Here is a 72,089-nt window from a genome sequence, read left to right as displayed (position 1 = left end):
ACTTGTGTCATGACCATGTGACTAGACTATGTGACTAGACTCGAACAAAGACTAAGTTAAGACCTCACGTATATGCATATAACTGGATAGGCTGTGGTATTTTAGTCATAACTTTCGATCTGTAACTCTGATCGGGATGAAACCAATGCAAATTAAAGATAAACTCGGGGATACAGATCCATAGGTTGTACAAATCGTAGTTATTTCTAGAAATCTGGCTATGACCAAAACAAGTTGGCTTTTGTGCAGTATACGGAAATAAAAATACGAGTTGACTCAAAGGAACTATGACTCGATTTAAGGCATACTTATTAGCTCAAATTAATTAATTTATTAATTAAACAAAGTCCTTTAGTCATTAATTAGTTTATTAAGACTTATTTACAAACATAAGTCAAACTAAACGGTTAGTTTAATCACATAATAAGTATGCACAAGTAATAGATGCACAAGTAGTCAAGTAGTCACAACATGATGCAATGAGTTTGCAACCTAACCATGGGTTAGTCAAAGAGGGTCCATTGTTACTTTTCCGAATGGGTTAGTCAAAGAGGGTCCATTGTTACTTTTCCGAATGCACCGCGCGGAAGCCTTAGCTTTTGAAGGGTTGGCGCGAGTGGATGGGACACCGCGAGATAAAAAAATCACTTCCATGGTTTGGTGAATTCAACATTCTCGGATGTACCCTTTGTTGCTCAGAGCGTTCAATAAGGTAGATGGAGCATGAATTCCCAGAGGGTTATGTCCATATGTAGAACACATATGGGTTTCATAAAAGTGAGAAAAACTCATTCAAGAATTAGGATTGAGCAAATAGTGCTAAAAACTGGTCAAAATTAGAACGTGTATTCCTTGCTCGGTATTGGAAGAACTTGGCGCCAACAAACAGAAGTTGTCGCCGCAATATGGTTCTGTCGCCTGGCGACAGAGTCATATAGTTTGCGACATACTCTGTTATCTGACGCCAGTTCCTACATGCCTCAACAGCTTTCTATGCTTGATAAAATTTTCCAGTTTTGTGCAGCATTATTTCGATCCTAGTTGTGAAAGAGATTTCTCAAATTTCCTACGTGTAAAAATCCTATGTTTTTAACTCATTACGGATGGTCATTCCAATGAGATCTTTTTTATGCATATGACAATAATGTTAATCAAAATTACGCACATGAAATACTTAAAACTTTTCGAGTCTCATCCACTCATTCTAAATCATTGCCAAAATAAATTTTAGGAATTAAAATAGAAGTCCTCCCCTATGGAGTCGCCAAAAACTGTAGGGAATATTTCAAGCATTATCCCAAACTTGAACCCCACTGTGATCATAAACTTAAGCATGGCGGCGTCCAAAGGGAAGGAAGCTAGAACAAAAGAGTCGCCAACAAGTTTTAGGAACTTGTAAACCGTTCACAGGGTGAAGGTTACACCCTTTAACGATCCAGGAGATCCTTAACTCAAATAGGTCTTAAACCAAGACTGGTAGTTCAAGGATGAAGGTAAAAATCCAACCTAAAAGAGATTGAATCTGCCCTAATAATAGGCCTCTACTTGATTCTTCTCGTATTCATGTACAATTTCTGACTAACATGCAATCAATAGATTAACCCTAAACCTGTTTAATCTATGCTGGTTGAATACTAATGCACAAACAAATCTATTATTGGTGATCACTTGAATTATAATCAAAATATCCCTAAACAAGTTTATTAATTATCTTATTAAGCGTGATTACAAGTACAAATTCTCTTTAAGCATGCATAAAAGTGTGATCAAGCAATAAATAATAATAAACATCAAGCAACATGATATTAACAAATTATCATAATCACGTTAAAACATAATATTAATAGCAAGATCCTAGGCATGAAACTAACAAGATTAATAACAAACGCTAGCATGTCACTAATTATTAAAGATCAAAGCATTAGCTCTAACATGATACTAACATAAATATTAGGTAAGAAAATAGGAAGAATCGCAGGAATCATAATTAGCATATTTGATATTATACCTTTACCCTAAACATAATACTAGGAATCATTGTTGTCATTCAAAACATCAAACGTGATACTAGAATCAAAATAAAAATAAAGACATGATTTCTATATCATAATATCAATAAAACAATTAAAGTACTTACTTGGATGCCTCGTACCCTAAACATAATACACATATTAGTAATTTCAAGGAAAATAAAAACAAACAATTAAGTTAAAGAATTAAAATAAAGAATCTAAAGAAAGTTTAGACTAGATTTGGGACCAAACCCTCAGAAATATCGAACCTTTCACGTCTAGGGCGAAGACAACTTCGAACTATGCTAGGTGTGTCTAGATCTTGTGAATGCGGAATTTTGTTTGAGATAAGGCTAGTATGGAAAGAGAGAGAGAGAGTATCAAGAATTTCTTGATGAGAATTGGTGAGAAGAATTGATGAGAGTTAATTGAAAACGAAGGTTTAAGAGGCTATTTATAGAGAAAATCAGCCGGATATGATAAAAAACGAATTAGAGTTTCGAAAAGAATAAAACACGACCGCAGCGCCAAACACGCGCTTGTCTCCAAACGCTGGAGTGCAGTGCCAGTCGCTAAGTCTGGCGCCACTCGCCATGTCTGTCGCCAGACGCTGGAAATAAATTTTCACGCGTTTTCTTATTTTTGTTTTAAATTTAGCCATATGAGAGGGCAAAATCATATTTTCCTTAAAAACACTTGTTTTATTCTGATTAAAACTCTTAAAAAGTCAACTTAAGTCAATTTATCAATGCTAATTAAATTAGGATTCAAAATAACCTTCTAGAAAGATCTAGAAGTCTATAATCAATTCTAATCGCATTAGGAATGATAAATCAATATTAGGCCCTCCTGTAGATCATTGGGCCGCATATAAATATCAAACTGGGCCGAGTTTAGTAATTTGACCATAACTTCCTCATTATTCATCGGAATTGAGCTTAAAATATATCTTAGAAAGCTCTTTTCGAACCCGACCCAACTACACTATTATTGGACCCTTGCTATGGACCAAACCAAAATGGATTAGCTGTTTTCTTAAAATAGGTTTTCAAAAACAGAGAGAAAGAAAAGAAATAAAACTAACCGCAACACTAGACTTTCCACACTTTCACTCCATTCGATTATGATTTGACGTGAAAGGTACTCATCACTGGGTTTGGTTTTGGAGAGACACAAATGGGTGTCTACAGTAGGAATCCTAACCATTGAGGCTAGTCTTGCCAAGGCATCAACAAATTAATTTTCCTCTCTAGGTAGATATGTTTATTCTACCTTTTCCAGTTCGTTTGTAAGAGTTTCCAAGTAGGTTTGGTTAGGGACTAAGCTTTCACTTCTTACTTTCCATCTCTTGGAGATTTGATTGATAATCAGCAAAGAATCCCTGAAAAACCGAAGTTTCTTTACTCGCAATGCCAATGCTCTTTCGAGGCCTACCACACATGCTTAATATTCTGCAGTGTTATTGGGAAGGTCGAAATCTAGCTTTATGGAGATTGGAACATGTTCTTCTTTTGGTGATACCAATAGAAATCCTACACCACATCCCTTTTGGTCTGAGGCTTCGTCAAAGTAGAGAGTCCAAGTATCATCTTCTGTGACCATCATGTCTTCGTCTGGAAAATCGTTCTCATGTATGGGCATGGAATCTTCTATTGGAAAATCCGCTAAGAAATCGGAAACCACTGATCCTTTAATGGCCTTTTGAGGCATGAATCTTACATCGAATTGGGCTAGGTTAACTATCCATCTTGATATTCACCCATTTAATGTAGATTTCTTGAAAAGATACTTAAGTGGGTCCATTCAAGATATTACCAAGACTGTATGAACGAGTCTTTAATGTCTTAACTTGGTTGTGGCCCACACCAATGCGAGGCACAATTTTTCAAGTGGTGTATAGCGTATTTCATACTCGAGAATCTTCTTACTTAGGTAGTAGATGGAATTTTCTTTTCCTTCTACTTCTTGTGTGAGCATAGACCCCATTGTCTCCTAGGTAACTGTTAAGTATAACCTAAGAGGGATTCTTGGGAGTGCTGGTGCTAATACAGGAGGGTTAGCGAGATAGGCTTTGATCTTCTCAAAGGCTTTTGACACTCATCGTCCCATATTACCGATACATTATTTTTTAGTTTCTTGAATATTGGTTCACATATTGTTGTCAACTTTGATATAAGCCTACTTATGTATTGCAACCGGTCAATGAATCCTCGAATTTGCTTCTCGGTTTTGGGCGGTGGCATTGAAATGATTGCTTTAATCTTGGTTGGGTCTATCTCTAATCCTCTAGAGCTAATGACATATCCCAAGAGTTTTCATGAGGTAAAATCAATTAATCTTTTAAAGAATTTTCGTAGGGCTACCAAATGCCCTAGTCGATCCTTTTATTTCAAAATCATGTCATCTACATAGACTTCGAATTCCTTGTGCATCATATCATGAAGTAAAGCAGTTGCTGCTCGTTATTAAGTTAAACCCGCATTTTTCAATTCGAATGGCATTACTGTCTAGCAGTAAGTGCCCCAAGGTGTTATGAAAGTTGTCTTCTCCATGTCTTATCCTGCCATGAGGATCTGATTGTACCCTACGTTTCCATCCATGAATGACAGAAACGCGTGATTCGTTGTATTATCTACTAGAATATCGATGTGAGGTAAGGGGAAATTGTCCTTTGGACTTACCGTTTTAGATATTGATAGTCGACACACATTCGTACCCTTCCATCCTTCGTCGGATCTGGGACTACATTTGCAACCCATTAGGGGTATTTGATACCCATATAAAACATGTTGTTATTTGTTTTTGTACTTCTTCTTTTATCTTAAGAGCCACGTCGGTTTTCATTCGACGTAACTTTTGTTTTACAGGTTTCATTCCTGGAATTAGTGGAATTGTGTGTTGAGCTATTTCTCTATTAATGCCTAGCATATCTTTATATGACCAAGAGAATACATCGATAAATTCTTTTAATAGATTAATAAAATCGGCTCTTTCTTCTTTATTAAGTGTTAGTCCGATTTTAACTTCTCTTTTAATGGTTGGATCTTTTAAGATGTCAACCGTTTTAGTGTCCTCAATTATTGGTGTTTTATTTTCGAGTGTTTTGATTGCTTTAATTATTTCTTTGTCACTTTCATTGTTAGTTAAGCAATGCTCGTCATCTTGAGTTGAAGAATGACACGATAAGTAAGCAGAAGCGGACATATTGTTAAACTCTGAAACCATTACATCAAATAAAGAAATGTCCATTGAGACTTGATTATTAACTATCCTAGGGGAAGATACTAAGGAAGAAGAAGAAGGGTCTACAACTAAGGACCTGGAAAACTCGATAGGGGAAGACTCTAACTCAGACTCTGATTCATCAAACATTGGCCCTTGTCCGGTTGTTATAGAGATCTTTCTTCCGCTTGGGGTGGTCACTTTCACGGTCTTTCGCCACCCTTGAACTAGACCCTCTGCCGGAGTGATAAGTTTGGAGGGACCAAAGCTATCACTCTGTAGTACTGTTTGAATTAGATAGGAATTGTCTTCAATGCGCTTTTGCTCATTCTTTTCGTACCCAAAGAGAAGTCCAATTACATTAAAGTCAAAGCATGGAAGTGCCTTTTCTTTATGGATGGGAGTTGGGACATCGTCTATGAAATTGCAATCCAGAAATATTTCGAACCCAAGTTGTCTTATCCCATTCTTGACAAAGGGTTTGGGGAATTCGTAGCATGGATAATCCTCTCCCTCTTTTATAAATTGTCCATTTAGAGTAAGAGGGTAACGATCCATTGGGATTGCTTTCTTTTGGGTACGAGCGTTTCTATGTGCATTTGCCATTTCTCGGGCTCGCTTAATATTTTCCAGAGTCGGTTCAAAACCAAGTTCAAAGTATCCAATTTATAGAGGCCATGTAGTCCTATCTGTTTTGCTATTCCTTTCTTCTTTCAAAGGGTCATTCCCGGAAAGTTTCCTTGTTTTTAAGGATAGCATTCACTGACATATTGGAGTGGAGGTCGTAGTAAAGAGGGGTCCTTTCATCTTACTCGATTAAGGAGACCTCTTCGTTAAAGCCCCACAAGTCCTTATCATCTTCATCGTGCTCCACGTTTATTATGGGATTTTCAATAGCTTTGATCCTCATTAGCGAAACATCGATTTTGATAGGGATTCCTCCAACTATGACCTTCACTTGTTGATGAAGGGATGAAGGGACGACCTTTAGGTCATGAAGCCAAGGGCGTCCCTAAAATAGGTTGAAAGAGGCTTTAATGTGAACCACTTGAAACGTAGTGGCATGTTCTATGACTCCTGCCGTCACATTCATAATGATAGTACAAGAGCTTGGCGACGAGTGTTGTCATAGGCTCTTATTCCCTGTGTGACGGAGACAAATCTTCATTTTTTATCCCTAACATCCTAGACGTTCGGAGTGGACAGACGTTTATTGCCAATCTGTTATCTACAAGAGTCATTGGGACATTAAAGGTTATAGTTAGTGTTAGCAGCCTTTTGTTTTGCAAGGTCGTCTTCAATATTTATTCCAATGTCATAAACGACCTTAAAGGTATTCAAGTTGCTTTGGTACTTGAGATGCTTAGAGTATTTGTCCTTGAGATTTTTTATGAACATTCTCACAGAATCTTTTTCAGTAGGGACCTCAATCATCTTAGCAGAGGTTTCCCTCCACTTATTAAAGAAAGAAGTAAAACTTTCATTCTCTTTTTTTTATGTATTTCAAGTTCCCTATGATCAGTTTCAACTTGAATATTGCATTTATACCTATCAATAAAAGTATTCACAATGGCTTCCCAAGTAGAGATTTTCTCTTTCTCAAGGAAAAAGAACCATTGTAGGCAGATAGTTTCTAACAAAGAAGAAGAGGGTGCTACAACTAAGGACTTGGAAGATTAGATGGGGGAAGACTCTAACTCAGACTCTGACTCAGACAATTCATCAAACATTGGCCCTTGTCCGAAAATTGTAGGGAATATTTCAAGCCAGAAAATTAAAGTTCTATAGTATCTAAGGTTTGTCATTTGACTAACGAACGAGGAGTAAGTGTGGAAAGTCTAATGATAAGGATGTTTTTATTAAAATATTTTTCTTCCTATTTTCTAAAAATATTTCTTTGCTTACTCCTATTTATGAAAAATAGCCAGTCTAATTTGGTTTGGTCCATAATAAAGGTCCAATAATACTGTAGTTGGATTGGGCTCGAAAAGAGCTCTCCAATGATATATTATAGGTCCAATTTCGATGACTTATGAGGTAGTTATGGATTAAATTAGATTAGGCCCAATGATATTTAAAGGTGGCCCGATGATCTAGAAGAGGGCCTATTAATTATTATTTTAAAAAAGAATTTTTTATTTAGAATAAAAAATATTAAATCTGATTTCGAAAACTGCTCGGACACTCAATTATCTGCAATCGGTGTTAAAGGTAATTACGCGTGGAAAACCGCAATGATTTTTGGACCAGCGCGAGACAACAGAGTCTTCACCAAGCGTTGACCTTCGTCGCCTGGCGTTGGCGTCGTCACCTGGCGACGAGGTTCGTCGTCTGGCACTAGCTCCTGTCGTTTGCGACGGTAGAATTTTTATTTCGAATATGATTTTCTTTGATCCCGTGCTATTTTTATTATAAATAGGGGTTATAAATAGGGGTCATATCTCAATGTTTTCAAATCATCAACATCTACATCAACATCTACAATCATCTCTCTCTAAAAGTTAGAAGCCTTCTCTCTCTTTTCTTTTTCTAAAACTTCTCTCTCTCAAAATACCTCATACATTAGTTCTAGAAACACCTAGCCAAGTTCGAAGTTGCCTTCGCCATAGACGTGAAAGGTTTGATATTTCCGAGGGTTTGGTCCCAAATCCCTATTTTAATTATTTAATTTAATTGTTTGATTTATTGTTTTCCTTGAAGTTACTAACTGATGGGTGTCATAAATGGCACCCATTTGATGAGCATTTAGATTGATTTCATCCTCTTGTCTTCTATAGTTGTTTGTTGATTTGATGATGTTGCTAGAGTAGTTTGCTTTCTAGGGTGATGGTGAAGCTTATATGATGTGATGGATTGATGTAAATTGGGGGATAATTGATGGAGTTGATGATGTGATTAAATTGGTTGATTGATTATGTGCATGTTTGTGTTTAATTTAGGCTTGATCACCCTAGTTATTCACACTAGATTGCATTGTAGGTTCACATTGATACGGACCTTTGATTTGTGGCTTGCATTTAACGATTAAGGTGTCTTGTGACGTTCCTAGCTAGAGTTTATCGTAGTTGACACTAGTTAGACCTCTAGAAAAATAGCCTGATATGCTCTTTTGGTTTCATGATTGATTTTCCTTCGCATCACTCGACTTAGTCAACTTCCTATCCCAATTTTCTATGTTCATTGCTAATATTTAAGGATTCTAAACCCTAGTGTTTCATTATATTGATTCCTATTTATTTGTTTGGTTTCTTCGTTTAAGTAGTTGTTAGTGTCACCTTTTATCCTTATACTTCGACCTATCTTAGGCACATAATTGAAAGCACTTAGACATTACCGTTCCTTTGGGTTCGACCCTTGACTTACCTTTATACTTGTATTTAGGTGAGTTAAGTGTTTATAAATTTTGTTTGGCGTAGGGAGGATTAGTCCAACGACCTAGTCCGACCCTTGTCAAAATGGCGCCGTTGCCGGGGAACGGTGTCTATATTTGAGTGTTTTTGATTGCTTGAGTCTAGGTCTTTGTTTATAATTTTCTTTTATTTGTTTTTGTTTGCTTTGTAAAAATGGCATGTCTATCTTTTTCTCAGTATGATGATGAGCCTTTTTGTGAATATTTTAATAGACTTAAGGGATTTCTTGACTATAATCGTTGTAGTCTTTGGGAGGCTTGTGAGATTTGTTATTTTTGTTTGAATGAGAAAACTAGGGATATAATTGAAGGAAGGCATAATGGTAGATTTAGAGCATTTTCTATTGAAGATGCTTGGGAATTTTATGTTTGGTTTGCTTGGGAAGTCTATAATAAGGGTAATCGTGCTTCTATTTTTGATGTGCAATGTGTTAATTCTTCCAATGTTAGCATGATTTACCATGATGTGTCACATGATCCCAGAGTTGAAACTAGAACAATTGCTTCCAATTTTATTTCCTCTTTTGTTCATGATAATAAGTTGCATGTTCAAGCTAACAAATCTCATACATTTGAAAATGCTCTCAATCCCCTATTTAATGAAAATGCTCATGTTTGTAATGATGATGATCCTACCTTTGGTTGTACTTCTTCTTCTCTTGTTGAGCCTCAATCTCTTACACCTTTTGAATCTCTTATTGCTACTTTAAAAACTCAAATTAGGCATATTGAGCTTAGTGACTATCTTGGGCCTAAAAAGGAGTCGATTCTTAATTCTATGAAAAGTCAATTGGAGGTGATGAAAAAGAGTAAGGGTCGTCTTGAGGAGGGAAGAAAGAGAAATGAAGAGCTAGAAAGCCAATCGTCATCTTTGATGCTTGTGTGGGAAAATTTCAAATCCAATGTGTGTGTTGAGGGTGATGATGATAATTTCGAGCAACCAAGAGTGTGTGAGGATCCTATTGTTGAGCATAGGAGTGAAGGAAAGAGAGTCGAGAGTGATGATGATTTTGATGATATTTTAAGTCTAGACATCTCTTCCTTTGTTGATTGTGATGAGTCTCAAGTGTATGAATGTGACTCTTCTATCTATGAGTATTCGGACTCGTTTGAGGTTATGTCAAATGTGTTTATTGAGTGTATAAGGAATAGCCATAGCCTTTTAAGCAAGTCCATTGAGGATGCTTCATGGGAGAGAGATGATTTTGAGTTAAATTTGAATCCATTCATGCATGGAATTGAGACTTTGGGCTTTAAGGAAGTTGAGGGAGTAGTTGTTCATGAATGTAGTGGAGGAGATTTTGTTGTTCCTCTTGGGAGTAAGATGTTTGAGGGAGATGGTGATCATGAGTGTTCTTCTTTTGAGGATTCTATGATTGATTTCCATGCTCTTATAGGTGATTTGAGGCATGGTGGTGAGGAAGAGTCCATTAGAGAGACCATAGCCCCTACTTCCTCCTATAAGGCCCCTTTCTCAAGGAGTTTCTACCATATCTCCCACACTCCTTTATTCCTCCCTTCCTTTGTTAGTGAGCCTATTAGGGACCCCCTTGTCTATGATGATTTGTATGAGGCTCATTTGTCTCCAATTGGGGAAAAGGGTGATGTTGCCACCCAAAAATATATTGAGGAGAGTTTGCCTTCTTCTTCTTCTTCTTCTTCTTTTTCTTTTTCTTCTTATTTTGTTGAGTTTTCTTTTGATTCTTCTTCCTTCTCTTGGCATCTCTCTCCTCATAGGTGTGCACTATTCTTGTTGCAAGCCTTATTTTTGTGATTTGCATACTTGCTTTCATATGAAATGTGTAGTAGTGCATTTGACAAGCTCTTGCGTTCATTGCAATATTATTTACTAGAGAGATCAAGCTTGAACCTTAAGCAAGCCTTTTCTCGGGAAGTAACCCGTGTTTTAGATTAGATTTTCTTTTGTTTTTAGAATAGATTTTCTCTCATGGAAGTTTTTGTGTGCCTTTTTCTAGGTACATGACTTGATATACTTTGGTGCTTCGATTTGGATCAAGAATCAAGGAGGGTTGACTCCTATTTTTGCGAGCATATGGATACAAGGTTCAATTCTTGAGAAATTAGTTTTGAAAGGTTTAATTGGGTCATTTGCGGGTATTTACACCCACCTAATATCCGGTAATATCCTTCCTTGCTCTTTCTCTAGTGAATGATGACTTGTTGGACATATGTTGGTATATTGGATTGATCTCCTTGTTTCCCCCTCCCATGGATTATTTGATTTATGTTTGAGTGTATTGTCTCATTCAAGCTTGGGGGAGGGTATTCTATCATGTTTGGTGGGATGTTGATTCATATATGCTATGCACCTTTGTATATGCTTTTCCATTTTTCTTATATTTTAAAAAACTCCAAAAAGATTTTTGTTTCTATCAAGGCAAATTTGCAATGTGTTTTGTTTTGTTCTTGCTTTGGACATAATAACATTTGGACTTGAATAATTTAATGCTATTCTTCTTAAATGGTAACGGTGTGCACGGTTTGAGAGTATGCTAGGTTGATTCTAGGATAAAGCATGCTAAGATAGTTAGTTAGAACTAGTGGGATCATGAAACCGGATTCTACTTGTATGAGACATGTTAGGTAGTTGCTTCCTATAGTCGATTTGAAACCAATAGTGATTTTTTGCTACATCCATGTGAGGTTTATACTTTTTCAAGCCTTCAAGATTTATTTGCATGAGCGGCATGGATCCTTGACTATTGCAGACCTAATCTAGAATCTTGACTCATATTTCTTAAGACCGAGACCGAACCATTTAGGGAGGACAAAGGCATCGGGGACAAAGGCATCTTTTCGGGGTGGTAATTTTTCTTTTTCTAGGATAGTATTCATCATTTTTGTTATTTTTGGGTTTACATTTGCCTACTTGCTAACCATTTGAGCTTTTCCCCTTCTTTTCAAGCCACATATTTAGATTCTTGAGCCTTTGTTTCTTTTTGTTCCATTTTTGGTTTTTGTGAAGCAAATGGTCATCCTTTAGAGTTTGTGGTGTATTAGTATGGTTATTGGTTCAAATGAATGCAAGATTGTGTTTTGAATATTTTTGTGAATAATGGCAAGTGAATAAATTAAAAAGCCGTCCAAAGTTGAAAAAGGCAAGGACAAAGCAAGTGCAAAGTTTAAAAGTCGTCCAAAGTTAAAAGAGGCGAGGACAAAGCACTATTAAACAAAAAAAAAGTGAAAAATGAAAAATGCAAAAATATTTTGATGTGAGTATTCTTCCTTTTTTAGCATTGAGGACAATGCTCAATTTAAGCTTGGGGGGAAGCGTTCTCACGCTTTTTGTGTATATGTTTGTGATTTATAGCTTTGAATAAGCTTGGGGGTGTTGTTGTTTTTGTTTGGTGATTACTTGGTTATGGAGTATATGTTTGTGATTTATAGCTTTGAATAAGCTTGGGGGTGTTGTTGTTTTTGTTTGGTGATTACTTGGTTATGGTGTAAAGAAATGCGCAATCTTTGCTTCACAATTTAGGTTAACCACCAAATTTTAAATTTTAGCCTACCCTCATACTTTTGCCTTAACGTTACAACCTTGGGGAAAGACCTTTTGACCTAAGTGGTTGAGTCATTCATTGGTGGAGAGAAATGTGAGTTTTAGCCTAAGGAGAAGGGATGCATAGTCAAGAAATCGAGTAGCCTAAAAATTCTCTTTTTCCGGTTCCTTCGAGGAATCATTGGGATGCTCACTAGAGGTTGATATGAGACTAGTAGGAAGAACGTGGTAAGATCGTTTGGGGTGAAAGTGGATTGTGAAAGCTAGTTCCTATGCTTAGCATATTTATGTTTCAATCAACCTTGGGTATCTTGGAACGTGCACTCCCTTACTTGTTTAGAAAGATTTGCATTCATTTGCGCTTGTACATTTGGAAAAGTCCTTTCATGAACATTTGTTTGTTTTGCTTTCCTTTTGACTTGTTTTTCGTGCTTTGCCTTGTTTGTATTATTATGAGAGTTATGGGTTAAACTCTTAGGAAACCCTTACGAGAGCATCACTCGTCCTCTATGGCGATCTAGGGGTTTAAATGGCTTGTCTTTAGTTTCTAAAATTGACCATGATTCCTAGAAATTTAGTTAGTGTATATTCTTATCTCTTCTCTTCTTTAGCTTGTTTGAATAAGCTCGTCATTTTCACTCCCTTAGTTATGTTTTGCTCGAAGACGAGCAAAAGATAAGCTTGGGGGCATTTGATGGGTGTCATAAATGGCACCCATTTGATGAGAATTTAGGTTGATTTCATCCTCTTTTCATATCTTTCTTTCTCAATAAATGCTTAGTTTTATGCTTTGTTGCTTAGTTTTACCTTTCCTCTCTTATTTTGTAGTTTTTGTGTATTTCGTTGGTTTTCTAGCCTTTTCTCCTTTATTTGCTCTATTTCCGTGGTTGTAGGTATTGTACGAGGTTCAGGTCTTGATATTGGTGATCTACTAAGGAGGAGAAATCCTTTAGAGAAAGCTCACGGCATTTGAAAAGCTCAAGATGCAAGGAAGCTGAAATTCCAAGTCTTAGCTCTTGCGCTCTCATGTCGTGCTACCATTAAGAAATGGTGTACCCACTAATCAAGAGCATTATCTACTGCCACTCCTAGTGTTCATCATCATCATAGTCATGCGACCCTAGCGAACGCACGAAGCCACGAGAATTTCGAAGAAACCCAGAGAAGCGCGGGCGCGCAGAGCTCGGGTGCGGGCGCACCACAAGGTGGCATGGGTGCACCAGCCTTTGACGCGGGCGCACCTCCCCTGCTGTGCGGGCGCGCCGTCCTTGGGTATTTGTTGCTCGGTTTTTGGTGTTTTCACGCCTCTATAAATATCTTTGTGACCCGATTTTTGGGGCAAGTTGAGAATAAGTTTTCATATTAGATTTTGATCATATTCTTAGCTTAGTGGAGAGCTTCTCCCTCTAGTTTTAGGGTTAGTTTTAGGAGTAAATTTTAGAGAAAGAAAGTGAGGAATTTCAATGGTGATTGGGAGATTGAAGATTCAATAGTGACAATTATATTGGAGATCTTCTCTTTTATCAATGAGCATTTCTAAACTCTATCTCAATTATTGTTTTCAATTATTGTTTGATTTGTTTTTATTGGATTTTGGCACTAACGCGTGTATTTTGTTATTAGAAAGAGGTACGAGGTATCGAAGTAAGTACTTTAATTGTTTTATTGATCTTTTGATATAATTGTTTTATTGATCTTAGATATAGACAGCATGTTTAGATTATTTTATTGGTTCCTAGTATCATGTTAGGATGTTTTATTGATCTTTGATATAGACAGCATGTTTAGATTATTTTATTGATTCCTAGTATCATGTTAGGATGTTTTATTGCTTCCTAGTATCATGTTTTGGGTTAATTAATATTTCTTACAGCAAGAATGATTAAAAGAATGCTTACTATTTTTCTTTCCTAATATCATGTTAGTATCATGTTAGGGATAAATCTTTAATCTTTGATGTTTAGTGATATGCTAGGGTTTGTTATTATTATGCTTTAACATTATTATTTTAATTATGATTATAATGATTACGATTAATTATGATATTGCTTGATCACGCCTTTTATGCATGTTTAAAGGGAATTTGTACTTGTAATCACGCTTAATAAGATAATTAATAATCTTGTTTAGGTTAATGTGATTATAATTCAAGTGATCACCAATAATAGTCTTATTTGTGCATTAATATTCAACCAACATAAATAAACAGATTTAGGGTAAACCTATTGATTTTATGTTAGTCAGAAAGCGCACATGAATACGATCAGAATAAAGTAGAGGCCTATTATTAGGGCAGGTTCAATCCCCAAGCTTCAAGTTTTGGTTCCAGGCCTATTGGAGTTAACGATCTCCTGGATCGTTAAGGGGTGTAATTTTCACCCTGTGAACGGTTAACAAGTTTCTAAAACTTGTTGCCTACTCTTTTACTCTAGCTTCCTTCCCTTTGGACGCCACCATGCTTAAGTGTATGATCACAGTGGGGCTCAAGTGTGGGATGGCTTGAAATATTCCATACAGTTTTTTGGCGACTCCACTGGGGAGGATTTCTATTTTAATTTCTGAAATTTATTTTGGCAATGATTTAAAATGAGTGGATGCGACTCGAAAAGTTCTAAGTATTTCATGTGCGTAATTTTGATTGACATTATTGGTATAAGCATAAAAAAACGTTCTCATTGGAAAGACCATCTGTAATGATTCAAAAACATAGGATTTTTACACATAGGAATCTAGGGAAATGTCTTTCACAACTAGGATCGAAATAATGCTACGAAAAAACTGGAAAATTCAAGAACAGAAAGCTGCTGAGGCATGTAGGAATTAGCGCTGAGAAAACTGCGTCGGCGCCTAACGTTGGCATCGTCGCCAGGCGACAAGCTTGTCGTCTGGCGACGGGGCCAGCGTTTTGCGACGAAATTGTTTTCTCGCATCAAATTCTTCCGCTACCGAGCAAGAAATCTACCTTCTTGTTTCGACTAGTTTTCTAGTACTGTTTCCTCGGTTCTACTTCCTGATTGATTATTTCCTTATTTTTTGAAACCCATATTTGTTCTACATATGGACATAACTCTCTGGAAATTCATGCTTCATCTACCCAATCGAACGCTCCTGGCAACGAAGGGTCCATCCGAGAATGTTGAATTTACCAAATTATGGAAGCGAGTTTAACTCGCGGGGTCCTATCCACACGCGCCAACCTTTCCTAAGGTAAGGATTCTGCGCGGTGCATCCGGACTCATAACCATGGACCCTCTTTGACTAACCCATATCCCGAACTTTAGAGATGGTTAGGTTGCAAACTCATTGCATCATATCGTGACTATATGACTACTCGTGCATTATTTGTTGTGCATACTCTATGTGTTTTTCCTAACCGTTTGTTTGACTTGTGTATAAGTTAAATAAAAATAATAATGACTAAAAGGGCTTTGCTAATTTAATTAATTAATTAATTAATTAATTAATTATGATTAAAGTCTAATAAATTGATCAAACTGGACTTAGTACGACATTTAAGCAAATCCCTTTAGAGCAAAATATTGGAACCAGACCCAGATTGATGTTCTATAATGGCGCAAAGCTCTGGATTGTGGCGCCACACGCTAGTGTTCGGCGCCAGCCGACGATCCATTAATCTTGCTTGAGTCTTCACGATATGTTTGTCTAATTAATTTGCTAATACATTTTAGTCAATTTATTAATGGCAGTAATTATGTTAAGTCCTTAATTGAGTCTAGGCACATAGTCCCATAGTCTCACAAAGGAGTCAAAGTATGTCACTCACATTCACTAATAAAGCACACACATAACATGTCACATATTGACTATGTCTAGAGAGTCTTCTATGCGCGTCTTTTTGTCATTTTTTTAGGGTGGTAAGTCGAATATTAATCCTCCATTAATACCATATTTGTTAATTCCTTACTTGTTCTTAAAAAATACATCCTATTTTTGCTTTTTTGTTTTTAAAATCAATAAAGTCAAAGTCAAAGTCGAGTCAATTAATTAAAATAAATAAATGTTTAATTTACAGCGCTTGGTCAAGAAAAGAACGGCGGCTAATGAAAGACAACACTTTCGTTCAGATAATTCTTTTTGACAAACCCATTACTCAGAAAAGGAAAGCTAAGAAGATCATGGCCACTCAAGAAGAAGTCAATGAACTCAAGAAAGATGTAGCCAACGTCACTAACTTGATGAAGAACATAGCTCTTCAAGTTATTGATCCTGTAAGGCAACAACAAATGGATCTCATGCAAGAAAGTTTGAGCAAGATATCCAATGATTACAGGTTCCAAGGCATTAGCTCACAAGGGGTCTTGGTGGACAAAGAACTTCTTCCACAAAATATCAGTGCCACTGACATCCATAAATTTAAAGCAACAGACAATCCCTATTTTCATTTAAGAGCATTTGAAACAATAATGAATATTAAAGGGATAGATAAGAAAATTTTCCATACAATGTTTTCTTTATCATTAGAAACTGTCTGTCAACAATGGTTCTTTTCCCTTGACAAAGAGAAAACCTCTACTTGGGAAGCCATTTTGAATGCTTTTATTGATAGGTATAAATGCAATATTCAAGTTGAAATAGGGAACTTGAAAAACTCAAACAAAAAGAGAATGAAAGTTTTATTTCTTTCTTTAATAAGTGGAGGGAAACATCTGCTAAGATGATTCAGGTCCCTACCGAAAAAGAGTCTGTGAGAATGTTCATCAAAGATCTCCAGGAAAAATACTCTAAGCATCTCAATTACCAAAGCAACTTGAATACCTTTAAGGTCTTCTATGAAATTGGAATAAATATTGAAGACGACCTTGCAAAACAAAAAGTTGCTAACACTAACTCCAACAGTGGCTGGAAAGGAAAGAAGAACGATAATCCTTCTTTTTCCAAAACTACCCACTCAAATAATGTTACCACCTTTAATTTGAATGAAGTCCTTGTTATGAACAATCAGGGACAAAAGAAACCATTTAGGAGGAACTTTACTTCTATTGGTATGAGTTATGACACCGCATTTGACTGTCTCCATGCAAAAGGTCTTATAACTCCCATTGGACCTTTTGGGGATCCACCAGTTGAAAAGAGATCACCTAACTAGAACCCCAATGCACACTGCAAATACCATTAAGGTGGGGGCCATCTTAGTAAGAGTTGCTGAAAGCTAAAGGAAGCTATTCAAGACTTGATAGACAATTAAAAACTCCCAGTGCCTCTTGCAAGTAAGAATCCAAGCATCAACAATTCACCCCTTTTTTATTCCTTGGCTATCTCTGATGAGGAAAGTTCTGTTGACCCCTCATCCTTGATCAAACTAATTGAAGAAACTCATGCCCTTGAAGAAGAAGAAGAAGTATTCTTCGACGCCATAAGTGAACCATCCCCAACGCAATAACTGCCCACTAAAGAAGACATATTGCTCCTTGTATATTCAGTGGAAAAATTTGTAGGCGTGTGTAGAAAGATTCTTGAACACGATGAACAAGAACAAAAGAAACATGTCAACAAAGAGGTAGCACCAACTACTAAGAAGTCGTTCTCTCTTCAAGTAGTTGAAACACCTATAAGGAGATATAGGTCCGACACACTAATTGGGACCACCTATGCAAACATATTCAAAATGCTCTCTAAGAGTGGCAAAAGTAAACCTCTCGAACCGAGACCATTTGAATCGTTAAAGAGGACGGATAGGTTTTACTGTCCATATCACCAATCAGGGGGACATACAATAAAACACTTTTTTAAATTTAAAAATTTAATTTAGAAACTGATTGATGATAAAAAGATAGTCCAAATTCCACAAGAAAAAGCTGCTACCATTAATGGAGTTTGGGACAGCGATGATGAGGATGTCTACCTCAAAGATTTGTAAGAGACTCCACTCTCCATGTTTTATCTAGTAGACGCCATTTGGGATGAAGAGGATTCACCCACAGATGTCCTCAAAGGTCCGGGAGAATGCAACCTCCCATTACTGTGCAACAACCTATCCCTACAACTGAGCAAGTTCCCATACCTATCATAGAAGACAACAAAGTTGTCAAGCAACTAAAAAAGACCAAAGTCGATATAAATGTATGGAAACTCCTATCTACCTCCCATCAACATAGGTTGGCGGTAATGAATGCCTTGGACAAAATAGGAATAGATTCTAAAACCACTCATAAGGGGTTAGCTAACTTTCTCACGAGTGATCTTCCTAGTCCTATAAATCTAATCATCTTTTTCTGATAAGGACTTACCTCCAGAAGGTGATAAACACAAAAAGCATTAATTTCACGGTAGTCTGCAAGGGAATAAATGTCCCAATGACTCTTGTAGATAACGGATCGGCAATAAACGTCTGTCCACTCCGAACCGCTAGGATGTTAGGGATAAAAAATGAAGATTTGTCTCCGTCACATAGGGAATAAGAGCCTATGACAACACTCGTCGCCAAGCTCTTGTATTATCATTATGAATGTGACGGCAGGAGTCATAGAACATGCCACTACGTTTCAAGTGGTTCACATTATATCCTCTTTCAACCTATTGTAGGGACGCCCTTGGCTTCATGACCTAAAGGTCGTCCCTTCATTCCTTCATCAACAAGTGAAGTTCATTGTTGGAGGAATCCCTATCAAAATCGATGTTTCACTAATGAGGATCAAAGCTATTGAAAATCCCATAATAAACGTGGAGCACGATGAAGATGACGAGGACTTGTGGGGCTTTAACGAAGAGGTCTCCTTAATTGAGTAAGATGAAAAGACCCCTCTTTACTACGACCTCCACTCCAATATGACATTGAATGCTATCCTTAAAAACAAGAACACTTTCCGGGAATGACCCTTTGAAAGAAGAAAGGAATAGCAAAACAGATAGAACTACCTGGCCTCCCTAAATTGGATACTTTGAACTTGGTTTCGAACCAACTCTGGAAGATCTTAAGCGAGCCCGAGAAAAGGCAAATGCATGTAGAAATGCTCGTACCCAAAAGAAAGCAATCCCAATGGATCGTTACCCTCTTACTCTAAAGTGACAATTTATAAAAGAGGGAGAGGATTATCCATGCTATGAATTCCCCGAACCCTTTGTCAAGAATGGGATAAGACAACTTGGGTTCGAAATATTTCTGGATTGCAATTTCATAGACGATGTCCCAACTCCCATCCATAAAGAAAAGGCACCCCCATGCTTTGACTTTAATGTCATTGGACTTCTCTTTAGGTACGAAAAGAATGAGCCAAAGCGCATTGAAGGCAATTCCTCGCTCATTCAAACAGTACTGTAGAGTGATAGCTTTGATCCCTCCAAACTTATCATTCCGGCAGAGGTTCTAGCTCAAGGGTGGCAAAACACCGCCAAAGTGACCACCCCAAGCGGAAGAAAGATCTCTATAACAACCGGACAAGGGCCAATGTTCGATGAATTGTCTGAGTCAGAGTCTGAGTTAGAGTCTTCCCCTATCGAGTGTTCCAAGTCCTTAGTTGTAGCACCCTCTTCTTCTTCCTTAGTATCTTCCCCTAGGATAGTCAATAATCAAGTCTCAATGGACATTTCTTTATTTGATGTAATGATTTCAGAGTTTAATAATATGTCCTCTTTTGCTTACTTCTCGTGTAATTCTTCAACTCAAGATGATGAGCATTGCTTAACTAACAATGAAAGTTACAAAAAAATAATTAAAGCAATGAAAATACTCGAAAATAAAAATACCAATAATGGAGGAGACTGAAACGGTTGACATCTCAAAAGATACAACCTTTAAAAGAGAAGTTAAAATCGAACTAACACTTAATAAAGAAGAAAGAACCAATTTGATTAATCTATTAAAAGAATTTATCGATGTATTCGCTTGGTCATATAAAGATATGTCATGCATTAATAGATAAACTTGTAATACAAAAGTTACGTCGAACGAAACCCGACGTGGCTAGGATTGGAACCTGTAAAACAAAAGTTACGTCGAACGAAACCCGACGTGGCTCTTAAGATGAAAGAAGAAGTACAAAAACAAATAACAGCAGGCTTTATTAGGGTATCCAAATACCCCGAATGGGTTGCAAATGTAGTCCCAGTTCCGAAGAAGGATGGAAGGGTACGAATGTGTGTCGACTATTGAGATCTAAATAGGGCAAGTCTAAAGGACGACTTCCCCTTACCACACATCGATATTCAAGTAGATAATACAGCAAATCACGCGCTTCTCTCATTCATGGATGGATACGCAGGGTACAATCAGATCCTCATGGCAGAAGAAGACATGGAGAAGACAACTTTCATAACACCTTGGGACACTTACTGCTACACGGTAATGCCATTTGGGTTGAAAAACTCGAGTGCCACTTACCAACGAGCAGCGACTACTTTACTTCATGATATGATGCAGAAGGAAGTCAAAGTCTATGTAGATGACATGATTGTGAAATCAAAGGATCGACCAGGGAATTTGGTAGACCTACGAAAATTCTGTGAAAGATTAAAAAAATATATCATGATGTTAAACCCATCCAAATGTTCTTTTAGAGTTACCTAAGGAAAACTCTTGGGATATGTCATTAGCTCTAGGGGAATAGAGATAACCTAACCAAGATTAATAAAATCATGTCAATGCCACCGCCTAAAACCGAGAAGCGAATTCAAGGATTCATTGGCCGGTTGCAATACATAAGTAGGTTCATATCAAAGTTGACAACAATATGTGAACCAATATTCAATAAACTCAAAAAGAATGTACCGGTAATATGGGACGATGATTATCAAAAAGCCTTTGAGAAAAAAAAATCCTATCTAGCTAACCCTCCTATATTAGCACAAGCACTCCCAGGAATCCCTCTTAGGTTATACTTAACAGTCACCAAGGAGACAATGGGGGCTATGCTCGCACAAGAAGTAGAAGGAAAAGAAAATGTCATCTACTACCTAAGTAAGAAGATGCTCGAGTATGAAATACGCTATACACCACTTGTAAAATTGTGCCTCGCATTGGTGTGGGCCACAACCAAGTTAAGACATTACAGACTCGTTCATACAGTCTTTGTAATATCTTGAATGGACCCACTTAAGTATCTTTTCAAGAAATCTACATTAAATGGGAGAATATCAAGATGGATAGTTAACCTAGCCCAATTCGATGTAAGATTCATGCCTCAAAAGGCCATTAAAGGATCAGTGGTTTCCGATTTCTTAGCGGATTTTCCAATAGAAGATTCCATGCCCATACATGAGAACGATTTTCCAGACGAAGACATGATGGTCACAGAAGATGATACTTGGACTCTCTACTTTGATGGAGTATCAAACCAAAATGGATATGGTGTAGGAGTTCTATTGGTATCACCAAAAGAAGAACATGTTCCAATCTCCATAAAGCTAGATTTTGACGTTACCAATAACACTGCAGAATATGAAGCATGCGTGGTAAGCCTCGCAACAGCATTGACATTGGGAGTAAAGAAACTTCGGATTTTCGGGGATTCTTCGCTGATTATCAATCAAATCTCTAAGAGATGGAAAGTAAGGAGTGAAAGCTTAGCCCCTTACCAAACCTACTTGGAAACTCTTACAAACCAACTGGAAAAGGTAGAATACACATATCTATCTAGAGAGGAAAATCAATTTGCTGATGCCTTGGCAAGACCAGCCTCAATGGTTAGGATTCCTACGGAAATCGAGCAAATGCCTTTAACGATATAAAAGAGGCATAAACCAGCTTAAATCCAAGCAATAGAGGATGATGAAGTAACCCAAGAGGAATAAGAAGAACAGGAAGAACCCTGGTACACGGACATCCTCAACTATGTCACAAAGGGAGAATATCCACCCCATGCTGACAAAAGGGCGCAAAACGAGCCTTAAGACTTTTGGCTTCCTAATATGTGATCATTAACGAAGAGCTACACAAAAGGGTACCTAAAGGTCGAGCTCTTCCATGTGTAGGCAAAAAGGAAGCCCAAAGAGCTATGAGAATAGTCCACGAAGGGGTATGTGGAATACACGTAAACGACAAGATGCTAGTCCAAAAGATAATGTGCGAAGGGTATTATTGGACTACCATGATTACGGACTGTCGTCGTTATGTTAAAATATGCCCTAATTGCCAAATATATGCCAACTTACAACATGTTTCTCCATCGCTCCTCTACACCTATACATCATCATGGCCATTCTCAACATCGGGAATAGACATCATTGCAAAAATTACTCCTCCAGGAATACATATTAGAAGAAATTGACTACTTCACTAAATGGGTTGAAGCAAAATCATATGCTAAACTCACTGCAAAACATGTAGCACTCTTTATCGACAGAAACATCATTTGTCGATACGGAGTCCCACATGAAATGATAAATGACAATGGAACTCACTTTCAAGCAGAATGTGAAGAATTGTTACAAAAGTATGGCATTAAACACCATCATTCTTCTCCTTATAGACCTCACGCAAAGGTGCCATTGAAGAAGGCAATAAAAATTTAAATATAATCATCGAGAAGATGACAGAAAATTACAAAGATTGGCTCAATAAACTCCACTTTGCCCTGTGGGGTTATCGCACGTCAATTCGGTCGTCAACAGGAAATACGCCATTTACCTTAGTCTATGGAATGGATGACGTACAACCTGTAGAACTGGAAATACCTTTCCTACGCATCGCGCTAGAAAGTAAACTCGATGAGGTAGAATGGACTAGTGTGAGGTATGAAGAGCTATATCTACTTGATGAAAAGCGACTAGAGGCTCTACATCATACTCAGTGTTATCAAACCCGTATGGCTAGACACTTCAACAAGAAAGTCAAGACAAGAAATATAAAATTAGGAGACTTGGTCCTGAAAGCATTAATGAAAAATGTTTTAGATCCAAGAAGCAAGTTTAGACCCAATTAGTCTAGACCATACATTGTCAAAACCATCCTATCAGGAAGAGCTGCAAAACTTACTGATATGGATGGCAATGAGTTCTCAAACATGACAAATCTTGACCAACTTAAGAAGTACTACCCATAATTACTTGAGTAGGACACTCAAGAGAGCTACGTTTGGCCTGATTCCTTAGGAAAGGATACGTAGGAAACCCTTAAAGGGTGCGGCCACTTTAATTTTTATAAACCTCGCATTCCAGCAAGTCCGTTCGAAGATATTATCACAAATATGCACGAGTATTCCCAGTACAAATTGTCGCCTGGCGACGAAGCCAGCGCCCTGCGTCGAGCAGCAATGTCTGGCGACAAAGTCGGCGCCAGACGACGGAGACTAGAGTTTGGCAATGGGATCAAGGACGCCAATTTTTTCACATTAAACAGGGAAAATTCCGTTGTATTTTGAAAATTTTTTACTTCCGTACTCGAATATTTTCAGAAAAAATTAAGTGTTTTCATTGTTTTAATAAAACAAGTAATGTAAATGTTAATTTAATTTTAAAAAGCTGAAACTTGCATTAATAAAATAAATTAAAATTACATTATTGATGGAATTTAAATAAAAGCTTAATAAAATAAATTCACTAAAAAATTAAATTTGTCTAATAAATTGGAAGTTAAGCAATGCTTCAATCTTTCTTCTCTTTCTTTCCTCTCTTCCAATTCTTGTCAGCTTCTTCTTCATCGTCCATCACTTTAGCTAGTAGGCATCCTTTAGAGGATCTACATTCAATCTTGGAGTAAATAGTTTCTCCTTTAGCTAGGACGCCATGTTTCTTTTCCACCCAAACTTTCTTTTCTGAAGAGTTAGCTTTCTTTTCTCTTTGCCTTTAGTGTTCTTCTTCTTAAGAATCATAGGTGTTTTGAACCCAAATCTTTCACCTAAGCGTTCCTTAACAGAAGTTATTTTGTCACCTAGACGAGTCTTCACATTGGTTCTACTTTGATCTTTCTTCTTGTCCTTTTTAGGCTTATTAAGAAGCCAATTCTTCACATCCTTGGGCAAAGAAGGAGGAGTCTTTTACATAATCACTTCCCATAAAGGCCTAGCACTCTAATAAGTGTCAAATCTCTCTACTTCTTGAGAAACAGGGAATTCATAGGGATGATGAAGATCTCTGGAAGGAATTGTTTGAATAAGACCGTACTGTATTTTTACCCTGCAGGGATAATAAAAAGTCATCTTAGTTAAGCTTGGAAGACGGCAAAAGGGTTGCTTGTTGACACCAACCATCTTCTCAATTTTCCACCATGGGATGACCCAATTGATAGCAAAATCACGAGAGGTGAATATTTTGCTCCACTCACAACGACCCATCTTTATAGAGAAGCGCTTCTTTGGCCTCACAAAGCAGTTTGGAGTATATTTTTCAATATTGTCAGGAGGACTAATTCATTCTAGTCTCTCCATTAGCCACATCTGCAAAAATTCAATGCAAATAATTAGTATTACTATACAAAAATATATGTTTTTTATTTCAGTAATTAAAAATGTTGTTTTTCAACCTTTAATAAAATTTGAGAGCCTCGAAATGGTGCTTTTGGATTTTTCTTTAATTTATCCAAACTAAGCATTGTTTCTCCAACAATTAATGGCATTAGATTTTTCCCTGATTCAATTTGCTCCATCACAGACACTAATATTGCTTGCCCCTCACGATTATTACCACTAGTGAGGAGATATTGGCTTAGCATGCAAAAGAGAAAAGCCCTCATTCTATAAACATGAAAAGATTCAAAATACGGTCTATCAAAGTAGTGGCATGCAAATTCTTTTAGATTAACTACGCTACCATCTACAATATTTGTTATATCTTGGTCTTTCAGGTTAAAGAAGCGCTCAAAATCTTTAAAATAATACTCACTAATATAAGGAATTACCGCAAGATCCATGGAGGGAAAGCCAAGAATGGTATTAAATTCTTCCGGTAAAGGACTATTTTCATCATAGCCTAATCTAAAGCAATGTATGTTTGGATCCCAATATTCTAAGGCGGTATAAATAAAATATGTCTATATCTACCCCCTTAATACCATAGATACCTCCCATGTGAAAGAAATCAAGCTCTTTTCTCTCCTTAGCAATCAAAGAACGACACCACTCACCAAAATACTACGTAATCACCAAATTTACCCCCTCCTTTGAAGTCTGCCACACCCCGGACTCATCCATAAGCCCCATAATGGTATTCTTTTTCCGTCTCTAGCTTGCTTTATGATGGAAGTACTTCGTATTCTTGTCCCCATCTCGTAGTTCATTTGACCTAGCCCGGGAAAACCAATACGATTCCTCCATCCTACGAAGCTCATCAAGCTCGCTCGCTATCTCATTACACCTCTTTAACCGAACACCATCTAGACGCCCCCCCCTGAGCTTCTTTCAGCTTATTTTCAGCCTTTCTTATTTTCTTTTTCAGTGCACCAAAAGTTTTTTCAGCCCACGAAGACAAACTCTCTGCCACCCGAGCAATCTTAGTAGGAACCTGTTCATTAAGGCCGCTGGTCCACGCCTCAGACACCACCTTTCCACACTCATCTTTGGAGAGCCACAAAGCCTCAAACCGGAAGATTTTATCCTTCCTTTCCGTCACCTCCTTCTCACCGAATTTCAGTAGAATAGGTGCGTGGTCTGAATGACACAAGGAGAGATTAAGAACCTCCGATTGTGGGAACAAAGCACACCAAGCATTGCAAGCAATGTACCTATCAAGTCTTTCCCGTACAAGCGTGTCTATCGAAGCTCCTCTTTGCCAGGTATAGATGTTCCCTTTAAATCCCAGGTCCCTGCATTCACAGTCCTCCAATGCCCCTCGAAAAGCGTCCATTTGACATTCCCTTCTCACCACTCCCCCCTCCTTCTCATGCATTCCCAGAATCTCATTAAAATCTCCGAACATTAACATTGGAGTAGTCGACTCCGTTTTTAGTGTTCGCATCAAGTCCCATATGAGATGTTTATTCGAAGCTTCCGGCCATCCATAAATACCCGCGAACCTCCATATCAGAACATTCCCACCATCACACACATCTGCATAAATGTGATGAGCTGAAAACGATCGAATAAACACATTAATATCTTTCCACCACAGACCCAAACCTCCCGACCTTCCAGCGCTACTTAGACAGATACCATTCACAAAACCACAACGATTTCGAATCAGCCCCAAATGACCATCATCAATCTTAGTTTCTGTAACAAAAACTACACGGATTTGGGGGCTATTTATTGACGAAACTGATGCAGTTTCTTTCCCGAAAGGATTTAGAGAAAAAGAGTTCGTCGCCAAATGACAGGCACAGCGTCTGGTGACGAGGCTCGTTGCCTAGCAACGACACCAGCGTTGTGCGACAGAAAGTCTGTTTGACGATCAGATTATTTGCGCTATCCAACCATATGTTTTTTTCAATTACGTCTCAATTTTTGTGCATTGACTTTATGTTTTGCCTTCTTTCAAATGTATTTTTGATTAATTTAAGCTTAATTAATTTTAGGCTTATGTTAGTCAAAATTTTATTTTTTTTTCATTTTGGGGGAGAAAGTCGGATACCCTCCATTCATAATAAAAATGACGGAAATTTTTTGCGCAAAAATTAGTCACAATATTTTGCAGACTCACATGCACGTAAAATAAAAAATAAATTAAAAAGATAATATAAGAATAATAAAGTTGTATATACAATATGTCTAATAATACAATGAGTCTACATATAAATTAGCAAAGTCCTATCAGTTAAATAAAAAGCACAAGTACAGCTAAGCTTCCAGTGGACGCAAATGAGGAGACACTCCCAAAGCATCAAAGAACAAAGTGGATCGCAGAGTGTGCCCCTCACCAGTCCTAGGATCGCCACCAGTCGGAATCGACAGCCTAGGACCAGCCCATCCCGGCTCGCTATGATGCTCAATAGCCAATTTTGAGGGTGCGGCAGCTGCAATGACGAGCCAAAATCGTACATCCCACCACCCCCTAAATGAGCCGATGACGTGCCTCCCTGGCCAGCTGATTTATTCCGTGCACTCTCAGAGGAAAAGCTCAACCATTCGGTCTCTTAGAAGGAGCCGCCTCCAATCGGCCACCCTCACCCCTAAACGAGGTACGACGATGCCTCGAGCTGGACCTCTCTATCCTAGCCTCGGGTCTCGGCCAAGTATGAGGAAGAATAGGTTGTCCCTAAAAAAATAAGTCATGTTAGATGCAAAGTGAATAAATCAAAACATAAACTAAAAGTAAGAAAGATACCTCTGTAGTGTCATCACGACAACAAGAAGCTTGATCCCTCAATATCACCAGCTGGTGACGAAAGGCGTCCAAGCCTCTAGCCATCATCGTCACCACCTCGCGAGAGAACTGTCAAAAGACAAGTCAGAAGCGATCGACAATATAAATGTAGATAAAAAAAAGGCAAATAAATGACTTACCCAAGTCTGACGTTGTGGTATCGACTGCTTGATAAAGCGACTATCTGGAGGAGCTAGAGGAATCATCTCCTCAACAGGGCCATAAACCCCCTGATAGGTGATGGACACAGGTGGAGCGACAAACTCCGCGTGCGCATTCTATAAGATAAACTGAGTAGTTAACATCTACTTGGGGGCTATACAAAAGACAAATGTGCAAAATAAAGGATACCTCATCTCCTCCCTCTTGCAAAACAGGTGGTGGAGCCAAGAACGGTAGCAAAGCCTCCGTGTAACACAGCTCCCGACGAGCGTGCGTTTGCCAAGGCGTGCCCTCTAGCGTCCTACTCGCCAAAGTCCTCAACCTCGTCTTGTCATATGCCGAGGTGGGCGAGCTGGAACAAAAAAGGCCTCCGAGGAGTGCTGAATAGCCTCTCTCTCGCCAAGATACACCGCAGCCTCATACATCCCCTGAAAATAGCGACGTTAAGCATTGTATTGTGCAGCAAGCACAGGAATGTCAAAATCGGCCCACGGCCAAAACTTTATGGCCAACTCCTACAAAATGCACACTTATGAGACAAAATCCTAATAAAGGTATAAAAGAGAAAGCATATAAAAAAGGAAAACATATCGAGAGGATCAACTCTCGAATGCTCCTAGAAGTGAGCTCACACTATGACGACCTCCCTAACTAGTAGCAATAGGGAGCTCGCGAGGCGAGGGTCTCGCCGGCACAAGAGATAGAAAGTACTCGTAGATACAGATCTACGCAAGAAAAAAAATGCGTCAATAGATGCTAAAATAAGTCTAGAGCTAACTTTAAAAGGATTAAAGTGTACCTCTACGACTCTCCAAAAGCTGGAAAGTGCAATGTCTCCCTCGAAGGAGATATGAAGGCTAGAAAGCCGCAGTCCAACCAGGAAGTTAGCATAGGCCAAGCTGGCCCAATCATACGACCTGACTGAAGCAAGGTCGCGAACAGTAGGTAGGTAGTAGAGCAACACTCGACTACCTGTCAGGAGAAAAGGTCCCTGACAAAAGGATTAGAGAAAAAATGCGCACCCGCTGCTCTGGGGTGGTCACAGGATCCTGTAAAGCAATAGGGCTCAGGGGTGGTCACAGGATCCTGTAAAGCAATAGCAAGTGTACTCCGGCAAATGCATCTAGTGCTAAGCTGCATCGGGTAAGCCTCAGCACGAGCCCAAATAGTAATAGGGCCCAACAGCTCCAGCATCTCCGGAGAGAAGACGGTGATATTGCTATCAAAAGGGAGAGGGACAGAAGTGAACTCCAATCCCTTAATAAGACTGAAGTCGGTAGGAGTAACAGTCAGCTCACCCCAAGGAAAGTAAAAAGTGTTTGTGGTGTCCCAAAAGAACTCCAACAAAGCCCGGACTACAAGGTTTCTATGTCAAAAAGAGTACATAGCCCAGGTGGCTCACAGCAAAGGAGTCAGGCGACATGACTCCCACAAATTACGTAGACCGACGTCGTCTCGGTAATAGGTATTGTACAGAGAGCCGATGGTCATGTTGCCCAAACCATGGCTGCGGATCCTCCCGCTGACGATCCCTCGGCGAACACGCTCCGAGATATAGGACAACGGCACAAAATATAGAGTGTGCCCATCCCACTCTAGAAACTCCCCTAGAGAAGAGGAGGTGCCTACGGGGTTGTCCTCCCGACGAGTCTCCCTAGAACGAGAACAAGAACAAGAACTCCAAGCTCGTTGTCTAGCCATGCTATATTATGCAAAATACTAGAAAATTAAAAAAAAAATAGTATATAAGGTTCGCCTAGCCGCATGATACTATCTTCGCAAAAACAGAATACGTAGTACTAAAAAGAGCACAATTTCAAACCAAGCATAAATAGAAAAAATTCACCAATAAAACAATTTCTTGCAATATTATGATAAATATTGTGACAAATTTTGATAAAAATGGCAAACAAAAATACAAAGAACAGGTCACATTGCTCTCACGAACTTAAGAGGGTCAACAATGGAAAAATGCTCGTTCCTTCACCAAATTGAGTGAATCAAGTCTCAAAACACTCTAAACATGATATATGAACATAATACAACAATTTCAAGGCATAAAATTTGATAAATAAAGCAAATTAAGCAAAAATGGGTTCAAAATTTTCAATACCCGCTTAAGGAAAACATCCAAATTCAGCCAAAATTGGGTTAAGTTTGAGAAAAACTTACATGTATCCGGAAAATAGATGAAACAAGATTTGATTTGCAACAAGTTTGAGTGAATTTGGTGCACAAACAAGCCAGAACAAGCGTTTTGAACTTCCGAGTGAAAATGAGCAAGTAGCAGCAGCATTCACGACAAATGGGTAAGAAAGGGGTTTTATTTTAAAAACCTGAATCCTTCGCCAGACGACAATTTCATTGCCAGACGCAGGCCTTCGTTGCCAGGCGACGGAGCGAAAATGCGGTGACGATGCTTTCCAGCGTGCGCTGGTGTGGCGACAGAACAGGTGGACCTTATGTGGAAATTTCGAGTCCCTTAGTACGCCAGTTATCCCTTATAAGCAATTTGACATGATTAAGTAATTGGCTCGATTATAATGACATCAAGTGATGACCTGATGAAAGATCGTTTCACTTAGCTTAAAGTGCCTAAACATTGGCTCATCATAAAAGAATCGACATAATGGTTCACAAGCAGCAAAAAGCGCCGACATATTGACACTGTGGAAAATTCAGCAAATATCACTGCAGCAAAGTTCAAGCGAGCTTTATGGATCGACGGGCGTTGATCTTCAATAATTTTCTTTGGAATATTATCGCAACAATTGAGGATGACTTCGGGCGAAGCAATCTCCAATCATGTTCCCTGGCTTGTGGAAGATGGTCACAAGGCGGTAGAAGATCGTTTTAGGCGAAACAATCTTTGATAGTTTTCTCTGGCTTGCAGAAGGCTATCACAACGGAAATTAGAGGCAGTTACGGGCGTAGCAGTCTTAAGGTGGTACCCCTAGCTTGAGGGAGATCGTCAAACAAAAGATGCTCTTTTGCTCAGAGACGCGTGAGCATATCACCAACAAAGCAGCAAGATGGAGTTCCCTAGCTTGTGGAAAGTTGTCACAACAACAAAAACAGCAACAAATTGGTTACCCACAGAGACATATGCTCGACGGGGAAAGATGCACAATTCTTAACTCTCTTATCAATTTTAACTGACGCTAGTTTGCAAATTTTGGCGTTATAAGAATGATTTGGGATTGCAGAACGTTCTGAGTCATTTTCCGTCCCTATCATTACTTTAACTTTTGTTTTTGAAGCATAAGTTTCTCCAAACTCAGTCAAAGTGGGGGCTTCTGTAGACACCCAAATGTGTCTCCCCAAAATCAAACCTAGTGATGAATACCTTTCGCGTCATTTGATTATCGAACGAAGAGAAAGTGTCCAAAGTGTAATTATGAGGATGTTTTATTAAAATATTTCTCTTTCTGTTTTCTAAAAATATTTCTTTGCTTACTCATATATATGAAAAATAGTCAGTCCAATTTGGTTTGGTCCATAATAAAGGTCCAATAATAGTGTAGTTGGATCGGGCTAGAAAAGAGCTCTCCAATGATATATTATAGGCCCAATTCCGATGACTTATGAGGAAGTTATGGATTTAAACTAGATTAGGCCCAATGATTTTTAAAGGTGGCCCGATGATCTAGGAGGGACTATTAATTATTATTTTAAAAAACAAATGTTTTATTCAGAATAAAAAAAAATTAAATCTGATTTCGAAAACTGCTCGGACGCTTAATTACCTGCAACCGGTGTAAAAGGTAACTACGCGTGGAAAAGCGCGTTGATTTTTGGACCAGCACGAGACGACGAAGTCGTCGCCTGGCGTTGACCTTCGTCGCCTAGCGCTCTAAATGACGAGACGCGCAAATAATAATAAATCGCCAATATTTCCTAAAATACCCCTAGCATTGGAGTGCCCCGAGCATCCGAGTGTTAGGGGAAAAAATGTCATAGCATAGGTTGTTAGCAAGCGCACCAAGCCGAGCCATGCAAGGCCGGCTGGGGTATGCTAGCGCACCACATATAGCAACGTGCTAGCAGCAGCTAGCTGCCGCAAGCCGTGCGTGCTAGTAGCGTACGCACGGGCTAGGCACTAGGCGGGCTGTGGCTGGGCCATAGGGCCGTGTACTAGGGGAGCAAGTGGGATTATATGGAAAGCAAGTGGGGTGAGGGACATATGGCACAAGGAGAGCATTGAGTGGGGAGCAAGTATGGTCCCCTACTCTCCATGTGGCCCTCACCACCCTTTACATATGATAGTGCCACTTGTAAATTTATTATTAGTTTGCTTATTTATATTAATTTAGCTTTAAAATAAATTGTGGAATATCATGACTCCCACATTAATGAAATTCTCACTCTCCCTCTTGCTTGTAAATAACCATCTTTGGTTTTTGGGAAGAGTGCTTGAGTAGGAGTTCAATAGAGCATTGCATTAGCAAAAACTCTTAAACTCACATAATACTCGGGTTTTGGTCGGACCTCGCTAACCTCGAGGTAACGGACCTTAATGTCGCTAGTAGTTTTTGCGGGTGGACTATCGTTGGAGGCTCTCGTGTGAGCGGGGCTAAAGCTTTAAAGTCGCTAGTAGTTTTGGCGGGTGGACTTTTGGTCGGACCTTGCTAACTCCAAGGTAACGGACTTAAAAAGTCGGTGTTCGTCCTTTGTGGTTGGATACCGTTGGAGGCTCGGTATTTTCGGAGCTAAAGCTTTCAAGTAAGAGCCCATTAGGTCGGGCGAAGCACACGTCTAAGGTAAATTCCGATTTTATCCTTTTATGTTTATTTGTTATGCTTTATGGTTTTATTATGTTCTTTGGGTCGGGGTTGTTACCGCGGTAAGTTGGAATTACCAAATCCCAACAGCGGTATCGGAGCCATGCTCGTTTATTTTTAAAATCATAATATTTTTCAAGGTGATTTTTATGGCTTAATTTTCTTGTCTTGAAGTGCTAATTAGATTAATAACTCTATTCATTTATTTTAACCTCGTATTTAAGCTACCTTCAGCCCCGAACCCAGATTTTGACCAAAAAATAGTGAATTTTGGGTGGAAAATGTGTTCTGAAAATGGTTTTAATCTTCCAGGGGATGGCTTTTAGCCAAAAAACGACCAAAAATGCAATTTTCGAGGGTTTTTTTCGTTTTTACGATAAATTTTAAGTCTTTCTAACCTTAAAAATTAATTGCATATTTATGGTGGTTATGTAATTGGTTCAATACATATTTTATATGCAATTTTAAACCTCTTTAGGCATAATTTCTTGGTAGTAATTTGTGCTTGAAAGCTTGGTTTTATTTTTCACATAATTGCAAACTAATTGCATTAAGTGTGAAATTGTTGTTCTTTGAGGCTTCCAAGTATTTAAGATTCAATCTTTAATTATGGTTAAGTGATTGAAACTTTATATTACTAAATTCCATGAATTTTTGTTAAACTTTGTTGATTTAATCATTTTTAGTTGATTGGAATCATAAAGTTTGAATCTTTGTGATAGAAAATTGTTTATCTTCACATTGGAAGATATAATTTTTCAAGGATTCACAAGTATTAATGTTGGAATCTTTATTGAACTTATGCTCATTTTTCCAACTCCCTCTTATTTTGTCAAAAACTCAAGATTAATTTAAATTAATTAAATTAATAATGAGTAATTTCCCTCTTATTTTTGTTGCACCAAGTTAAACCAATTTAATTAAAGAATGGTTCTTGGGAATTATTTTGGTTATATGCAGTTTGAAAATTTTATTCAAGTTAGACTTGTTTAAATTTTTTATTTTTGCTCAAATGAATTAGTTCTAAAATTGATTTAGAATTAATAGTTATGTCACCCAAAATTGGGATCAAATCCCGAGGCTATGGCATGTAAAATGAGGCAAGAGCATCACTTGGCTAGCCAAGCCGCATAGCAGCCCGCATGTGGTTGCCAAGGGTGGTGCCCTGTGCTTGCGCGCAAGCCCATGCGTGGCTGCTGCTTGGTGCCAGCATCATGGCGCGCCAGCAAACACCAAGCAACAGCACGGCGCAACAGCAGCATGGTGCTATGCGGGCTGTGCGTCCTGGCTTGCTTGGCTGGCCGCGGCTGGTGCAAGCACGAGCACATGGTGCATCGCTTGGGACTTGGTGCATGCGTCGTGTAACTAGGGGTATGCTTAGACGTTTCTTGCGAAGCAATTTAGTGCAATGAATTCGTTCAACATGGCCATCAAGGGCCACGTTATTGATGTGTGAAAGTTCGCTGATGTGGGTGGTGTAACGCTTAGCGACATCGGGCCCACTCCCACGTTCATTGAGCTTCAAACGGTTGTGCAAAATGTGAGCACTCCATGTCTTAAAATTGTCGTTTTAATTATTTTATTAATCTAATTTGTTTTTAATTATTTTAATAAATTTTAGAGGATAGGCCTCGGTTTTGAGCGGCATTGACAAAATTTTTTTTGACAAATTTTTTGATTTACCGGCTTAATTAATTGGATTAATTAAGCTGGATGCGGAATTTAGTGGGAGCTTCAAATGTTAATTGCTCTTATTTACATAACCGGTTAAAACAACTTTGACTAGTTTTAATTAGGCGGGTTAATTGGATTAACCACCTAGATTAGTTACTAGTTCACGCGTGTGTATGCATTGTTACTTGTTTATCGTTGTAAAATGCATGGGTCATTCACAAATAGTGAATAGATGAATGGAATGTATATTCTCTCACAGGTTTATGAAATGGCAACTAGTGGGGCTCAATTAGGATAAAAAATACGGGTTGCGATCTGTGATGTATTTTTGTAAATCTAAATACGCGCGGTTTGCGTACCGTTGAGTATTTTTGTACCTTAATATTTAGATTAGTCCTAATCGTAGATACTAGTAGTTGCATTTAATCATGGTCAAGTCTTGAAGATGGAGGTTCTTGGAAGACGTAGCCATGAAGTTGCAAATGAAGACCTTTTGAAGATTTGAAGATCTCAATGGGTCATGCTAGTTACCAAATGCATCTATATTAATTTTTTTCGATATATATATATAAGTTTATGTATATGAATTATATGTTAGATGCATGTTTAGGATTTCGAATGTTGTGATGATTAATTAAGTTCACTTAAATCAACCAACATAGAAACCCTAGGTCCCTAAATATTGAGTAAAACTTGTCATTCCAAAACAACACTTACCAACCGAACGAGGGTAATGGTGGGCTACGCCAAAGCGAGGCATCACTACCTCTCCTAGGAGCGTAAGGCATACCGGGTATGCAAGTTGGTTTTGGTTGTACTCTATGATATAAGTGATGGAGTCCTAACATGTCGTGGCAAAGTGAATAAATTGTTGAGAGAGCATTAGATGCGACGATTTATTCAGCCAAGAGTGGCTTGGAGCCATTAGCAAAGCGTTGCTTACCTTAGGAGATTGAGTGTTAAGACAAGCCAAAGCATGCTTAACCACTCTTTGTTTCTTCGGATCTTGGAATCGACTTATTCTCACCAAATTGGGGACAACTTTAAATGTGTGAATAAGACGTTTTTAAATAAGTTTGATTAAAAATTCATGAATTCAATCTTATTTAAATATCATGAATGGTTTTTCATTTCAAATTCTTTCAAATGTAGAATCATGTCTTCAACTATCAACAACAATCTTATGTTCCCAGAACTTCCTGAGAAGTTATCATTTAGCTTGAATTTGGTAAACTTCAAGGAATGGGAAGAGGAACTCCGTTTGACCCTCCGCAATTGCTACCTAGAGCATATCTTGGATACGCCCATCCCGAGTTTCTAATCAAAAGGGACTATGAGCGATATGGCTCATGAGGAGTGGAGTTATGATTGCAAGAGAGTCTCTCGACTCATGGAAAACTCCATTCTGGAACTGTGGAAGAAGAAATTCTCCAACTACCTTCCAGATGTACTTCTCAAGTCTCTAGAAGATGTGGTCAATTTGAGGGTAACAAAGAGCGATAAGGGAAACTATGATGGACTCGTGGAAGAAGTGACTAGGTCATTGTCTAACATGAGGATCAAGCCACCGCAAGATAGATGTCTTTGCAAAGAAAGGCAAGAAGTATGGGCTAGGGTCTATAGTGCAAGACTTACCCCCGGGATGCCACTTCAAGCCCATGTGCAAAAGACGACAAGATTATTTAACCATCTGGAACCGATTGGTAAACCGGTGGAGGATGAGCAAGCGGCTCATATGCTTTTAAGCTCACTCCACTTGGGATTCGTTGCAATTAAGATGCGACTTACCAACAATCGGAACAAACTGTCCTACAAGGAAGTTGTCCAAGAGCTCCAGAAAACCTATTCTTGCAAGGCGGCTACGTTTGCTCTAAGGCTCAAGAAAAAGGAGTTCAAAAACAAGGCAAAGATGCGTTGCTTCTATTGTAGTAAGAAAGGCCACTACAAAAGAGAATGTAGCGAGTATCTAGAAGATGAGGCAAGAGGAAAGATATCCTCAATCTCAGGTATCATCTACACACTTGAAAATAAGAAATTTATAAGGTATTAGATACCGGAAAATTGACTCATTTTATGCTCTTATTTTAGGAACGAAATGAGCGTTGTTTTTTCAAGTGGTCATGAGTACACAAGTGGAAGATGAAGAAAATCTATCCAAAGAAAGCTTGTAAACTCATGTATTTTGTCTAAATTCTAAAACTTGCTAAGTTTTATCTACCATACTTTGATCTTGCGACGTTGGACGTCATTTTAACTTGATCACAAGACCTTTTGTTTAAATGTCTTGTTTATATTTATGGAAATTACACCTTTTGTGTGTTTAGACAAAATTGTTTATGATAAAAGAACTAAGACCATAGAGTGAAACTAAACTTACTTGTGGCATTGTCGTCTTGGCCACATTAACATCAAATGCATCAAGAGACTTCTACAGGAAGGTGTTCTTGACTCTTTCGATTTAGAATCGTTTGAGAATTACGAGGGATGTTTATTATGCAAGATGATTAAGCCTCCATTCTCCAAGCTAGGAGAAAGGGTAGGAGACTTATTAGGTCTAATACACACTGATGTATGAGGACCAATGAGCTCAACCACAAGAAATGGACACCGATATTTTATCACCTTCACAGATGACTATAGTAGATATGGTTATGTCTACCTAATGTCGCATAAATCTAAATCGTTTGAAAAGTTCAAAGAATTTCAGAGTGAAGTTGAAATCAGCTTGGGAAGAAAATCAAAGCCCTTCGATCGGATCGAGGTGGTGAATACTTGAGCCAAGAATTCGATGAACATCTGAAAGAAAAGGGTATACTTTAAGAATTGACACCTCCAGAAACTCCACAATGGAACGGAGTATCCGAAAGGAGAAATCGGACCTTGTTGACATGGTACGATCAACAATGGGTCTTAGTGATCATCCTATCTCTTTCTGGGGACACGCACTTCTAACTGCGGCACTAACACTGAACCGTGCACCATCAAAAGTTGTAGAAAAGACTCCATATGAATTATGGACAAATAAACCTCCTAGGTTGTCTTTTCTAAATATATGGGGATGCGAAGCATATGTCAAGAAATTGATGTCTGACAAACTTCATCCCAAATCTAACAAGGTTTACTTTGTGGGCTACCCAAAAGAAACCAAAGGGTATTACTTCTACAACAAATCGGAGAACAAAGTGTTTGTTGCTCGCGATGGTGTCTTTTTAGAGAAGGAACATCTTTCCAAAATGACAAGTGGGAGGAAAATCGAACTCGACAAAGTTTGTGAGGATGAGCAACAAAATCAGAATGACAGTCAAAGTCCTTATATAACATCTGTTAACGTAGGTCAAAATTATTAAAATGTGCAAAGTCAAACTGACAATGCAAATGCTCAATCCATTACCCTACGTAGGTCTTAGAGGTCGATATCTCAACCTGATAGATATCTTGGTTTAGTATTAACCGAGATCTCAGAGGACATCCTGTTTATGGATGGAGATGAACCGGCAACCTACAAGTAAGCGATGGCAAGCACCGACTCTGCTAAATAGCATAAGGCCATGAGATCTGAAAATGGATTCCATGTTTGAAAATCAAGTCTGGGACTTGGTTGAATTACCCTAAGGATATACACCTATCGGATGTAAGTGGATTTTCAAGATGAAAACCAACAAAGATGGAAATGTATTCATTTACAAAGCTAGATTGGTGACAAAAGGTTACAGACAAGTTCATAATATTGATTACGATGAAACCTTTTCACCAGTCGTAATGCTTAAATCCGTTCGGATCCTCCTAGCGATTGCTGCATATTATAACTATGAAATATGGCAGATGGACGTCAAAACCGCCTTCTTAAATGGTATCTTGGAAGAAATTATGTACATGACACAGCCTGAAGGTTTTGTCGACCAAAACAATGCTGGGAAGGTTTGTAAGCTTAAGAAGTCCATTTATGGACTAAAGCAAGCTAGGAGAAGTTGGAATCTGCGATTCGATGAAGCCATCGGTAAGTTTGGTTTTATCAAGAATCCTGATGAATCTTGTGTTTACAAGAAGGTCAGTGGGAGTGACATCGCCTTCTTAGTCTTATATGTCGATGGCATATTGCTCATTGGAAACAGCATTTCGTTGCTAGAGTCTGTAAAGGCCTGGCTTGGAAAATGTTTCTTAATGAAAGACTTAGGAGAGGCTCAGTACATACTAGGCATCAAGATCTATAGGGATAGATCAAAAAGGATGATTGGATTGAGTCAAAGTAATTATAATGATAAGGTACTTGCTCAATTTGGCATGGAGGAGGCCAAGAGAGGTCACTTGTCAATGTCACATGGCATAACCCTGAGTAAGAAGCAGTGTCCACAGACACCTGATGAGCGAGAAAGAATGAATCTGATTCCATATGCTTCGCTTATTGGATCGATCAAGTATTCCATGATATGTACTATGCCAGATGTATCGTATGCCTTGAGTGCTACGAGTCGTTACCAATCAGATCTAAGAGAGGCCCATTGGGCTGCGGCCAAGAACATCCTAAAGTTCCTGAAATGGAACAAGGATAAATTCCTGGTATATGGTGGTTCATAGGAATTAGTTGTTGAAGGTTATACCGACGCGAGCTTCCAGACAGACAGAGACTATTTCAAATCGCAATCTGGATATGTGTTCTGTCTAAATGGAGGAGCGTTCAGTTGGAAGAGTGCCAAGCAGAGTACAATTGCAGAATCTACAACTGAAGTCGTGTACTTAGTAGCTGCTGAAGCAGCTAAGGAGGCTGTTTGGATTCGTAAGTTCATTGGTGAACTTGATGTTGTACCCTACATAAAGGGTCCAATAGCCCTCTATTGTGACAACAATGGAGCTATTGCTCAGGCCAGAGAGCCAAGGGAACATCAGGAAGTCAAACATGTCAAACAACGGTTTCACATGATTTGAGAATGGAAATCAGAAGGTGAAATCAGAATTTGCAAAGTTGGAACGGATGACAATGTAGCCGATCCACTTACTAAACCTTTGCCTCAAGTGAAGCACAACAAGCACGTTGAGGCAATGGGAATCGGACATGTAGGAGACTGGATTTGATTTCCTTGTTTAGTGTTTTAGTTAAATTTTGAACATTTAATGTAAGACACTAAGAAAAATCATTCAATTTTTGGAGTAATATAAATTTCATGCAATATTTTATCACTTCGTTTGCTATTTAATTATGATTTAGGATTAAATAATGAGTCCATCTGATTCTTGGAATATTCAAAATAGGGTATCAAGACCAGTCTTGGTAAGGAAACACCTATTAAGTGAACATTGAATATTATAATCGAAAATTATTCCTAATCGAGGTCATTTAAACGATGGATAATTAATGACCAATTGAGATTAGTGTGTAGTCTGATTTATAGCACTGTTTCTTCTGCTACGAGGACATGATTGTCATAAATCATTTGCACATGTATTGGCTTAGAACCATACTGGATCGACCTATGAGAATACTTTAAGAGATTAAAAATCGTCATAAGTATACTTCTCATTATGGCTATCAAAACCTATTTCCTCGACCATGAGTATTGTGAGTTCTCTTGTTTGAGTACTAGTCCGCTTTGATGTTGTCAAAAGTCTGCCGTAATAGGGGATTATAACGGCAACACTCGGGCGGCTAGGTCCTCTCAGTAAGAGGAGCTACATTACAAGACTGGGAATGTCCCCCTACTAAAATAGGGAAGATGTCTTTGTTATATACAAGGCCTCTATAGAGCGAGACTGTAAAAATGCATGGTCGTGCTCGGATGGATTTTAGAAATCATCTATTTATTGACAGTCGGACTCCGAATCAAGAAACACTTCTGGATGTAATAAGGATGACGAAATAATCTTACCTTATAGTTCATGAAGAGACATTAAGTGACATAGAAAAAAGTATGTACACTAAATGCGCACTTGTCCGGAAGGACAAGTGGGAGATTGAAAGGAATGGTGTCCTTCGAACAACTGTACTATTCCGTTAGTGGGTTCAGAATTATTAGAAAGCTAATATATTTAGTAAGGTCAAGTGATCGGAATGTCTAGGTGGAGGCCGCTTCCGATCAGTAATATTAATGCATAATTAATATTACAGCTTAATCTTGACTAAACCCTTCTGGTCACACCTTTTGCAGTAAATGAACCGACTCGACGAATTAATTCGGAAGAAATTAATTTGTCGCCCGAGTATTAAATATTTAGACTTCGGAAATTCGAGCTTAGTGCGTCGAAACCGAGCGTCGGAAGTCGAGTCAGAAATAATAAATGACGAGACGCGCAAATAATAATAAATCACCAATATTTCCCAAAATACCCCTAGCATCAGAGTGCCCCGAGCATCCGAGTGCTAGGGGCAAAAATGTCCTAGCATAGGTGGCTAGCAAGCGCACCAAGACAAGCCATGCACGGCCGGCTGGTGCGTGCTAGCACACCACAGCTAGCAGCGTGCTAGCAGCCGCAAGCATCGCATGCTAGCAGCAACTAGCAGCCACAAGCATGCGTGCTAGCAGCAGCTAGCTGCCGCAAGCCGTGCGTGCTAGCAGTGCACGCACAGGCCCGTGTACTAGGGGAGCAAGTGGGAGTATATGGAAAGTAAGTGGGGTGAAGGACATGTGGCACAAGGAGAGCATTGAGTGGGGAGCAAGTATGGTCCCCTACCCTCCATGTGGTCCTCACCACCCTTTACATATGATAGTGCCACTTGTAGATTTATTATTAGTTTGCTTATTTATTTTAATTTAGCTTTAAAATAAATTGTGGAATTTCATGACTCCCACATTGATGGGATAGAAATTCCCACTCTCCCTCTTGCCTATAAGTACCCATCTTGGGTTTTTGGGAAGAGTGCTTGAGTAGGAGTTCAATAGAGCATTGCATTAGCGAAAACTCTTAATAAACTCACATAATACTCGGGTTTTGGTCGGACCTCGCTAACCTTGAGGTAACGGACCTTAATGTCGATAGTAGTTTTTGCGGGTGGACTTTCGTTAGAGGCTCTCGTGTGAGCGGGGCTAAAGCTTTCAAGTAAGAGCCCGACTTTGAGGGCGAAGCACGCGTCAAAGGTAAATTCCGATTTTATCCTTTTATGTTTATTTGTTATGCTTTATGGTTTTATTAATTGTGAGTGGTTCTTTGGGTCGGGGTTGTTTCCGCAGTAAGTTGGACTTACCAAACCCAACACTTTAATTGTTTTATTGATCTTTGATATAGAAATCATGTTTAGATTATTATATTGATTCCTAGTATCATGTTAGGATGTTTTATTGCTTCCTAGTATCATGTTTAGGGTTAATTAATATTTCTAATATCAAGTATGATTAAAAGAATGCTTCCTATTTTTCTTTCCTAATATCATGTTAGTATCTTGTTAGGGATAAAGCTTTAATCTTTGATGTTTAGTGACATGCTAGGGTTTGTTATTAATCTTGTTAGTATCATGCCTAGGATCTTGCTATTATTATTATGCTTTAACATGATTATATTAATTATGATTTTAATGATTATGATTTATTATGATATTGTTTGATCACGCCTTTTATGCATGTTTAAAGGGGATTTGTACTTGTAATCATGCTTAATAAGATAATTAATAATTTTGTTTAGGTTAATTTGATTATATAATTCAAGTGATCACCAATAATAGTCTTATTTGTGCATTAATATTCAACCAAGATAGATAAATAGGTTTAGGGTAAACCTATTGATTGTACGTTAGTCAGAAAACGTACATGAATACGAGAATAATAAAGTAGAGGCCTATTATTAGGGCAGGTTCAATCTCTTTTAGGTTGGATTTGTACCTTCATCCCCGAACTTCCAGTTTTGCTTCCAGACTTATTGGAGTTAACGATATCGTGGATCGTTAAGGGGTGTAACCTTCACCATGTGAACGGTTTATAAGTTCCTAAAACTTGTTGACGACTCTTTTACTCTAGCTTCCTTTCCTTTGGACACTATCATGCTTAAGTGCATGATCACAATGAGACTCAAGTGTAGGATAACTTGAAATATTCCCTACAGGTGGCCTACTCCAAACGTATTTGGAAAAAGGAAAAACAAAAATAATTTATTTTTTTAGTGGTTTTGGGAGGGATTAAAATTTACAGAATATTCATCAGTACTATCCTCTACGCTGTTGTAATGACCACACATTCCCAAGGTTCTCTTTCTTTCCTACCTGAATCAAACACAACCTTCATCAAAATAAGTAACTGAAAAACATGGGAACAATAAGCCTTTGCATGCTCACTCCATCGCAAACCAACATTTCAAAGTTCATTTCCAATGATTATCACCTCACAATGCTTGAAAATCAATGCAACGCAATGCATGACCTTAAGAAAATCCATGCCCACCTCGTAAAAACCGGCTTATCTAAGCATCCAATAGCCATTAGTCGTGTATTAGCTTTTACTGCTACATCCCCTGCAGCTGACATTAACTATGCTTATTCGATATTCTCCCGTATCCATAATCCAAACCTCTTTATGTGGAATGCCATTATTCGGGGTTTCTCCCAAAGCTCAGTACCTCAAAATGCAATTTTACTCTTCATGGACATGTTAAACAGCTCAACAATTGAACTTCAAAGGCTCACCTACCCTTCTCTCTTTAAAGCATATGCTCAACTAGGACTTCCTGACTATGGAGCTCAGCTTCATGGAAGAATAATAAAACTAGGCCTTGAGTTTGATCCGTTCGTGAGGAATACTATCATTCATATGTATGCAAACTCCGGAAGTTTGAGTGAAGCCTATAAGCTCTTTGACAGGGAGGAGGATTTCGATGTGGTGGCTTGGAACTCACTGATCATGGGCCTAGCAAAGAAGAGGGAGATTGATGAAGCAAGGAGATTATTTAACAAGATGGGGTTGAAGAGAAATGCCATCTCGTGGAATATTATGATAAGTGGGTATGTAAGGAATGATAAATTTACGAAAGCTATGGAGCTTTTCGAGAGGATGCAAGACGAGGGGATCAAGGCATATAAATTCACAATGGTTAGCTTATTAAACGCTTGTGCAAATTTGGGATCCCTTGGACAAGGAGATTGGATATACCATTATACAAGTAAGAACAGATTTGAGTTTAATGTCCTTATGACTACTGCAATTGTGGACATGTATTGCAAGTGTGGTGCCATCAACAAGGCACGTCGATTCTTTGAGAAGGCTACTATCAAAGGATTATCAAGTTGGAATTCTATGATTTTTGGCTTAGCCAATAATGGGTGTGAAGAGGAAGCGTTCCAGTTATTCTCACAGCTTATCTCCTCGTCTGAGCCTAACGATGTCACTTTCCTTGGAGTTTTGACAGCTTGTATAAACAAGGGTGATGTCAAACAAGCCAGAGAACTTTTCTTGTTAATGTCTGAAAGATACAAACTTAAGCCATCAATTAAGCATTACAACTGCATGGTTGAAGTGTTAGGTCAAGAAGGCTTTCTAAATGAAGCAGAGCAGCTAATAAGAGAGATGTCAATAGAAGCAGATGCTATCATATGGGGATCGTTGCTCTCTTCTTGTAGGAAGCATGGAAATATTGAGATGGCAGAACGGGCAGGAAATTATATCCGTGAGATTGACCCTAATGATAGTTCTGCATATATACTTGTGTCTAATGTCTATGCAGCCTCAGGTCAGTTTAAACAAGCCATCAAACAGCGAATTGAGATGAAAGAGAAGCAAGTTCTAAAAGAAAAGGGATGTAGTTCCATTGAAATCAATGGAGAAGTTCAAGAGTTCACTTCTGGTAGAATGTCAAACCCTGAAGTTCAAGATCTAATGAACCTTCTATATACTCCCCATGATGATGAAAAATTGACTGAAGAAGTGAATTTATAAAATTTGAATCAACGTACTCTTTATTACAAGCAAAAAATATATATATATGAAAGTTACATTTGTACATGAATGTGGAAGAAGAATAAACTTTTAACTCATTGGTTTTAGCAGTCACTTTTCCTACTTTTCTCACATTGATTGGGATGCCTGCTTACTTGGTTTCTGAAAGTATCACTTTCTGTCAGCCACAACCAATGCCTTTTCTGGCTCCTTTTCTTCTTCATCTATTACAGCTCGTTTTTCTGGCTCCACTTCCTGTTCTGTTGGTGAAAGTTCTTCAAATTTGGTTTCTGAGAGTTGCCTATAGTATCGCAGTATCACTAAGGCAATGAAAGCTGCAAACAAAAGACAAAAAAAAAAGATGAAGTTCAATAGATGCCCTAGCAGCTGAACAATGTAACAATAATTATCAACACATGTTGATGAGGTAGATAACAAACAGCAGAGCATATGCTACACTATACAATCAAGTTTAAGAAATCAAATCTTGAAATTTACACTATGCGTTTATTTCAAAGAGTTGCTTATAAAGTTTTGGGAATTGATTTGTTCTAATGTTCACAAGCATAATTTGACACCACCACCCAACTGAATGCTGATTGTATTTGAAAAGCAATCTCTTAAACTGTTAGGCAGCCCAAAATGTGGTTGCCAGATACCAAAATAGGGACAAGTGCATTAGAATTAGGTCACCCAGCCATGGAAAAATCTGAGGAACCTGCTGCTACTCAATCATCCTCATATTTCGCATATTTTTTTCTTTCTCTTATCTAAATACAGATTATTTTGTTATAAGTGGCAACAGTAGCAGAACAGAAACTTATCAGATAGAATACTCCTTGACTGAACTACTAATCTATATCACAGAGTACTTCCAAAAACCCAAGCCTGAGTAAAAACTGGCAATTTTAAATTTTTTGCATTAATCATGCTTCCATTAGCTACTTGGTTTTATGACTTATCTCACACTTGACAGCTTTTGAATTCAGTGTTTTTCCCTGTTTCAAAAGCTTTTTTCCAGATAAAATCTCGAAGTTCAAATATGTAGTCAATGCCACAAAGCTTAGTAGCCTCTCAGCTTGTTATCGAAACCTGACAGGACCTCAACAGGAATATCAGCTCAGTTAAACATTATGCCGGGTAAAGCAATGAAACGAAAAATGGCTCTACTCCTAATTTAGGTGGTTTATATAATGTGAAACCAACAAGTGACCAATTTGAACAAAATAGTTTTTACATCAAGCAGGTCATTTACAGGGAACAAACTCAAATGATTACTCAACATAGCACATGTGACTTTATATTCTTGCTACGAATGTTGTGCCTAATACAAGATAAGAGGCATCACCTGCAATGATTCGGGTTTTGACACTTGACAGACTCCAGAAGGCTGTAACTGCTGATGCAGCTACAATCTTCTTGTGGTTACACGCTCGCCATGCTTCAAGTACCCTTGACTTGCATTGCTCAGCTAGTGAATAAAAAAAAAAATTCTGTCAATGCCTAAATAACAACAATTCTCTTGTTAATTAAAGGGCAATCTTTTCTTTTTCTTTTTTCCTTTTTTTTATTAGTACCTTTTCTATCTATCTGAGCAGCATATGAGAAATATAGCTTCGGGGCCGTAAAGCTAGTTAAAAATCCTGCAATTTAGGATAAAAACTCAACTAAGGTATCTAATATAATTGCAATTCAAGGAAAACTATACGGCGTTAAATGCTTGTACCAAGTGCACAAAGTCTCCAAAGTGTTAAAAGGTGACCATAAGCCGAGCCAACCAAGAGTAACAAAGCTACCTGTATCATCATAGCAAATGTGAATGCCTAAAGAAACATCTGAAAACAATGAAAATTTCCAAATAATTTGGGTAGTTGAGTAAAAACTAGAAAGTATTTGTAATTATAATTTACTTTAAGGGTCATTGATGGCTCTCCAGAGAAAAGCTCTCTTGTTTTCGAAATAACAAGGTTAAGAGCTGGCAGCAGCACTCTAATTACTCTCAATATGTCATCCTCTTTCAAGCTTACTTCCACATTTCTTGGCGTGCTTTCCCTACATAAATGACAACATTTTAGATAAGTAAACGTAGTACTAGTAATTTTTTGTGTAATTTTCTAAATTAAATTGCATTATTTACGGTTTTACCTTTGATGCAAAGAATTTGTTGTGAATGATGCTGCCAAAAGTAGAAGACCAAGTTGGGAGATCACTGAGAAAAGGCTATAAAAAACACAATTATAATGTGTTAGTTTGCTGAATGATATTCTAAACCCGTAAATTACACTTCAAATTGCGAAGCAAATGATGACATATAGTTTATACCCAATTAACAATAAAATTATAAACCATTTTGAAACATAACTAATTAACTATAATCAATTAAAAATATTAAAAAATTTGTTACCTAATGTTTAGTCCCTTAGTAAAGGAAGAAGATAAGATACAAAGACACCCAAAACCAAACCAAAGGGTTGATTTAGCAACATCTCTCCACACAATCAATTCCCATATTATCTGTCCAAGATGATCCAATGCACATTCTTCTCCAACATTGCCTTCTAATTCACAAAACCCAATTGATAAATTTAATAATTATACAAATTACAAAAGAGAAATAAAAAAGATAAAGAAAAGGGGAAGTTAATTACTTGAAGGAGTAAGAGAAGGAAGTGAAGCGATCTTCTCTTTCTTAGACTTTCCACTAATTCTTCTTCTTCTGGGTTTCACAACTTCATCAACACCAACAATTTCTCTTTCCTCAGTATCAATCATCTTTCTCCTTGATCTCCTAAGATTACGAGGCGAATAACAAGCAGGTAACCCATTAGAGCTAGTCCTTGTCTTACACCGCCTCCTATGTTCAGTAGAATCATCCGCTGTTTCGAGACGGTCTGAAAGCCGGGTTCGGGACTTCCGCACAGGGGAAGGAGAAAGAAGCAGGTGTTCATGAAGAGGGAGGAAGTTTTTCGGCTTATTAATTGATGGTTTTGAAGGTGTAGATGATGGCGTCTTTTGACGCTTCGGCGATGACGGAGAAGGAGCATATTCTACTGAAAAATGGGGAATTTGATTATCTGTATCACTCCCATAATCTGGGTTATTAGCCATTAAAGCTAATCTTGAAGCTGATTTAATTTTGTGGGTTGGCTCTGATTTGTGATATTCAGGAGGTGTAACTGATTCCATTGATGTTGAGAGGTTTGAATGTTTGATTGTTTGTAAAATTGGAAAATTTTTGATGAGATTTTATTTTGTTGGAGTTAAAGATTGAAGTATTTTTGGGGTTTAAGAACGTCAATTGGAGTAGCCGTTGGGGAGACTGGAGACATGGACGAATGTCTCCTTTTCTTTTTTTCTTTTTTTTTTTTTTTGAAATACCTTTTCTTTTTTTCTTTATTGCTTTTTAGAATTATTTATTTATTTTTCTTTCAAAAAAAAAAAGAATTATTTATTTATTTATTTGAATAGTTTGACGGCGGGATGGGAGAATTAGATCAAATGTGATGTGAAGCTCACGTGATTAACGGTCAGAAATTGGATGGCTTTGGACTCTTATAAATTTATCATTTTTGCATACCATTGTAGACACCTATTTGTGACTCCCCAAAACCAAATCAAATGATAAGTATCTTCCACGTCGAATCATAATTGAATGAAGTGAAAGTGTGGAAAGTCTAGAGTTGCGGTTAGTTTTTAATTCTTTTCTTTCTCTTTATTTTTGAAAACCTATTTTGAGAAAACAGTCAATCTAGTTTGGTTTGGTCCATGTCAAGGGTCCAATAATAGTGTAGTTGGGTCGGGTACAAAAAGAATTTTCCAACAATATATTATAAACCCAATTCCGATGAATAATGAGGAAGTTATGGCCAAATTACTTAACTGGGTCCGGTTTGATCTTTATATGCGGCCCAATGATCTAGAGAAGGGCCTATTATTGATTTATCATTCCTAATGCGATTAGGATTGATTATAGTCTTCTAGAATCTTCTAGAAAGTTCTTTTGAATCCTAATTTGATTAGCATTGATAAATTGACTTTTAAGAGTTTTATTTAGAATAAAAGAAGTGTTTTTAAGGAAAATATGATTCTACCCTCTTGTACGCATAAATTTTATCAAAATAAGAAAACGCGTGGAAAACTGATTGCAGCGCCATACGACACGTCTGTCGCCTGGCGACACGCGCGGCGTCTGGCGACAGGCGCGTGTTTGGCGACAACGTCGTGTTTTATTGTTTTCGAAACTCTGATTCGTTTTTTATCTAATCTGGCTTATTTTCTCTATAAATAGCCTCCTAAAACCTCCGTTTCCAATCATCAATTCTCAATTCTTCTCATCTAATTCTTATTACCAACTCTCATCAAGAAACTCTTGATATATTCTCTCTCTCTCTCTCTCTCTTTTCTAAACTAGCTTTTCTCAAACAAAATTCCGCATTCACAAGATCTAGCACACCTAGCCAAGTTCGAAGTTACCTTCGACCTATACGTGAAAGGTTTAATTTCTGAGGGTTTGGTCTCAAATCTCTCTTTCAATTATTTAATTTAATTGTTTTAATTTTATATTTTCCTAGAAGTTACTAACGTGTGTATTTTGTTATTAGAAAGAGATACAAAGCATCCAAGTAAGTGTTTTAATTGTTTGCATTGATATTATGATATAGAAAACATGTCTAGGTTCCTATTTTGATTCCTAGTATCATGTTAGGATGTTTTCCTTAATTTGATGTTTTGAATGACAACAATGATTCCTAGTATCATGTTTAGGGAAAAGGATATAATATCAAATATGCTTATTATGATTCCTACAATGTTTCCTATTTTCTTTCTTAATAGCATGTTAGTATCATGTTAGAGCTAAATATTTGATCTTTGATGTTTAGTGACACGCTAGGGTTTGTTATTAATCTTGTTAGTATCATGCCTAGGATCTTGCTATTGTTATGCTTTAACATTGTTATAATTATTATTATGATATTTATTTTTATTATTATATTGCTTGATTTTTATTGTTATTGCTTGATCACACCTTTTATGCATGTTTAAAGGGAATTGGTACTTGTAATCACGCTGAATAAGATAATTAATAATCTTGTTTAGGGTTAATTTGATTATAATTCCAGTGATCGCCAATAATATTATGTTTGTGCATTAATATTCAACCAACATAGATTAAAAAGGTTTAGGGTTAACCTATTGTTTCCATGTTAGTCAGAAAGCACACATGAATACGATCAGAATAAAGTAGAGGCCTATTATTAGGGCAGGTTCAATCTCTTTTAGGTTGGATTTGTACCTTCATCCCCGTACTTCCAGTCATGGTTCCAGACCTATTGGAGTTAACGATCTCCTAGATTGTTAAGGGCTGTAACCTTCACCCCGTGGACGGTTTACAAGTTCTTAAAACTAGTTGGCGACTCCTTTGATCTAGCTTCCTTCCCTTTGGACGCCACCATGCTTAAGTGTATGAACACAGTGGGGTTCAAGATTGGGGTAATGCTTGAAATATTCCCTGCAGTTTTTGGCGACTTCACTGGGGAGGATTTCTATTTTAATTCCTGAAATTTATTTCGGCAATGATTTAGAATGAGTGGATGAGACTCGAAAAGTTCTAAGTATTTCATGTGCGTATTTTTATTAACATTATTGTCATATGCATAAAAAAGATCTCATTTGAAACACCATTAGTAATGAGTTAAAACATAGGATTTTTACACGTAGGAAATTTGAGAAATATCTTTCACAACTAGGATCGAAATAATGCTGCGAAAAACTGGAAAATTTTATCGAACACAGAAAGCTACTGAGGTGTAGACATCTACTTTTGGCCTCCTGTCCCGACAGGAATTGCAATGACGATAAATAAAGCCATCTTCGTGTTGGATCAAAGTGAAGAATACTTATGGATAACTGGTTAAGCCCCAAAACACAAAAGACTAGCCCAAATTAAAGAAAAGCCAAAACAAAGGTCCAATTAACTAAACCCGATCATAATTAGGCTTAAGCCCGTGCTTAAACCCTAACAACGACGGATTTAGGAGCGCCTAGTTTAAAACATAGTGCTGCCGCAGAAAAAAGCCGCGCGCATCTCACAAAGTCGCGTTGGGCTGCCGCGCGCAACTAATTCAGTTACGCGAGACACCCAGCGCAACTTTCAGAGTTGCGTTATGGAATATTTGTAATTATTCAGAAATTAAACGGAAAATATAAAATCGAATCTTACCATAAAGCCGCGCGCAAAACCAATAGTTGCGCTGCACAACTTTATAACTTGCGTTGGGATGCCGCGCGCAACTTCATCTATTGCGCGCGACACTTACTGCGGCAGAAAGCTCGAAACCCTAAACCTAATCCTTCTCTATAAATACGAGCTTAAATTGAGGCTTCAACAGACAGAAATTAACCTAAAACTCTGGCGAAATAACTTGTGAACTTGTGCAACCTAGCCCTCTTGTCTCAAACACTCACCCTTTCGATACTTTGTTACTACGGTGGAGGTTCCCCAACAAGAAGGTGTCCATAGGTGTTCTAAACAGAGATTTAGCAAAGAGAAGTGGTAAATTCCCGAGCACTTAGTTAAATCACCTTTTTTTCTTGTTTAAAAGGACTTTAATTAATTAATTAGTGTTGTTTGATCACTTTTAAAATAATTAATTAATCAATTCCACATAGTATCTTGCGTTAAATAAAGACTAGAATTGAATCAAATAATTGTTGGTTGATTACCTAAGCCAAGGCGAATCTTGTTTACTATTGTTCCACGAATTTTATTAAATAAGAATAACGACTTTGCAATGTAATTCTTACGTGAATTAATGCTTGTAAATAAAATCAACTAACATAGTTTTAGGTATCGCGTTGCATATATTGTTTGGTGACGAAATTTTCAAAAAGGAAGAGCTACTAGAGGTCGTACTAGGGCTAGGATGACGATTCCCCTCTAAAAGGAACGTTATCTTAGTACCCTCGCTCCCGAACTCATTTCTGGTTTATAGACCAATTTGGGCATGGGTAAACTTATGATTTGTGCTAATTATTCCATGAACTCTACATGGAAGAAAGGCATGAACGAGGTTTATGAGTTTTTCCTAAAACTCATTGGCGACTCTTACTTGTTTCTTATAGAAAAGCGTGATGATAGAATTAATTCTAATTGAAGGTCCCCCAAACAGTCAGGAATTAAAATCCTACTACACCTTAACAAGTGTAAAGTCCTAGGCTTTTAAGTGGCCAAGGGCATTTAAGGAGAGTACCTCTTGCGATAGGATCACCCTCCTTACAGTGGCGACTCCGCTGGGGACTTAGAGGTTACATGATTAATTCGTAGTATGGTCCAAGGTATCCAACACTAGGTTGCCTATGGGTTGTAACAAGAATTAACTTGGATAATCTCTAGTTAGAGAGCGAGACTTGAACGCATAATATCTTCCTTTTGCACAAAAGTAAAAACCAAACAAGCAACATTGCATCATGTATAAGCATAGCACACTTAAACCATTGGGGATTGGCTCATTGACTAGGGGTCGCCAACACTAGGCGTCTATCCCAAAATCAATAACAATCATCCCACCCATATCACCAACAAAATGTTGGGAGGGCGATGTCATGGGTCAACACGTTGAGTGATTGATTTATGCATCGTTTCTTTAGGTGTGGTACCTTTGGACACCTAAGAGTTTTTTTACCTTAGAATGGCATTGCGTGAATCTTGACTTATAACATGCTTATGTGATTATGTGACTATGTGCAACGTGTTAGGATAATCTTCTTTTTTTTTTTAGTTTGGTCTAGGTTCCCAATTACAAAGTTGTCTCTTTGTGATTTAGCGTCACAATTAAAGGATAACATAAAAAAAAGGGTCAAATAAAAAAAAATCGAATTAAAAAAAATACTACGAGCAGGTGGCGCGCACAACTCAAGAAGTTGCGCGACCCCTCCCAGCGCAAGTTATTTTGCTGCGCGCGACAGTCGCGCGCAACTTAGTAACTTGCGCGCGCCCACTGGACGAGTCAGTTTTGATTTCTCAAAAAAGAAATTGACTCGTCCGAATAATATCTTCATTGAAGAATTGTTAAGGGCGATGTTATCCGTTAGAGTATATTTTGCGTCTTTTTTCTTTTTTTTTTTTCTTCAAAAGCAAGCGTATCGATTTACTTAACCTTTCATAGTCCTTTAGGGCCGGTTTTCATGCTTGGGAAATAGGACCCCCGGCCACTCGCATTCTACGTTTATCATCCAAAGATCAACCCCTTTCAAACCACTTTCATTCGACAACTAATCCTAGTCCACAACAATGACAACTATCGAAGAACTTCAACAAGTGATTCTTCGTATGAGAGAGGAAAAGGCTCAAGAGGCCGAGGAGAGGAGAATTAAGAAGATGGAAAATGCTGAAAAGAAAAAAGTTGAAGCATTAGAATTACAAGAAAAGATGGAGCAATTATCCATCAAAGAAAAGTCGTTAGAGAAGCTAGTTCTTCGTTCTACAATGGGGAACAAGTACTTTGACGCAAAAAAGTTTGCTCCTCCCCCAGGACTTACTTTACCAGAAAAGTTCGTAGCTACGAACTTGCCAATATTTAAGGTGACCAATAATCCACAAAATCATTTAATGTGTTTTACTGGCACTATGACACTAAAGGGAGTTGATCTTAAGCTTTATGCTTTGACTTTCCCTTTATCACTAGACCCAACCGCGAGAGAGTGGTATTATAGGCTAGATCCAAATTTCAAAGCAACATGGGAAGATGTAGTTCGGCTTTCATCACCTAATACGAGATTAACGTAGAGTTCAAGTCAACTTTACGTGACTTCGAGATCACTACAAGAATCAGGTGGAATTCCGACGGAACAGTTTCGACGAACATGAAATTTCGTCATAAATACCAATATTTCCGACGGAATTATATTCCGTCGTATATTTCCGACGAAATAAACAATTATGTCGGAAATCCGTCAAAAATTTCCAACGGAAAATTATTCCGTCGGAAAATATGTACTTTCCGACGGATTATTTCGTCGGAAATTTAATTTTCCGATGGAATTTGTACCCATCGGAGATTTACGACGGAATTTCCGTCGGTTAATTTGTTTTTTTAAATCACTTGTTTTAAAAAAAAAAACCCTAAATATCTAACTCATCTCCTCTCCTCTCCTCTCCGCCTCTTTTCACTTTCCCCTTTTGATTCTCATTTCCTTTCTCTCTCCTCTCCTCTTCTCTTTCCTCTTTTCCCTCTGCCCCTCCTCTCCTTCTCTTCTCCTTTCCTCCCTTTAGTTTTCTCCATCTTCTCCTCTTCCCTTTCCTCTCATCTTTACCTTGCCTCTCTCCATCATCCTCTTCTTTCTCCGTCCACCACCGTCGACCGCAACAACGACGCAACAACGCAACAGCAACAACGACGCAACAATGCAACAACAACCACGCAACATCAACAACAACCACGCAACAGCAACAACAACGACGCAACAATAATTGTAATTGTAGATCCAGTTAATTTTTTTGTAATTGTTATGTTAATTTTTGAATTTTATTGGATAATTGTATATTTATATATTTCATGTAATAAAATTATCTTTTTTTAAAATGAAAATCTGTTTAAATTTGTAGATCTACAGGTTTTGATTTTATTTTGTATGGATTTTTTCGATTTCGTTGTCGATTTTAAGATGCCTGGGCTAATTTTCGTTTTTTGGTGTTAATTTTCGATTTTTTTTGTGGGATTTCGTTTCATTGGGGTTTATTTTCGTGTTTTGGTGTTTAATTTTCGTTTTTTTTTGGTGTTTTCGGGATTGATTTTCGTTTTTTGGGGTTCATTTTTGGTGTGGTAGTGTCGGTTGTGGTTGGGGTAGGGGCTGGTGGTTCTGTGGTTGGGGTAGGGGCTGGTGGTTCTACGGTGGGGGCTGGTGGTTCTAGGTGCGGCTGGTGGTTATAAGGTGGGGCCTGGTGGTTCTAGGTGGGGGCTGGTGGTTATAAGGTGTGGGCTGGTGGTTGAAGGGTTGGGTGCATTTTTTTTTAATTGAATTTTTCGACGGATTTTCCGGCGGCACTTTCTGTCGGAATTTTCCGACGGACTTTCCTGGGCCAGAATTTGTCATCCGACAGAAAAATCCCATCGGAAATTCCGTCGGAAAACTAGTTCCGACGGAATTTCCGTTGGAAAACATCAATTTTCCTACAACACCTATTCCGACAACCTATTCCGACAAAAATGGGTTTTCTGACGGAAACGAGGTGTTTCCGATGGATTTTTTCCGTTGAAATTTAGCTGTTTTCTAGTAGTGGATGCTTAAACAAGGCGACGTTGAAGGTTCCTTAGATTTCTATGGTAGATGGAAAGAAAAGGCGGCCCACCTTGCCCTAAGGCCTCCTGAACTCAAGTTAGTACAAAAGTTCATTGACAATTGTCATGAAAAGTACAACAAACATCTACGTTACCTTGGTCTAGACACTTTTCAAAAGGTCTATTATGTGGTTACTAGTATTGAAGATGATCTTGCTAAGGAAAAAGCAAACAAACCTCATTATCATCATCATCCTAAGAATAACTACAAGAAGGGGAATAATAATGCATCATCCTTTATTGACGTATTTGCGACTTCCACGCAATAGAATAACACGAATCGATATGATGATCCTAGGAAAAGATGGACAAAAGAGAAAAAATTTACTCCTTTTCCTGTAAGCTATAAAGAATTGCTAAAAAAACTAAATGAAAAAGGCTTGCTTGCCCCAACAGGGCCAACACCACCCACTCCACCAGAAAAGAGGTTTCCTCAATGGAATGGTAATGCTTATTGTGCTTATTGATAGGCTTATCGCGTACCTAACAAAAATAACCTAACTATTCCTTCTAACTGTGTAGTAGGGCAAGTAAGGATCGAATCCCAAGAGACTATGGTTCATTCAATTAATCAGACTCAATTAATCACTAAGCACGTGACCAATCAATAATGGATGATAATAATCAACTAATTTATTAAATAACACAATTAACTAGAGGAAATATTAATCAATAAACTAAAGCATCCAAGATCAAGCATCACCACGATTATGATTGATAAACTAATAAATCTACCCCCAATATATAAATCAATTGACAAGAAGAAAAGCAATCCCTAATAATAATACCAAAGGTCTCTTCCGAGTTATCAATGGCTTCCCAAATTAACTATCAAGCCTACTTCCGTGGAATCAAGCGAATAAGGGACATTAAACACCATGCCTAGATTCCTAATTATTCAATCATCTACTTCCGTGATGATCTTCAAACCCTTAATTGAAATAACCTAATCCCGTTAATACCCAACTTCCGTTGCAATAAGAACAAAGGGATGATAACAATACTAATTATCCCTAATCTAGTATTGGCATAAACACAATCAATTAAGCATGTCAATTGGGATTATTATTGGGGAATTTAAAGATCTACTTTATACATCAATCATAATCGGGCTTAGCAAGATCCCGGATTAAGGAAACTACTCACAAATCATAATTAAATCAAAAACAAGATCTAATAGAGAACACATAATTAAAGAACTATAAAATAAATAAAAGAGATGGAAAGTAAGAAATACCAAATACTTCAATTGATGATCTTGAATTCTTGAGGAACAATTAATAAAACTAGGATTAAAGATTGAAATTGCTTAAGAAAATAAAACTAGGGTTCTTGAGAGTTTTCTAGGGCTTAAGGAGAAAACTAATGAAAAACTAACTGTCTAAAAGTTAATTACAAAAGGGTATTTATACCCCCAAAAGATAATATTTCGGAAAAATAAGAAAATACGCGTTCTTGAGCTTTGCCCGGTCTGACCGGGCGGACCTCGCCCGATCGGGCGGAGGAAGGCTGCGTAAAATACGACAGTTTTCCTTCTTTGCCCGGTCTGACCGGGCGAACCTCGCCCGGTCGGGCGCGCGTAACACGTTTCCAAAATTGCATCTCATAACTTGATTTCTTCATCGCCCGGTCTGACCGGGCGAAGCCTGCCCGATCGGGCGCGCGTTGCACCGTTCAGAATTGGGCTTCTTCCTGTGAACTCCTCATTGCCCGGTCTGCCCGGGCAAGCCATGCCCGGTCGGGCATTCCACATAAATTGCAGTTCTTGGCTATCAACTCTTCCGAATCTACTAAAAACACGTCCAATTGCCTAGAAACGCTTCATATTCCTGAAAAGCTTACTAAAACAATCGAATACACTAAAGAAGAGATTGTTAGCAAGAAATAGCTCCGTAGAGCTCAAAACCATGTAAAATCATGCAATCAAACCGGGGAAAACCATTGTATAAAACACGTATATCAAATTCCCCCAAGCTAAACCTTTGCTTGTCCCTAAGCAAAGCAATGAATAAATAAATCAATACTTCACCCCAAAAGCAATTCAAATCAATAAATACGATTAAAGGTAAACTCGACAGTTATGCATCAAAGTCAACCAATCAAATCCATCTGACTACTCATCCTGTCTGACAATAGTCACATAGAGCAAACCACAAGAGCATATAGAATTCAAGACTAGTGTTCACACACTCAACTCTCATTTATGTGGCGAGTAAAAGATATACTCGATCGCTCTCCATCCAACTCCTTTAAATGTGAACAATGCCCTCCCAAACTCACGCACTCGTGTGTTTTAAGAAAACAAGCACTCAACCTAGCAGTCGACTCGAAATATATCAAATCATTCTTTGCATTGGAAAACAACTAATTTCACATTCACACAACTCTATGCACAAAGGTCAGAAGGTCTTCAAAGCTTGTAATGTAAGGCTAGGGTAAAAGGTGGGAAATATTTGGGAAAATGTAAGAGTAAAGCTATGCTTAAGGGAGCCAAAATCCTAATAAATAAAACCAAGGTCAAAACAAATTAATGACCAAATCATCTCCAACACAACTCAGCTCTACCAAAAATTCACCAAACATCCCAATTATATTAAAAATTTCCAACACTTAAAATTTCACTCATATATACAAAATATAAAATTATAGAACTTGAGTAAACAAACAAACTTTGAACTCTCTTTTTTTTTCTTGAGCAGCCTTCAATTAGAACACTTGAACATTGAAACAATTTTTTTTTCCTTTGCTCTTTCTTTTTCTTTTCTCTCACATTGGAATTTTTTTTTTTTTTTTTCTTTGCACAATAAATTTTCAATTTTTTTTTTCTTTTTTTTTTCAATCCACAACAATAAGAACAAATAAGAAACTTCTCAAATCCACCCAAAATTGTGCAAATTACATGCACACTACAACTCCCTCGCCTCACTCACTATTAGCTCCCCCAAGCTAAGCTTGGGACTAGTAACCAATGGGGCTTAAATAGGCTTGTAATGTGGCAAAATAAACAATAAAAGGGCACAAGCAACAACATGGGTAGCAAGAAGGGAACAAATGTATCTAATATCGTCTGAAGGCCACCTAGAGGAACAAATGCCTTCGTCCTCCTCAATGTGCATATTAATGAGTCATGCAAACATTACTCAAAGTTATAAACCAATACTCAACTTCATTGACATACCAGGAACTAACACACATTCCTAACCAAATCAACTAGTCAAGCACTATATTCACAAGTAGTTGGGCAAAATTGACTCATGGTAAGACATCCAAGCAATCAAACATCAAATCATGGCTAACCTATCCACAATACTCGTCATCATATACCAAGAATTAAAACAATTTTCATGAATGGGGCACAGGGAAGCATGATTTATTATTCATTGGATCGTATTTTTGTATTTTTTTTTTCTTTTTCAAAGCAATAAAATCTAACCTAGAAAGCAATAAAATCTAGACTATGAAAGAAATAAAACTAAACTGAATACGTCAAAAAACAAAAAGAGAGAGAAAAGAAAGATACCTTAATCCAAAAATCTCCCCCAAGCCAAAATCAGACAATGTCCTCATTGTCTTAAAGGGAAGCTAGTAGTCAAGGCGACTACTACTTATCATCATCACCACAACAATGTCACCAAAGCCTCGAGGATTTCAATGCATCTCTTTGGAACAAATTTGGGCAAGAATGAAACAAAGTGTTAGTGGGAAAAATATAAAAATTGAGTTATGCGTACTATTCTGATCATAACTTTTTTTGTATAAATTATAATGCAGTGATTCTAATTGTGTTGGAAAGTAGACTTGAAGAGCTTTCCAACGATAGGTCACACGCAAAAATCCGATAAGAAACGTAAAAGTTACGGCCTGTTGAACTTGAGCAGTTTTGCTGATCCGTACGCGCGCCCGATCGGGCGAGCTCTGCCCGAGCGAACCCGAGTACAATCCAGCTTTCTTCTCCTTTAAAATCGAAACCTTTCTAGATCAAAACCTACACATATAGAAACTCCCACAAGAATAAAATATCCTCTCCTTACCTCTCTAAAATAAAACAAACGAAAACACAAAAATTAGAAAAGACTAAAATAAAAATAATGAAATACGGGTTGCCTCCCGTAAAGCGCTAGTTTATCAAGGTCTTAAGCTTGACCATTCTCCTTCCATCAGAAGAACTTAACGCCTTGAGTAACTTATCATACGCTCCTGCAAACATTTCATTAAGCACTATATAGGGCTCAATTGCAAGCACAGTAATCCTTACATAGAAAAGATTAGGAGCACACAAAGAAAACTCAAGGTAAAAAGAAAAATCAAAAGAAAAAGATGAAGATACACCACAACCTTCTGCTTCCTCCGCTAAAAATTTAGAATTAATAGAACGAACATGGAGGTAGTCTTGTTCTGTATCATCACCCAATAACGACTCTATTATTTTACGCTCACGAATAAGTTCATTACCAAAGGAAAAAGAATTTTCAACCATTGGTTCTACAACCAATGACTTTTCAACCAATGGTTCTACAACTAATGATTCTTCTTCTATTGGAACCAATGATACCTCAACCACTGATTCTATAACCAATGACTCTTTAACCATCGGTTTTTCAACAAATGATTCTTCCTCCGACGTATTATACAAATTATGATAATATTCATCATGAATCCTCCAATAAATTTCATTTAGAACAAACTGTTTTTCAGAATAATCATATACGAATGGAAAGATTCTAAAATCATCCGGAGCTCGAACAAAATACTCACTATAAGGGCAATCAGGGTTTTCATGATAAAGATAATAACAAGAACAATGGCCAGATGCAAGACGTGACAATAAATCATCCATCTCCAAGGCATGTATATCATCAACTCATAAGATAAAAAGAAGTTAATAATAGCCAAAGCAACAAACCAAAAGCTTAGCAAAAAAAACGAATCACAAATAATTAGATGAAAACCGTTAGTCCCCGGCAACGGCGCCAAAATTTGATAGGCTTATCGCGTACCTAACAAAAATAACCTAACTATTCCTTCTAACTGTGTAGTAGGGCAAGTAAGGATCGAATCCCAAGAGACTATGGTTCATTCAATTAATCAGACTCAATTAATCACTAAGCACGTGACCAATCAATAATGGATGATAATAATCAACTAATTTATTAAATAACACAATTAACTAGAGGAAATATTAATCAATAAACTAAAGCATCCAAGATCAAGCATCACCACGATTATGATTGATAAACTAATAAATCTACCCCCAATATATAAATCAATTGACAAGAAGAAAAGCAATCCCTAATAATAATACCAAAGGTCTCTTCCGAGTTATCAATGGCTTCCCAAATTAACTATCAAGCCTACTTCCGTGGAATCAAGCGAATAAGGGACATTAAACACCATGCCTAGATTCCTAATTATTCAATCATCTACTTCCGTGATGATCTTCAAACCCTTAATTGAAATAACCTAATCCCGTTAATACCCAACTTCCGTTGCAATAAGAACAAAGGGATGATAACAATACTAATTATCCCTAATCTAGTATTGGCATAAACACAATCAATTAAGCATGTCAATTGGGATTATTATTGGGGAATTTAAAGATCTACTTTATACATCAATCATAATCGGGCTTAGCAAGATCCCGGATTAAGGAAACTACTCACAAATCATAATTAAATCAAAAACAAGATCTAATAGAGAACACATAATTAAAGAACTATAAAATAAATAAAAGAGATGGAAAGTAAGAAATACCAAATACTTCAATTGATGATCTTGAATTCTTGAGGAACAATTAATAAAACTAGGATTAAAGATTGAAATTGCTTAAGAAAATAAAACTAGGGTTCTTGAGAGTTTTCTAGGGCTTAAGGAGAAAACTAATGAAAAACTAACTGTCTAAAAGTTAATTACAAAAGGGTATTTATACCCCCAAAAGATAATATTTCGGAAAAATAAGAAAATACGCGTTCTTGAGCTTTGCCCGGTCTGACCGGGCGGACCTCGCCCGATCGGGCGGAGGAAGGCTGCGTAAAATACGACAGTTTTCCTTCTTTGCCCGGTCTGACCGGGCGAACCTCGCCCGGTCGGGCGCGCGTAACACGTTTCCAAAATTGCATCTCATAACTTGATTTCTTCATCGCCCGGTCTGACCGGGCGAAGCCTGCCCGATCGGGCGCGCGTTGCACCGTTCAGAATTGGGCTTCTTCCTGTGAACTCCTCATTGCCCGGTCTGCCCGGGCAAGCCATGCCCGGTCGGGCATTCCACATAAATTGCAGTTCTTGGCTATCAACTCTTCCGAATCTACTAAAAACACGTCCAATTGCCTAGAAACGCTTCATATTCCTGAAAAGCTTACTAAAACAATCGAATACACTAAAGAAGAGATTGTTAGCAAGAAATAGCTCCGTAGAGCTCAAAACCATGTAAAATCATGCAATCAAACCGGGGAAAACCATTGTATAAAACACGTATATCACTTATCATAGAAGCGTTGGACACGATACTGAACGTTGCTATGTTTTAAAGCACAAAATACAAGATTTAATAGACAATGGGAGAATTACCACGCCTAAACCTAACAATAATGCATCCCCCTTAAGGGTGTTTCACATCGAGGAACACATATGGGAAGTGACACGTTCAATCCTTTGGACTTTATCACGCCCATAGGAGAACCTCTATCCACAATACTCATAAGGGCAACTAATGAAGTATGTGGACTATGGGACGACGACTTTCAAGACTTATATGTCTCTAAGTATGCCGCCTTCCCACCTCCATCTTGTTTGAGAAATGAAACAAATGGAACGCTTGATTGGGATCATTTCTTGGGGAAATCACAAGACTGATCGAATCTCTCCTTGGATGAACAATGGCATCAAGCACAACTCATGGAGCATCTTGAAATGGAGGCACATCCAAAGCCTCTAGAAGAAAGTTGGTTTATGAGTCCTATGACTAACCCAAATGAGATAGATCATTTAACTCGTACTGGGCGAGTCTACCAAGCACCACCACCAAATGGATCTTCGACCACACAAAATTAAACTCAAGGTCAAACACAAAATACAATACCACCTCCACTTGAGGTGGTAGATCCATTGGTCAATCAACTTCGCCAATCCAAGGCGAATGTTAGCATTTGGGAACTCCTAAGTACCTCTAAAGAACATAGGAATTCTCTCATGAACGCTCTAACGGCTTTGTCTGTAAGTACATACACAACCCCTCAAGATCTCGTTAGCTTGCTTACTGGCGAGAAATCCGACAAGTCAATCATTTTCACTAATGATGATTTGCCTTTAAAGGTCATTACCCACAACAATGCGTTATACTTAAATGTGGGATGCAAGGGATACAACATCCCTCTAACTTTGGTAGACAATGGGTCGGCTGTAAACGTATGCCCATTACGAACGACAAAATACTTAGGCCTTAATCTAGAAAAAGATTTCCAATCAAAAAAACAAAGCATAAGGGCCTATGACAATTCGAGAAGATCGGTGCATGGAACTGTTAAGCTACCAATTACCACAGGACCAATTCAAAAGATGGTTGAATTATATGTTATGGACATAAAACCTACATTCAACCTTTTACTTGGACATCCTTGGATACACGAGCTTGGTGCAATACCATCCTCACTTCATCAAATGAGTAGGATGAACTATCAAGGGCTTCCTATGACTATACATGCTTCTCCACTCAAGATAGCAATAAATGATCAATCACTCTTAGAAATCAACTATGATAATGATGAAGTGGACATGTGGGGATTTTCCGTGGAGCCAATCTTCACAATTAAAATGGAAGAAGACTTGGAAGAACCATTCAAGCTTGATCCATATTCCACTCGGATAGTAAACAACATCTTGCTCAAGAGTAGTTACTTTCCTAGGATGCCTTTGGGAATAGGAATGAAGAAATCTCTCTTATTTCCTACCCCAAAGAAAATCTTCTCCTTTGGATTAGGATATAAACCAACAAAAGAAGAATTAGTCTCATGATGCCAAAAACAAAGCACGTAGAGACAATAATAAGAAAGGTATAATCACTTTACTCCCATACTATCAACAAACCCTTAATGGACAATTCATTAGGGAGGGAGAACATTACCCACTATGACTTTCCGGGACCCTTAGTTTTGGAAGGAATCAAGAAGCCTGGATGTGAGATATTTCATGATTTCTACTTCTTGGCTGAAGATCTTAGTATCGTTAAATTAAAACACCCAACTCTAGGGTGCTATGATCGCAAGCATTTAACTTGCTATTTGGACTAGAGCAAAATAATGTTGCAATAGTGACCAATCAAAACGCCATTCAAGATGAAGCCTTTGACCCAACCTCGTTGATCACCCCTTCAAACGAAACTTTTGAGCATGGATGGAGGAAACCTTTAAAATGGATCAATCACAAAGGCGATAAACTGGAGATCGTCACAGGCGAAGGGAAGATGTTTGAAGAATCGGACGATGAATCTATTGTAAATTCTAGGAAAGCTGAAATTCCAGGCCTTGTGGCCATTACTGAGTCTTTATTTTCTAGTTCTAAGGACGAAGATCCCAAAAAGGGTTCTTCTCTTGATGTACTCTCTTTTGATTTTAATAATATGAGCTCTATTTCCGAGTATACGCCTTCTCTTGAATCTTTCGAATGCTCTAACAATCAATCTAATGAAGATGATAACATTAATAAATTGGTCAAATTAATGAATGAACGAGAACAAAAGAACCCTATTGTTGAAGAAACTGAAATAGTTAATATAGGAACTAACGAAAATAAGAGAGAAGTTAAATTTGGCTTAACTTTAAATCCGGAAGAGCGATCGACCCTCATATCGACGCTCAAAGAATTCAAAGGCGTGTTCGCTTGGTCATACAAGGACATGCCTGGAATAAATAGGGAAATCGCGGAACATACCATTCCCTTGAACCCTAATTCTAAACCAGTAAAACAAAAACTTCGACGAATGAAACCTGATGTCACATTAAAAATAAAAGAAGAAGTACAAAAACAGTTGGACGCCGGTTTTATTCGCGTATGTAATCACCCAGAATGGGTAGCGAACATCGTTCTAGTCCCTTTAAAGGATGTACAAGTTTGTATGTGTGTCGACTTTAGGGATCTTAATAAAGCTAGCCCTAAAGACGATTTTCCTCTACCACATATTGATATATTGGTAGATAACACGACTGAACATGAGATGTTATCCTTTATGGATGGATATGTTACAACCAAATTTTAATGGCAAAAGAAGATGAAGAAAAGACACGCGTTATTACCCCTTGGGGTATGTATTGCGCACAGTTATGCCATTTGGTTTAAAAAATGCAGGAGCTACGTACCAAAGAACGGCTACGACTCTCTTGCATGATATGATGCATAAAGAAATAAAAGTGTATGTGGATGATATGATAGTGAAGTCCAAAGATAGAATGAGACATATAAAAGCTTTACGCAAATTATTCACTCACATAAAAGTATAAAATGCGATTGAATCCACAAAAATGCGCCTTCGGAGTCACTTCTGGTAAGTTACTCGGATACGTAGTGAGCACACGTGGCATCGAGATCGATCCCTCTAAAATAAAGGCAATTGTTGACATGCCTCCCCCTCAAACAGAAAAAGAAATTAGGGGATTACTTGGCAAGTTACAATACATTAGTCGATTTATCAACAAATTGACTATGACTTGTGAGCCAATATTTAAAAAATTGAAAAAAGAGGAGAAACATGAATGGGACGATCAATGCCAAAACGCCTTTGAGAAAATCAAAGATTATCTCAAAAGTCCACCAATTTTAGCACCACCAGTACCCAAACTACCTCTTAGGCTATACATTACAATTACTGACATAGCCACAGGCGCCATGTTAGCACAAGAGGTAGAAAAAGTCGAACGTGCATTATATTATATAAGCAAAAAATTCATCCAATACAAAACAAAATATAGCACTTTGGAAAAGACAAGCCTAGCATTAGTGTGGGCTGCCAAAAAGTTACGACATTATATGTTACCACACACTACTCATGTGATTTCTCAACAAAATCCGATAAAGTATTTGTTTGAACAACCAACCATACAAGGAAGGATATCTAAGTGGTTGGTGATGTTGGATAAATTTGAGCTAAAATATGTTCCTGAAAAACCAATGAAAGGAAAAGTAATTTCCGACTTCCTAGCACAACATCCAATTCAAACAAGTCATGCAGAAACTACTCATCTTCCGGATGAAGAGATTCTCATGACACAAGATGATTAATGGGTAATGTACTTCGACGGTGTCTCCAATCAAAAAGGATGTGGCGTAGGAGTGTTACTCATAAGTCTAGAGGGAGCACATACTCCAATCTATGTAAAATTAGATTTTGAGGTTACTATTAATGCCGCAGAATGTGAAGCGTGCATTATTGGATTAGAAGAAGCAGCTAGCATAGGTGTGCAAAATTTAGAGGGTATATGGAGACTCTAGTTTGATTATAAATCATGTATTAAAAAATGGAAAATAAAGAACTCCACAATAATATTATACCAAGCACACCTAGAGCAACTCATCGAGCATTTTGATCATATTGATTTTAAATATCTCCCAAGAGATGAAAATCAAATTTGCCGATGCGCTAGCAAAATTAGCCTCAATGATCAACATTCCAAATCACTTAAATACGATGCCATTATGCGTTGATAAAAGAGAAGAACCAACGTATTGTAACGCAATAGAGGAAATAAATGACATTGAAGGAGACAATCCTTGGTATGATCATATCCTCCAATATATTACTCATGGTACATATCCCGAAAATACTTCATCGAAATACCAACAAGCCTTACGAACACTTGCGGCCCAACATGGTCTAATAAATGGTCAATTATGCAAAAAAGGACCTAATGGTCAAAGCTTACTATGTATAGGCCAACCGAAAGCCACACGCCTTATGGAAAATAATCACAAAAGTGTTTGTGGACCTCACATGAATGGTAAAATACTTTCAAAAATAATTTCACGGCAAGGGTACTATTGGTCCACTGTGGAACATGATTGCATACAATATATTAATAAATGTCCACAGTGCCAAATGTTCGCTAATTTGCAACACCTTCCACCATCCGAACTATACAATCTTACTTCCCCTTGGCCTTTTTTGACTTGGGGAATTGACATAATTGGAAAATTCTCTCCAACAGGATCAGGAGGGCACGAGTACTGTAGACACCTAAAAATGTCTCCCAAAAACCAAACCCGATAATGAACACCTTTTACCGCCATTATTAGTCGGGTTGAGTATTTAATATTTGGAGTGCTTAAATCCATGTTCTATCCAATATATTTCATGAACTAATCCATTTCCTAGCTCATTTCCCTAAACCATAGCTTGTTATCCACTTTTCGTGTCCACAACGCAAAACCGAGAGAAACTATTTTTTTGGTATTATAATTTTGATCCAATTATAATTTGGTTAAATAGGCCTTGAAAAAATATTTACAACCATATATCATAAGCCCAATTCCGAGCTATAACGAAAAAGATATGAGCAAAACACTAAACTCGGCCAAAAACTGACATCCTCCCACTAAAACGGCCATATCATAAAATATAAAAATTATTTTGACCTGATTTTGATTGGGTTAGAAATTATACTTGATAATCTTTCCAATGATATATTATATGTCTTTTTCCGAGTTACGGATCAAAAGTTATGATGATTTTAAATACGGGTAAAAAAGCTAGAATTACCGTGCAGTAGCCAAAACGCCGCAACGCGGCAAATGCTGACGTGTCACGGGGCTTATTGCCGTGACACGGTGTTTTTTTGTGTAATTTTTCACATTGAATCCATCGTGTCACAAGATTTTGCACCGTGTCACGGGATTTTGCATCGTGACACGGTGCAATTTCCCGTGTCACGGTGCCCATTCCGTGACACGGGGATGTTCCGTACAGTGACACAATATACTGTACCGTGCCACGGTGGACACTGCCGTGTCACCAGATGTGTTCCGTGTCACGGAATTTTCTCGTGTCTTTTCCGCGTAAACCTTCACGCGTTTTCATTTCCCGTAGGTGAAATATTTACCGCGTCGCACTATAGAGCTTTGTCCACGTCACTCATCACCTTTTCCATCTTCATGTCACTCATCACCTTCAAACTACTTTCATTTTGTACCAATGGCCACTAAAGAAGATATTGAGAACATTAACAAGTCCATTGAGACAATGTCTAACATGTTACAAGCAGTCACTACCAGAGTCAACACTGTAGAGCAAAACAAAGTTACCGCGGCTGCAATGGACAAGATCAAGGAGCAAATGAGCAAGATTTCCGAGGATTTCACCTATGTGGAACAGCCTCCTACTCCCTTGGATATGAAGGACATACTGCCTGAGAAGTTCTCCACTGCTGATATCCCCAAGTTCAAGCCAACTGACAACTCAATGTTCCATTTAAAGGCGTTCTCTGCAACCATGGCTCTCAAGGGATTGGACGTAACACTCTTCCCTACGGTGTTCCCTCTCTATTTATAGAATGCTTGCCAACAATGGTTTTATTCTCTAGATTCCAAACACATTGCAACTTGGGAAGATGTCACCGAAAGTTTCATGAATCGTTACAAGTGTAACATTCAAGCTAGATTTTCTGAACGTGAACTCTCCATTCTCAAACAGAAAGAGAATGAAGGATTCACCGCTTATCTGAACAGGTGGAGGGAAACAACTGCACTCTTGGTAGATCCTCCCAAAGAAAAAGAGATGATTTGCCTCTTCATCCAAAATTTACCTCATAAGTACAAGCAACATCTCAAATTTCTTCCTTTGAACACATTTGAAGCTGTACATGACATTGGCATCAATATCGAGGATGATCTAATAAAGACTGCTAGTATTAAAAATAATAACACTTGGAAAAACAAGAACAATGAACATCCTTCTTCTTTGTCTTCTAAGCACGAAAATACTACCAACAATATAAGCCAAGTTGATCTCAATGAAGTGTTAGCTCTTGATGCTCCATTGCCCAAGAAGAAAAGAATTTACACTTCTTTAGGAATGACTTATGATGCGGCCTTTGATCGCCTTTACGGTCAAGGCTTGATCACACCTCTTGGGCCATTTCCAGAGCCAAAACATAAAGAAAGGAGCACCAAATGGAATCCCAATGCCCATTGCAAGTACCATCAAGGAAAGGGCCACACTACGGAGCAATGTTGGAATTTGAAGGACGTCATTCAAGACTTGGTGGATACAAACAAACTTCTTGTCCCTCCAGGCAGCAAGAAGTAATGAACACAAGGCGCACAGCAGATCCTTCGTGCAAGATTTCATGATTTTTTTTCTTTATCATTCATCTCCATTCCCCCATTCATGTCTAGCATAGGTTTCCCATTTTGAATTTTTATATGTGTTTCATTCACCTTTTCTATTAACAAAATAAGCAAATTTCCCTTAAATCTCAATTATAGCATTCACTCATTCTAAAAAAAAAATCATTTACCGAACTAAACCCAAGGTACACCAATGAATTGAAGCACCTTTGCAACCCTGTCATTCCCTGTTAACCGTTCAATCACATTCCATTTCTTCATCAACCATTTTGAGCCTCGTCTAACGTTTGTCCTTCATTTCTTCAACCCACATTTACTTAATCTTGGGATTGGAAGATGTGTAATTGTATAACGTTTAAAAAGCAAGTAAAAAAAAAGTAGCAAAGCAACAATAAAACAATGTCTAAGGGCAAGTGTTCCAATGTCTTTGATATGAAAACGTCTCAAACTGCGTCTCTCATCGAGTGCTTGGTACCGTGCCTGAGAAACATGAATGCTAAGTGAGTGATGGACCGCATGATCTGAGATTGGCCACATTGATCCAAAAGAATGAAAAAGAAAAAAAAAAGAAAAAAAAGAAGAAAAAAATGAAAATAAACTTGCAAAAATTAAAAAATTTCAAATTTAAAATTACACATCTTGGGGATTCTCTCGGGTCTTGAGCCTTTTACCCCTTTCTTCCATAAACCATCAACTTAACCACATTACAACCCTTTAAAGACCTCTTTGAGGTGTACATACACTTGTGCAAAGTTTGCTTAGAGCTACGTTCGGCCTGATTCCTAACGGATACGTAGGAAACCTCACATCGAGGTGCGGCCATATTCATATGCATGATCGAGTCAAAGAATATCCAATGCTTATCCCTATGACCCTATCCATCTAGAGCTATATTTGGGGGCTTGAACCCACATCATTTAGCCTACCTAGCCTAAAGAGTCATCATCTTTGACTCTTCTCACATATATTTCCATCACCATAGCCATTGCAGCCTCACCTAGTATCAATTTCACACACGTCTTTCACACATACATAGCCATATCAGCTATCGCTTAGGAACCTTTTATCATGAAATCTTGGTACCCCATTGTGCATTCTTCATAATCTTTCAAGACAACATTCATTAAAAGAAACATTGTATACTTGCTTAGCTTCCTGACCTGAGCAATGTTCATTGTTTCATGCATCGCATAATGTGCTTAGCAACATTTATATATCAATGATTTATAATCATACAAAGCATATCGTTCTAAGCTCCTTGACCTAAGCAACGTTCGTTATGCAATAATCACTTCATCTATATACGTGCTTAGCTTCAAGACCTAAGTGACGTTCAAGATCTTTTCTTTACACCCAATATGATGCTTAGCTCAATGACTTAAGTTCATTCATCTATCGTGTCACATGATGTAATTGTCCTTAGCCTCCTGGCCTAAGAACATGCATCATGCATAAATTATTTTCAAGACAAGCAATTCAATCCATACGATTCATTTTGTCTTGCTCAAGGAGGAAGTTCAAAAAAATTTCCCTTTTTCATTATTTTATTTTGGGTAAGTTTAAAAACTTTTTCAAAAATTTTATCGAGGGAAGTTAGAAAATAAAATTTCATTTTTCACGTTTTTCTTTTTCGGGAGAAAGTCGGTACCCTCCACTCGTCTCATGACAAAAATGATGGAAAAATGTTTGCTTTTGCATTTTCGATTGCTTGTGTCTGCACACACTCACACCATACATATACATATACAATCACAAGTCATACAAATGGCATGTCAAGTCAGTTGGTCAAGTCAATCAAAGTATATATGAGTCCCTTGGAAAATTTTATTTTGCAGGTCTCATCTACAACCCACGTGCGAGCGGACCATTTACAGCCCACGTTCGGGGACAAGCGGACCATTTACAGCCCACGTCCGGGGACAAGCGGACCATTTACAGCCCACGTCCAGGAACAAGCGGACCATTTACAGCCCACGTCTGAGGACAAGCGGACCATCTACAACCCACGTCCGGGGACAAGCGGACCATCTACAGCCCACGTCTAGGGACAAGCGGACTATTTTTGACAGCCCACGTCAGGGGACAAGCGGACCATCTACAGCCCACGTCCGGGGACAAGCGGGCCATTTACAGCCCACGTTCTGGGACAAGCGAACCATTTACAGCCCACGTTCTGGGACAAGCGAACCATTTACAGCCCACGTTCGGGGACAAGCTACAGCCCACGTTCGGGGAAAATCGAACCTGCCAAAATCAGACATGTCTTTCCTTAAGCATGGAAAGTGTCATCTAATAGATTTCTTCAAGCTTAGAAACCTGCCAAAATCATCTATCGACTTTCCTCAAGCATGGAAAGTATTATCCGTGGGTTTCTTCAAGCATAGGAAACCGCCAAATTCCTTTGTCAGCTTTCCTCAAGCATGGAAAGCATTATCGGTGGATTTCTTCAAGCATAGAAAGCCACTAAATTCATATGTTAACTTTCCTCAAGCATGGAAAGTATCATCCGGTAGATTTCTTCAAGCTTAGAAAGCTATGAAACTCATCAGTCGACTTTCCTCAGGCAAGGAAAGTATTTCAACAAAACATCATTCGGTGGATTCCTTCAAGCATAGGAAGCTACCAAACTCATTTGTCACCGATAAACTGGTGTCAGATAAGCATTCTATTCCTTTACTCTTTTATCTGTGGAACTAACGTTTTTCTACAGGTATCTGCGTATACAGAGTGATTTAGGATCGCAGACGTCTTAAATAATTCTCAGTCCTTATCTACTACTTTGACTATCGTTTTTGAAACTGACATTTCTACAAACTCAGTCAAAGTGGGGGCTTCTGTAGACACCTAAAAATGTCTCCCCAAAACCAAACCCGATGATGAACATCTTTCACCGCCATTATTGTTCGGGTTGAGTATTTAATCTTTGGAGTGCTTAAATCCATGTTCTATCCAATATATTTCATGAACTAACCCATTTCCTAGCTCATTTCCCTAAACCATTGCTTGTTATCCACTTTGCGTGTCCACATCGCAAAACCGAGAGAAAATGATTTTTGGTTTTATAATTTTGATCCAATTATTATTTGGTTGAATAGTCCTTGAAATAAGCTTTCCAACCATATATCATAAGCCCAATTCCCAGCTATAACGAAAAAGATATTAACAAAACACTAAACTCGGCCCAAAACCGACACTCTTCCACTAAAACGGCCATATCTTAAAATATAAATAGTATTTTGACCTATTTTTAATTGTGTTGGAAAGTATACTTGAAAATATTTTCAATGATATATTATATGCCTTATTCTGAGTTACGGATCAAAAGTTATGACGATTTTAAAAACGGGTAAAAAAAACTAGAATTACCACGCAGCAGACAAAACTCCGCGACGCGGCAAATGCTGATGTGGCACGGGGCTTATTGTCGTGACACGGTGATTTTTTGTGTAATTTTTCACATTTAATCCACCGTGTCACGGGATTTTGCATCGTGACACGGTGCAATTTCCCGTGTCACGGTGCCCATTTCGTGACACGAGGATGTTCTGTACCGTGACACGGTGTACTGTACCGTGTCACGGGATGTGTGCTGTGTCACGGTATTTTCTCGTGTCTTTTTCGCGTAAACCCTTCACGCGTTTTCACTTCCCGTAGGTTAAATATTTCCCGCGTCGCACTGTTGTCCACCGTGTCACGGGAGTGTGCCCCGTCTGACGGTGTCTTGCACCGTCTGACGATGCCTAGCATCGTGTCACGGTGTGCTCTGCCGTGTCACGGTGTTATTTTTTTAGGGTTCCGTGTGTCCCTCTGCTCATTTTCCCTATAAATAGGAACCCCCTTTCTGTAGTTCAAGGCATGAAATCATTCTCTCTTCCTCTTTTTTACACCAATAATCATTCTTTCTCACCTTACACCAATAATCATTCTCTTCTCCCTCTTTAACCTAATTACTAGTCTCCTTATTCTTCCATAATAATTCCCCTAAACGCTCCAAGGAGTCTATACTTAACCCGAAGTTCCGTCCTTAAACCAAGGCGTGAAAGGTACAAATAACTAAGGGTTTGGACCAAATCAAATCTACTTTTTATTTTATTTAATTTAATTTTTATTTACTTTATTTTTTTTATTGAAGTTACTAACAGTTTATTCATGATGTAGCAATTTAAAGGAACACGCGGAATGTGAGTAATTAATTAATTACTCTTATTTTATTTTCTTATTGCTAGTATCATGATTAGGTTATTTTATATCTGATTTGACTAACGCTATGATTGTTGAATTGCTTCCAATATTAATGTTTATTCTATTTGATCACCATATTGCATGTTAAAGGGAATATGTAATTGAAAATCACGCCTAATAAGATAATTTGGACAACTGGTTTAGGTTCCTTTTTAATCTTGTTGTTTAATTAAGTGATCACGATATTTTAGAATTATATGTTGCATTAATATTCAACCAATTTAGCTTAATAATAGTTTGGAGCGAATTGAATCTCTGTTTGTATGCCTTTGAGATCGCAGGAATCATATTTCGCTATAAGAATCGAGTAGAGGCCAATACGGGTGAATGTGACTCCATGACTCACTTCGTACCATCATCCCCGATC

General features: G+C 38.0%; 2 protein-coding genes across 3 annotated transcripts; one reads left to right on the top strand and one right to left on the bottom strand.

Moving 5' to 3' along the window:
- Nucleotides 1-42,044: 42,044 nt before the first annotated feature.
- LOC110683899 (pentatricopeptide repeat-containing protein At2g42920, chloroplastic-like) lies at nt 42,045-43,842 on the top strand. The gene has a single exon (XM_021860308.1). It carries the CDS (start codon nt 42,195-42,197, stop codon nt 43,815-43,817), a length of 1,623 nt encoding a protein of 540 aa, XP_021716000.1. The 5' UTR covers nt 42,045-42,194; the 3' UTR covers nt 43,818-43,842.
- On the bottom strand, nt 43,794-47,417 carry LOC110683908 (reticulon-like protein B17). 2 transcript variants are annotated; one of them, XM_021860315.1, is made up of 8 exons: nt 46,466-47,417; nt 46,222-46,375; nt 45,963-46,037; nt 45,728-45,869; nt 45,544-45,613; nt 45,395-45,460; nt 45,166-45,288; nt 43,794-44,152 (listed from the first exon to the last, which is right to left on the bottom strand). In XM_021860315.1, exons 1-8 carry the CDS (start codon nt 47,001-47,003, stop codon nt 43,989-43,991), a joined length of 1,332 nt encoding a protein of 443 aa, XP_021716007.1. In that variant the 5' UTR covers nt 47,004-47,417; the 3' UTR covers nt 43,794-43,988. The 2 variants fall into 2 exon arrangements, with proteins under 2 accessions (XP_021716007.1, XP_021716012.1); XM_021860320.1 differs by having other exon boundaries at nt 46,222-46,372; nt 46,466-47,416.
- Nucleotides 47,418-72,089: the final 24,672 nt, after the last annotated feature.

The sequence above is a fragment of the Chenopodium quinoa genome, unplaced genomic scaffold, assembly GCF_001683475.1.
Source record: "Chenopodium quinoa cultivar QQ74 unplaced genomic scaffold, ASM168347v1, whole genome shotgun sequence".
NCBI lineage: Eukaryota > Viridiplantae > Streptophyta > Magnoliopsida > Caryophyllales > Amaranthaceae > Chenopodium > Chenopodium quinoa.
This window is presented reverse-complemented; position numbering and strand designations above follow the sequence as displayed.

What these genes read in the sequence shown, in the direction of transcription:
- LOC110683908 (XM_021860315.1), bottom strand. Translation starts at nt 47,003, where the DNA reads ATGGAATCAGTTACACCTCCTGAATATCACAAATCAGAGCCAACCCAC. An exon ending in ACTAAGGGACTAAACATTAG is followed by an intron (nt 46,038 to 46,221) that starts GTAACAAATTTT and finishes TGTTTTTTATAG; the next exon opens with CCTTTTCTCAGTGATCTCCC. An exon ending in AGCCATCAATGACCCTTAAA is followed by an intron (nt 45,614 to 45,727) that starts GTAAATTATAAT and finishes ATGATGATACAG; the next exon opens with GTAGCTTTGTTACTCTTGGT.
- LOC110683899 (XM_021860308.1), top strand. Translation starts at nt 42,195, where the DNA reads ATGGGAACAATAAGCCTTTGCATGCTCACTCCATCGCAAACCAACATT.